We start from the raw sequence: 70,745 nt of genomic DNA on the forward strand, positions 1-70,745 counted from the left end.
TTTTTTTTACCCCATCCAACGATATTTTGTTTTTGATTTATGGATCGATATTGTCAATCGCGATATTTTAGAAAATTTGATCGATATTGCCAATCGCGATATTTTGGAAAATTTGATCGATATCGCCAATCGCGATATTTTTAAAAAAAAGATCGTTATTTCCGCTCTAATTTGTTTGCGATATTTTTCAATTTTTGATCGCTGATTTATTTTAGGGTGATCAGAGTCTGAGATCAAATATGATCAATACTGTAAGGCACCAAAAGGATAAAACAAACTTTATGTACTAAGTAGAAACACTTCATATTCAAAAGATATAATTTAGAGTATTTGGAAAATAGATCCAACTAGCTGTTTAATTTAATTTATGTATTTGAAAGGTCATATTCATTAGATAAAGTACTCAGTGCCATAACCTGCTAATTTTAAACTGAGATCAAATATGGTGAAGTGTAAAACACAAAAAAGATGTTTGAGATCGGATATACATTAAGTAAGAACGTCTACTACATGGAAACTTTGTTTACTTCAGTAATATTAGATGTAACGTTCTTTAAAACTAAAAACGCGTCAAAAGGGTTACTGTTTTTGAGCGTATTACTTCACGGGAGCTTTAAAAATGACAAATAGAATTGTGAATTTAAAACTAAGTTTGGGTTTATTTTTGTACCTTGTAATTATTCTTTTAAAATTACTTTTATAAATTTACATATCTATATCAATATTCATTATGGCTAAATCAAGAAAAAGAATCAACATTGGAAGAAAGGCTAAATTCATTCAAATGGAAAAAATTGCTGCTGCTGAGTACATTGCTAATGAAGCAATTGCCAAAGAGGCCGAAATCGCTGACATGCCTCGACCAGAAGAAGTCAACGCAGAAGCTTTCCCCATTTCCTGGAGCAACGCAACCGAAAAAACCGGGGAACAGAAGTTTAAGCGTAAACTTCTCCCTACAAGAGAGACGCTCAGTAGAAAGAGATCTGCTGCAGCCAAGGCAGCTGTAGGCTGTCATTCGATTAATGATTTTTTCCCCGTGGTTCAACAGGTTCCTACACCACCTCAAGTAGAGAAGAAGGAGAAACCCAGAAGACCCGACGAAGCAAGTTTGGTAAAGATTCGCGAGTCTTTGCCCCTTTTGGAATCGAAAATCCGTATCTCTGGTAATACCACCAGCGACCAACACCACAACGGTGTTAAACAATTTCTGAAGTACGTGGTTGTAAAGCATGCTATGTTGCAGCTATTAGACGGTAAACTTTTGTGGAAGCAACGAAGCTTGCGGTAAACATGCACTGGATCCAAGCTTCGAAATCCTATCGTCATCGTGCTGCCAGAAAGTGGTTTGAAGCCTGGCTAAACACTGGTGACATTCCATGTCATCAGCAAGGAAAACATGCGAAGAGAAAATCAATTCTCAGTGATCCTGATGTGAAGGAAAGATGCATCACCTGGCTCAGGAGTCAAGACCCTGTCCGTAGAAGTAACCCTGCTCTTCGTCAGCATATACGACAAGAAGTGCTCCCTGAGTTACTTGAGTTGGAGAATGATGTCGAGGCCGGTGCCGATGTCATTTCCTCTCAGCCAGAGCATCCATTGTCGAACGTAGCTCAGGCAACCTACCTGAAGGCTTGGGGTTTTGACTATAAAACAGGTAAATACAATATGTAAAAACTTAGCATATATACTAATGCTTTAGCTTGATTATATTTTTGGGCATATGTGTGTAGGAAAGGATCGAACATACTTTGATGGCCATGAGCGGGATGATGTTGTCAGATATCGAATTAAGTGGGCCCAACAAATGATGGAATGGCATAAGCGTATGGAAACCTATCCCTTGGATAATGAGAATGCTGATCCAGTTCAACCTAGCCTAAAGGATAATGAAAAAAAGATGGTTTTAGTTACTCACGACGAATCAATCTTTTATTCAAATGATTGTAAAGTCACTCGTTGGTGTGAGAAGAACGAAACCATGATTCTTCCTAAAGGTCAAGGAAGATCTATTATGATCAGTTCATTCATGTGTCCCTGCCACGGAACAATGAGAGGTACCGTCAATGGTGCCAATTTGATATCAAGAGTCATCTTCTTCCCTGGCAACAGTAACGGCGATGGTTATTGGACAAACAGAGATCTGACGTGTCAATTATATGATGTAATTCATCTTTTCAATGAATTACATCCTAATTGTGTTGGTATCTTTGCCTTTGACCAGAGCTCGAACCATAAAGCCTTTGCGGACGATGCTCTTGTTGCCTCGAGGATGACTTCCGGGACTAGCGAAGTAAAGTCTTCTACCCTGTATAGGTTTCGGGATACCACTTATGTAGATAGAAACGGCATCATCAAGCCTCAAAGTATGTATACCATGGAATCTATGAACGTGGATGCCGCCATGAAGGAGATAAACAGACGGCGTGCCAAAGGACAGGCGTTTGATACCAATGCACTTGTCGAAAAGTACCAACACGCACAAGTAAATTTAATAATATAACATTAATATATAAAGAACTGACATCTTTATTATCATTATCTCTGTAGAAACGTGAGAAGTTCAAGGGAACTCTCCGTCTGTTGAGAGAACGTGGCTTGCTCGGCAGAAATGAGCCTCTGAGAAGGGTTTGTGTGAGAGGTACTCCACACGACCCTCAGGCTAAACCTGGCTGTTGTGCCGAATACTTGTTGTCACAACAACCTGATTTCAAGGCCCAGAAGAATATGCTAGAGACCCAAACATCCAAGGCTGGTCACCTTTTTACCCTATACCCTAAGTACCATTGTGAGTGCAATTGGATTGAAAGACATTGGGGTGCAGCTAAACGATTTGCACGAATAGAATGTGATTACTCGTTTGACACTCTGAAGTCAAGAATCGAAGAGTTTCTTGACCATGATGAGGCTGTTTTCGGTCCTAAAATCAATAGACGATATTATAATCGTGCCTATAGATATATTGACGCTTACAGCAAGGGTAACGATGTCTTGGAAGCTGAAGATATTATCAGTAAGTTTTCCAAAGAATATCGATCCCACAGACGTGCTGTTTAGTTGCTCCTTGATGACTTTCAATCTAAAAAAAAAAAAAAAAAAAAAAAAAAAAAAAACAATTTAGACTCCCCCCAAATAAAATATATTTCCCTGAAAAATTTTCTTAAAAAAAAAAAAAAATTCTCCCCACATTAAGGCCCCTCACAAGCACACAAAAAAATTTTTTAATAGTCCAAATATAGGACTTTTTTTTTCTTCTCCGTTTTTTTTTTTTTTTGGTGAAAGGTTACCTCAGATTCCAAAAAGATGTATTTTCTCAGAAATTCGTGACGATGCTTTTTAAATGGCTTGTTATGGATGATTAAAATTGATGTTTTCTCGAATTGCTAAAATGTCTGGACTGGATTTCATTTTTTATTTTTTTATTTTTTCTTTTGCCCCCTTTCCATAATTTATTTTATTTTTTAAGTTAACAAAAATGAACCCTCTTCAAATTGCAACTGTCATGTCTCAATTACACCTTCATATTATGGAACTTTTAGAAAATTCACGTCGTTTGGAAGAAGATGCCAACAGTCTTCACTCGATTAGTGAACTCTTGATTGCCGAACGCCTTCAATATGGTTATATTGCTAGTGACTTCCAGAGTCAATTCGGTGTTGCCATCACCAGTTTACCCATTTTTTTCGGGGGTGAATATGTCGAGAGAACCCGAACGGTTGTTGGTGCCGATGGTCGTAGAGAGTCTCGTCGATACCACTTTTGGAAATTGGAACACCCTTTTCTGAACGACGATGACGAGAATCAAGTCAACAGTTACCGGGCAACATACCGCATGAGTAAGCGTGCATTCGAGCATTTGGTGAACGAGCTGTCCTTGCACGAGGCGTTCAACCTTGTCGCACCTAACACCATCCCGATCTACATTCAGATCGCAACGGCTTTATTTCGTTTGGCCAATAGTCATATCGGATATCGTCAAGCGTATATGCATTTGGGTGCTTCTTACGGTAGTTATAACAACTTCACCAAACGAACAGTCAAAGCAATCAAAGGAAGACTGGGTCACTTAGTTGCTTGGCCAACTGACCCAGAGGAAGCAGATGAAGTAGCTCTCGGGTTTGGTAGTAACGATGGTCGCAGGTTGAGCCACGTTATTGGTGCTGTGGATGGCAAGAATTTCAAAATTCACAAGCCTTCTGGTGAAGCTGGTGGGATGTTCAGAGATCGTAAGAATGATTACTCTGTCAAACTGACTGCAGTTTGTGACTCTGAGTTGCGATTTACGTACATCAGAGTAGGTGATTCAGGTATTGTAACCAAAGCCAAAAACCTAAAAAATACAAATATGCTAATATGTATTAATCTATCAGGAAGAACACATGATGCAGCCGCATTCACCTCGAGTGATCTCTTTAGAACCATTCTTGCGAACCCTGAGACCTACTTCCCTTGTCGTACGTTTTTGGTTGGTGACTCTGCATATCCTTTGGGTCCCAATTTAATTACACCCTTCCCGGAAAGTCAATGTTTGGTTGACAGCAATAAACGTACATTCAACCATATACATTCGGCCACAAGAATGGCTATTGAAAGAGCGTTTGGTGTACTGGTGGCTCGTTGGAGATTTACTGGTCGATATATCTACCTCTTAGATCAGCTGTCAATCAATGAGGTTATTACTTCAGCCTGCATCTTGCACAATATGTGTATTGATCTTCGTGATCCTGGCTTTACAGATGTTGTTCTGGAAAATATCCGTGGTGCTGTTGGTACAGAAGAGGGAAATTCGGATATAAATGGAAATGATAGACGAACCGAATCCCTTACTAGCTTGATCCGTACCAGAACAAACTACAGAAACAGAACAAGGGAAGTATAAAAAAAACTTTATTTATATAAAAAAAAAATTAAATGTTATTATCATTAGAGGAAGGAGGGGAAGGGTTGTTGTTGTTGTCGCTAGTATTGGTGGTGGAAGGGGAAGAGGTAGGAGGGGGGTTATTATTTGCAAGAGATAAAGCAAACAATTCGGCCATTCTAGTCATAGCCGAAGTAGCTTCTCTCAACATCTCCGAATTTTCACGTCTTAGACGGTTATTCAACTCGATTTGCTCTCGATGAAACCGACGATCATCAGCTCTCTCTTGACGATTTCTTTCGTCAATTTCTTCCATACGGTTTGCCATAAACCAGACAGACACATCAACGTTTCGAGGTCGTCTAGTCACAGGCTCCTCCACATCATCATCATCTTCTACTGTGAATCGTCTACGTCTACCAGAGGTGTGTTGCTCACGATTATCAACAGTTTCACCCGAAAGTGAACTATATAGCACGTGTGGGTTGACCGTTGCTATACGGGTCGTTGCATCTTCCATGGCATCACAAAACTCCCAGTGCGGAAGAGGAGCACTACCAGTAGTTCTAGCTGCATCTCGTTTTTCTCTGTAGGATGCAATCATATCATTCCACTTGTTCTTCATCGAGCTAAGACTCCTGGTAACAGTGACAGCTTCATGATCGTTAAAGTTTCTCAAAACTGCAGCGTCAAGTCGGTCCTTTTCCTCAGTAGACGAGGTGTTGGTTATTTGCATGGCATAGTCTCTAAACAACTCAATAAAAACGTACGTGCTAGGTGCGTCCGAGTTTCTGCCAGTAGATAATTGACGAGTTGCGCCATCAGAAGAAGCAGACTCAGAAGGAGTTGCTGGAGCTGCTCCAGAAGAAACAGGTTCTTCAGAAGAAGCAGGTAAGTTTGCATCAGTGGGAGCAGTGGGGTTAGTAGGAGGAGTGGGGTTAGTAGGAGGATTGGGAGAGTAGGAGGAGTAGGAGCTGTAGAAGCAGTGGTAGGGGTAGCAGGGGTAGTAGGTACCGGGGCAGCATTTGATGTGACAGGTACATCAGGTCTGGTAGGTGCTGGTCTGTTGGCTCTGTGTCGACCCCTTTGGGTGTTGCCGTTAAAACCGTTGACAAAGTTCTCGCTGGTGTAATTTTGGAAACTCATTTTTTTTTTAAATTGGATGATAAAAAGGATAGAGAGAGAGAAAAAACGTGAAGGGGTTGCAAATAAAAATTTATTTTAGAAAAAAAAAACATTATCGTGAATTCAGTAGTCCGTTTTGGGTTTTTTTTCAAATAATAGAAGGGTTTTTGGTACTGTCAGATTTTAATCCTTTATTTGGATAATTCCTTTTTTTTGCACTGAAAATTTTTCGACCTTTTTTATAATTATCTCTTTTTGTAACATTAATTTTTTAATCATTCAAAATCGAATCTTATGTAACATTTCACCAAAAAAAAAACGGACAACGAAAAAAAAGTCCCATATTTGGACCATTAAAAATTTTTTTTGTGTGCTTGTGAGGGGCCTTGACCAATTTGCTTCACGTCCTGCCTTTTTGGGAAGCTCAGGGATTGTTACTGTTTCAGAATTATCGCTCATGTCAAAAAAATTAAGGGACTAGAATAAAAGAAGAAATTTTCTAAATTTATTGATTCTATTGGAAATTTGGAATATTTGTGATAAAATTTTTAAAATATTCTATTATCCAATTGACCGTTGGGGTTAAATTATTCTAAATCTTTGTGCTACTTTGGAATAAAATGGGTTTTTCACACACCGTTGGGGATGTTCTGAGGTAACCTTTCACAAAAAAAAAAAAAAAAAAAAAAAAAACGGAGAAAAAAAAAAAAAGTCCTATATTTGGACCATTAAAAATTTTTTTTTGTGTGCTCGTGAGGGGCCAAAATCATCTTTGATCCTCTTGTCGATGAACTATTGTTATGTAACGACCGAATATATCAAAGATTATTTAGGAGATCAAAAGATGATTTTATTACATTTTTAGTGAACACTATTTTAAATATTAAACTACTTGTGTGACCGAATCCACGACACTCTAAATAATACTTTTATATATTTGGCTGTTATGTTGTGATCGTTCTTAGTTATAGGTTAATTATGAATAGGAGATAAAAGATGCTTTATTATGAATTGGGATTTATGATTAATTTATATTATTTAAAGTAGTACAAAAGATAGTGCGACAATATCCCCTCCCTAAAATTTTGTTAGTCTCTAACAAAGTAAATAAGAAAAATTAGAATAAAAAAAATATTGAAATATAAGATAAAATAATATAAGTATAGAGACAAAGTATGTTGTGTATTGTAACGTAGTTGAGAAGTTGTTGTTTGGATAAAAATGTTGGTTAAGTTAAGCTCTGGCAATGCGAGGAATATACCAGCTAGAAGATATATTGTTGTTGATATTGGCTTGATTAATTGAAATTGGTTTAAGTCGATCGGTATGAACCCAGGAATTGTATAGTTTTCCTTCAATTTCTTTGATTTGATATACATTAAAGTCGGTGTTGATGTTGATGATTTGATATGGGCCCATCCAATTGTATTCAAGGCCACGTTTGGATTCGTTTCGGAGTAGTACATAATCATTGATTTGAAATACCTGAGTCTCTTTTCCTTTTATTAACTTATCCCATTTTCTTTATCTTTAATACCCTGATTTCTCATATTTTCCTCCGCTAAAAATCTAACTTCTCTTAAGTGACGGACTCTAGTCAATGCGTCTTCAGTTATCAAGTTAGCATCGTATTCGGTGAATTCGTTCATGTATGGTTTATTAAAATCACCAGGAATTCGTGGATGAGTACCATAGACTAAGAAAAAAGGACTATAGCCGGTAGTTGTGTGTTTTCGAATACGGCATGCAAATGTTGTCGTATCAATATAGTCGTCCCAGCTGTGGACATTGCCGTTGACATATTTTTTGAGCATACTTTTGATAATTTGGTTGACTCGTTCGCATTTGGAATTACTGCGGGGGTGATAAGCGCTAGTGAAGGTATGCTTGGATCGGATCTTGTTTATATACTGTTTCAAAACTTTGGATAAAAAGTTTTGTCCACGATCGGTAAAAATTTTGACGGGGTATCCAAATTTCAAAACTATTTCTTCATAAATGAATTTGACAATTTCGTCGCCGGTAGCATTGTTCAAAGCTCGTAAAATAGGCCAATTTGTAGCATAATCAACAGCGACCAAAATCCATCTACTACCATTTTTTGTGCTTGGTAATTCACCAATAAAATCTAAATGCCATCTGGAAAAAGCAGGAGGTACATATATCCAATGGTTTCATAGGAGAATGGTGAATATTCTTTTCGGCACGCTGTGACATTTGACATTGCTGACAACTTTTTAACCAGTTTGTTATATCATCATGCTTATTAGGCCACCATACCCGACTTTTCATTTGTTGATACACCGCGTGCTGGTTTAAATGTCCAAAGGTGCTGTGAAAATTGTCAACAGTATCTGCACGTTGACTAAAAGGAATAAATTTGACTTCAGTGGGTTCTTTGGAATTTGGAGCTTTGATCAATCTGTAAATATGATGATTGCGAGCAACAAATTTGTCTTTTTTTTGAAGTAATTCGGCTTTTAGTAAATCCGGCCAGTCTTGTTCGTCACGAAAGTAAATCAGTGGCCAATCCTGAATAGGATCTGCATTGAGACTAGTAATAGGCTTACTAAAAATTTTGCTTGCGTTGTTAGTGTTGACAGTTATGTTATAAAAATATTTAGGTTCCAATGATTCAAGAGCAGGAGTACAGTCAGGGCCATCCCTTCGAGATAGTAGATCCGGAATGAGATTGTCTTTTCCTGCTTTATGTTGTATATCAGGATTATATAATTCGATTTCCGACATCCAACGGATTAGATGAGGTACTGGCTTCTTTTGGTCACGAAAATATTTTAACGGTAAGTGATCTGTAAAGACTTGATATTTTTTACCATCGATGAAACATCTTCATTTCCTTAGTGAAACCAAAATGGCTAGCAGCTCACGTTCTTGCGCGGGTAATGATCTCTCTTCATTTGACAAGCGTTTAGATTCAAATGATAACGGTTTCCAGTGGTTCTGATCATCAGGTTGAAGTAATACAGCACCTACAGAATAAACAGAACTATCACATTCAATTCTAAATGGTTTCTCCATATTAACAGTATTAAGAACAGGGGCAGAACATAATTTATCCTCCAACAAATCAAAAGCCTTTTGACATTCAGGCGTCCAAATATTGGATCGTGTTTTATATCCAGTGCCGGCAGTTAAATCAGTTATGACGGAGGCAATACCTGCAAAATCTGGTATAAATCGGCGAAAATGTTGGGCTAAACCTAAGAATTGCCGAACTTGTTGGACATTTGTTGGAACTGGCCATTGGCAAATAGCATCAGTTTTGTGTTTGGAAGGTAGAATACCATGTTTAGATATTTGAAAACCTAAAAATGTAAGTTCTTGGATATTAAAATGGGATTTTTCGATGTTTATAATAAATTTGGCATCATTTAAAGTTTTGAGAATTAAATTAACATGTTCTTTATGTTCCTGTTCGGTTTTGCTGTAAATTAAAATATCGTCTAGATATACGAGACAGAATTTGTTGATATACTCTTTAAGCGTAGCGTTAATGATACCTTGAAAATATGCACCTGAATTTTTAAGACCAAAAGGTGTCACAAGAAAACGATGCTGTCCATATCGGTGAGAGATTACGCATTTGGCCGAATCAGATTCAGAAAGTCTCGTTTGGTTGAAGGCGCCAGTTAAATCAATTTGACTGTAGTATCGCGAACCATGCAGTTGATTTAAACGTTCATCGATTCGAGGGATAAGAGTTCGTTGAGATATACTAATCTTGTTTAAGGACCTAAAATCACAACACATCCGAAGTTTACCTGATGTTTTATGGCGAATAAATAAAATTGGGAAACCATATGGTGAAGTGGTAGGGACAATTAGACCCTTCTTTTCTAAATTGGCAAATATTCTTTGTAGTTCTGCTAATTCGATTGGACTTATTTGATATGGGTGGTGATAAATAGGTGCAGCATCGGGTGGGTTAGTTTGAATAATATCACGGGTGAATCGATGTGGTGGAAGTTCGGTAATGTCGCCTTTGAAAGCAAATGGATATAATTTTGCAAATTCAGCTTTCCATAGTTTATCCGTTCCTAAATCAATAGATGCATTGTCACTTGGAGTCATTAACATGCTATTACCCGTCTCATCATGCATAAAATATAACATGTGACATTCTTCGATTTCATTCTTCTTAAGTAATCTAGAAACTTGATTCGCAGACAGTAGATAATCTATCGATGTGGCTGTATCGGTGACTGCAAGTATGTCGTGCTTGATTGGGACAAATAATTGTTGAGAAATAGCAATATTATCATCAGTTGTTTGGTTAGCAGTTAAAATAGTGGTGTGAAGGTTATGCTTAAATTTAATAGGGTACAATGTAACATCGTTATCCGATTGAGAACTTTTTAGTATCCACGTATCGTCAGACCAATGAGGCTTAGGGTTTCTGTTCTTTAACCAATTGCGACCCAAAATAATATCGAATTTAGATTCAAAAATGAACGCAGATATTTGTTCAGAATGGCCATACGTATCACCTAGATGCATTTGGAATAGAATCTTTTTGTTAATGTTAGATTGATTACCATCCGCCGTTTCAACTGCTTGATTGGTAACTGGAGTTATTTCAAGTGCATGAGAAAGAAGTTTTGGATGAGCATAACATGTGCTTGCACCACTATCAATAAGTACTGTGAAATGTGATCCTCCAACCATAGCTTGGTAAAACGGTAACGTTGGTGATGCGTTCTGAAGATTATTGAGAAATGAGATATCGCATTCGGGAAAATCCATAGCAGAACATACGGATAAAGAAGACAAATAGCGAGATGGATCTTGACTACCAGAAGGTGTCAGATCAATTAAATCTTTATTATTGTGCAATGGGTCATATTGATCCAAAATAGCATTAAAGGATTGATTAGAGTTAGTATTGTTATGATTATTGCGAAAACTATATGAAGTACGAGCATTAATATTATTTCCATTGTTACGATAATTATATCCAGTGGTACCGTAGTTATTATTGTAACTAGTACGACCATTATTATGTCTATTATTGGAACGTTGATAACAATCACGGGCAAAATGACCTGTCTTATCACAGACAAAACAACGTGGTCGGTTGTTGGCATTATTACGAGAATTATTGCGCTGATGATACGAATTATTAGATCCTGGTTGTTGGCGATGTAATGCATTTAATAGTTCCGTATTTTGTCGTTGCAATTGTTGAATCATATTTATACTGGTGTCCATGGGATCATCAATGTATGTTGCAGAAGTGGCGACAGCCTTGGTAGTTTGACCATACATTGTAGCGGATTCGAAAGCAGTCGCGCATTGGTTGTTGTGAGTCCAGCTTCGGACATTCAAAGTATAACCTCAATAGAAAACAACTTCTTTCCTCAACATTATTAGTTTAAGACAAACACCAATTACTACCTTCGTACCTTTGCAAGATATATTATACAAATAGTTTATCCAGAATATTTAGTATAAATACTCTTCTAGATTTAATCAATAAACAATTATCTTTTACTTGAATAAATAATCTGTGGCTTAAGCTACTCGAACTCTCATTTATCTCTGTCTGATCAACTTCTAAAGACCGACTTCTCTAACTTATTTTATGGTAAGCTGCTTCCAGATCAACTGGATCTTGCATCAAAACATGCGCACGAGCACGGTCTTTTAATCCACGAATGAGTTTGTCAATAGCCTCATCGTCAGTAATGGAGACTTCGAGTAGAATGTCTTGAAAGTTGTGAATATAATCTTGTATGTGATTGATCTGTTTTAAATCAAATAATCTATCACGGGCAGAACGGGCAGCAAACTGTGGCTCAAATTCAGCATCAATAGCAGATTTGAACACGGGCCAATTATTTAAATTGTGATTGATACGTTGGGTGGCACGAGCGTACCATAATTGTGCTCTTCCAGTCAGTAGTGTCACACCGTATTCAGTCCATCTAGACTCATCGAAATTATTGAATTGCAGGTACCACTCAACAGAAACATACCAATTATCAATGACGGATACAGACCGAGTGCCATCATATGTGGGTGGTGAAGGAATACGAATATTATTTGCGGGTTTGTTATTGTTGTTATTATAAATGAATTTTAAAATATTAGCCAGTTCATATCTACTGACTGTATTCTGTGCACTGGACAATAAATCAGGATGACTATCCATATTAGATGTAGATGGTTCTGTATGATTATTCATATATTGTTTTTTAAATTCTTTGGTTAGTTGTAGTGCGTGTTGTTTAACTGTTAAATATTCCACCGAGGTTAAGATTCTGTAGTTGCTATTGGTTTCTTCTTTGACTGTATATCCTTGATTGATTAAAAATTCCTTAAAAGCCTCTTGTTGCTCTTTCTTGATTTGTGATAATCCTTGTTTAACTATATACTTCTGTAATTTGTTTTTTTTGTTTTCCAATGATGCCATTTACGTAATATTTCGTCTTATAATTTTTTTTTTTTTTAAAAATAAAAATAGCGTAACTTTTTCAAAGCTGGTGCTACCAATTGTCGTGATCGTTCTTAGTTATAGATTAATTATGAATAGGAGATAAAAGATGCTTTATTATGAATTGGGATTTATTGTTACAATGCGGATTTTCAATATGTAATAATTGACTTCAACACTAAAAACTTTACTCAGACAATTTATATTTTTCATGCTAACTTTTAGCATTGTACTTCTCTAACTTGAATCCTTACCTTTTTATATTTAAAACCTTTTGACAAATTTATTATTATTATCATTTATCCGAAATCAAGGGTATCGTTACCGATCCTTTGATTTCTCAAAAACTATATAAACCTTAAAACAAAACATATTTCAATAAACATTCAGATTTTACTATATACTTTTATCATAAACTTGCCTATCAAATATTATATCTTCTATATATAATTGGCCTATTATCTCACTGTCTCCCTAGAAAAACCGAAGCCTTAGTCTCTTTTTCTCTGTATCTGTCTATCAAGACCTTTTATTTTATTTTACAGTGTCAAGCAAAACTGTTACAATGTTTTAAAATTTCATGGAATTTACGCAATTACGACCCTTTCCGCAAGACAAAATGCAGCATAAGTTATATCGATCGATAGCCTTGCTTATCAGCTACAAGCCAGTAGTTTTTGTTTTTAATTCGGAGCTTAAACTACATAGGTTGGGCTATAATTGACATGCAGCGGTCCATTGTAACAGTTTTGCACGGTTCATTTTTTTATGAAAAAATCGACACCACAAGTCGGTAAAATTTTTTAAATTAGTTAAGACAGTTTCCAAATGTTCTTGTTTTACTGTTCTTCATATTACTTCAAGTTTCCTATATTTTTCCATAATTTTTTTTGAAACTCAGATAGAATAATTATGAAATGCGCTCCATTCAAGAGTCTCAAAAAAACAAGATCATTTCCATGCTTAATAATGGTTCCACAATACGGCAGGTGGCTGATCAGGTCAGTGTAAGTACGGCGACAGTGTCACGTGTGGAAAAAAGTCACTGTTCGGATCGGGAGAAGAGAAAAGGGGGACGACCTGAAGTTCTCACTGGCGCAGACAAGCGCTATTGTGTCCGTTTGGTGACTAAAGGTCGGGTGGATAGTGCTTCCAAGGTTAAGAAACAGTTCGAAATGGACCATAGCAGGACAGTTAGTGTAGACACAATCAAACGTGCTCTAAAAGGTAGTGGTCTCGGCGCAATTCCTAAACCAAGCAAGCCATTACTCAATGCTCGCAATGTCAAGAAGAGATTAGAATGGTGTCAATCCCATCGACATTGGACCTTAGAAGATTGGAAACGCGTGGTATGGTCCGACGAGACGAAAATCAACCGGTTCCACTCGGACGGTCGTGTCTGGGCGTGGATTCGTGACGGTACCCATCTTAAACCTCAACATGTCAAGATGAGCGTCAAGCATGGCGGTGGTAGCATTATGTTATGGAGCGCTATTACATACGCAGGAACTGGGTGGCTGTGTAAGATTGATGGGAACATGGACAAGCATCTTTATAAAAACATTTTGGAAGATGAACAAAATGAAACCATCAACTATTTGTGCCGGGAGTTGAAGTTTAAGCGTAGCCAAATTGTTTTCCAGCATGACAATGACCCTAAGCATACCTCCAAATTAGTGAAAGCATACCTGCAGTCGCAAGATTATCAAGTTATGGATTAGCCACCTCAATCACCTGATCTCAATCCAATCGAAAATATGTGGCGATTATTAAAAATTAGATTGAACGAGTACGAAACACCGGTACATGGTGTGCAAGAGCTATATGAACGGGTAACCGAAGTTTGGTATGACGTCATAACAAAAGAAGAGTGTCAAAAGGTTATTGAAAGCATGCCAAAACGTATTGAACAGTGTATCAAGGCTAAAGGCTACTGGACCAAATATTAAACACAACTTTCCAAATAAAAATCCATTTTTTTTTAACCGTGCAAAACTGTTACAATGTACCGCTTGATTTTGATTATAGTATAACCTATCCATTTATAACTCCGATTTATAAAATAAAACTATGTTATTGCAGCTGAAGTGCGAGCCTTTTTAAGGATATATTTTGAGCTATATTTGTTAACTGGGAGTTTCCTTCATAACGTAATTTCCAAAAAATTGTAAATCATTGTAACAGTTTTGCTTGACACTGTACTTAACTGGATCGTTACCATATATATTTATTATATATTTATATAAAATAACGTGGTGCTCACTTAGAACTAAATAATTAACTACAAACATATATTATTCTCCTTCTACCTTACTGTCAAACTAAATCTAAACCAATCACTACCATTCACATTGTATCATTATGATTAATTTATATTATTTAAAGTAGTACAAAAGATAGTACGACAGTGTCGGAGTACAAAACATAAACATACACGGTGAGAAAAAATATGTGAAAATTATTGGAAATTATTGTGCAACCTAATTGTTGGAAAATGCATTTTTCAAACATTTTTTATTGGACAATATTTTCCAACAAGATTAATATATTTTGGTTGAGCAATAAAGTTGTGTGAATACTGTGTGAAAAATATTGTACAATAATATCGTATAATAATATTGTACAATAATAGCGTATAATAATATTGTACAATAATAGCGTGTAATAATATTGTATAATAATATCGTATAATAATGTTGTATAATATTGAATAATAAGACTGTATAAATTTTTTTTTAATAATATTGTATATTGGTAGTTATAAAAAGATTTTATTAAAGAAATTAAAAAAAAAAAAAAGGCATCGAAAGAGGCACTACGAATTGTTTCGATGAAGATGAGGCTGTCAAAGCTATTGTGACATTAGTCTGGCACGTCGAAGATCCCTTTTAAGTATAGAAAAGTTGACTTAGTTAACACGTTTTTCAATTATCACATAAATTACACATTTATTACCTTTGTCGTCTCTGGTAGGCGGACATTTGTGTCCATTCTGTCTGTAAAATGATCAGACAAGGCCAAAAATTGTGACATCGTCTAAGAACATCCAACTCGTTGTATTCTTGCAATGCAATCTCCAACGTGTTCTCAGCCATTTCCAGCTTATAGTCATGACCAAGCCCTCCCCATCCAACGAATTCCAGTTCCCCGTGTGCATTTCGCATACTTTGTACACTTACCAGAGCTGCACGGTTAACACACAGGTACAACTCATTGTGCTGATCATTCTCGGCCAAGTGGGCTTGCAAGTATTGGAAAAACCCGGTCTTTCCGTTGAGATTGGAAGGTCTAGGTATACGATTGCCAATTGTTTCACCTTGATAGACACGCAATGATTGTGTCGTTTCGACGGCAGTCGCCCTTTCCACATGTTGACGGACAAGATTCGTCAGGTCAGCAATCGCTGCATCCATACGATCGAGTCGGTCCATCACATTATTATGATTTTCTGTCATACGGGTTTGTACTTGATTTAAAGCATTAAATAACTCTTCGTTTGATGGTGTTTTTCCTTGTTGTCTGGGAGGCATCGTAACGTTGAGAGAGAAAGGTGAAGAAACAGGAAAAAAAAGCTCAAACGAAAAGTAAGCTTCGAATAATGTTAATAAACAATAGTCACCAAAAATCTGGCCCGAAACATGAGCTCAATACCACCTCTATTTTCTTACTCATCAATCAGTTCTATAAAAAAACATTAATAACATAGAATGGTACAGAAAGTCAAATGCAGTTTTTGCCCACGATACCTTACTCCAAGGTCTTTGCAGAAGCATTTAAAAGACCATAAAAAACAAAAAATTGTTCAATTGAATCTGAGAAGAGAACAAGGTGACTGAGTTTAGCTTCATTGCAACGATTTAAAAGTACTAATCTGATGTGCTCTAAAGAACGAAATGTTGTTTCTCCAATGGAAGGTTCCGCTCGTGCAGTTAGCGTCGTTGAATCAGAAGGAGATGCTATGGAATTTGTGTATGAAGGTACTTAAAAATTATTAAATTGTTTTAAACTTTTCTTACTCTAATTAAGCAGCAGATAACGACGGTCCTGCTGAAGACTTCACTGCATAGTCTGAAGATGTTGGAGCTGACGCTCTTGAAGAGTTGGAAGAGCCTCAAGAAGAATGGATCAGAGACAAAGATGGTGGTTACAATAATAACCTGTTCCTAAATCTTAAAAATTTCAAAACCTCCGCTAGGGTTCCTGATGACGTCACCGTCGATCAGGACAAACTCGCTAACCTAAGCTATACTGAAAAGAAAAGCATAGAGTTTGAATCGTTGCTTGCCAAGTCGGGCGCATCTAAAAATGGCAAAGAGCGCATCATAAAATGGGTTAATTGCTATTTGGAGGAAATTGGCGTTGGTAAGGGTTTAGAATAAAGCGCATTATGACATTTAGCTCACAACTAATTTTGACAGGTCACAAAACGCTCTTAACCCAATTTCGATCGAGCAAGAAAGAACTTGCTGTATTTTGCCCTGTTGAAACAGATAAGTATGACATGTGCTTAAAGGGATGTCAGATGTTTTATCCCGGAGATAATAGCCGAGCATGTAGTAATCCTAAATGCCAGGAGGATCGCTATGATGATGCAGGAAGACCGAAAGCGCAAATCGAGCAGCTTTCTCTTGCTAAGCAGCTGGCGCATCTTCTTAAGACACCTCAATTCAGATCGGACATCTCTTATAAATCGACAAGACATACTGCCTTTTATTCTAACAAATCAGGTAGTAACTATGCTTTTTTGGAAGATATTTTCGACGGAACAGCTAAAGATAAATGGGACGGTCATAATGAACAGTGTCCCACAAGTGATTACAAATTGGATCTGGCGATGTATACTGATGGATTTAATCCTTTTAAAAGGGGCGGTGTAAGCATGACTGTAGTAGCATTTGTCATTTTAAATCTATCGCCAGAGCTACGGTTAGTGTCTTTAATGTTTTGCAATGTAAATATACAAAAATAACACATATGTTTTTTCTACCAGATTCAAAAAAAAGAATATCTTGATTACCACAATCATACCAGGTCCCAAAAAACCGTACAATATGCATAGTTTTCTTTTTCCAACATATCAAGAGCTTATAAAATTAGAAAAAAATGGAATGCTAGTGAAGTTTAGTAGTGGCGAACAGAAGCTTCTTACTGCATCTCTCGTGGTAGCTATTGGTGATATCCCAGCATGTGCTGATCTTTGTGGTCATATTGGCCATCAAGCTTATTTTGGATGCCGCATATGTCGAACCGAAGCTATGCGGGTTAAAGCAAGTATGTGCTATCCCTTTCCACAAGGTGGCATTTCTACAGAATTAATTAGAAAACCCGAAGATTTTATTCAAGGAGACGAAGTAAGTTTTTTAAGAGTCTTCTTTTTTTAAAAAAAAATCATTAATTCGTTGGTATTAGAAAAATGGCATTGTTCGAAAATCACCACTTTCCCTTTTAAATAGTTTCCACGGCCCATTTTTTTGGGGATTAGACGAGATGCATTTCTGGGGAGCAAACGTCGGCGGCAAAATATGGGCAATTATTACTGATGATGGTCAAAAATATCAAGATGCAAGCAACCCTCTGTTCCTTCGTGTTAAGTATCGAGAGCTTATATCTGCAAAAATGCAACAGGCCCAACAAAACAAGCACAGCTGTAGTATTAGCGGAGCTTTCTTGGGTAGGAAATGTCAAAACATAATACAAGACAAATTTATTTAACTTAAGCCATTTTTTTTAAAAAATAGATGTCCACAAAAAGTCCGGTTTTTTTCGCAGTGTAGACTGGATCGATTTTATTGTGTTTATATTGCCAACTCTTGTGGTAGAAGCTCTTCAACTTCAAAAAAGAGATGTTATTCGAAAAGAAACAGCTTCCAAATCAACATCAAGAATGTCATTGGATCAATTACATGTCTACGAGACTGCTACTGATAATGCATGCAGAGCAATTGTTTCTCTTTCTAATGCCTGTAAAATAACGCAGAAATACAGCATATCAGAAATCGATTTAGTAGATTTAAACCGGTAAGTTCATAAAAAATCAGTGTAAACTATTACTAATACAAACGTAAATTAAACATTTATCATAGTTGCATTAAAGAATGGCAAGAGTTTTTGGTGGCAAACTTCCGCCCCAATGTATTCACAGTCAACATGCACTATATTAATCACCTAAGTGATGCTATCGCTAATTTAGGACCTATGCGTTTAATAAGTGCAAGGCCACTTGAAAGACTGATTGGAAGTATCAAATCTTCAATCAAATCACGCCAAAAGCCAAGCGAAAACGCAAGTAATTGCGTCAAATCTCATTTCGCTGCTGTTTACAAAGCAAACTGGTTTCCTACAAACAGCAATTCAATTGTTTATGGAAAAGAATTAACGAAACAGAATTGCATAAATCTTGTTGAAAGATTTCATGAATGTTCTGAACTAGAGGGGGCAGCCATAGAAAGAGCACTCAATCTAAATGAGGAAGCTCAAATAGTGGAAAGCTACTTCCCAATCAGAAGCGGTAAAACGTTGAAGCTCGCGGGAAAACCATCGAGCAAGGGGACTTTCGTAGTCTACTGTACACAGGCCGATGACAGTAGGACCCTGTACAGGTGTATCGAAAGAACACCACAGCTGAAGTATGGACAAGTGCTGTTCATGTACTGTAATGAAGGGTTGCACTTTGCCTTGGTCAAGACAGTCTTCCCAGTAAAGTACAATGCAGAACAAGACTGTCATTACTATTTGAAGAACGACGATCTAAACCATGCATTTGAAGTCGTCATGCTTTCACACGTCGTTTCTTATGGCATAGAAATTGAATCATTAAACGATCAGAACATAGGACGTGTCAATTTGGTTTGGGGTTCTGTTTAACTCATTTTTTTTTAAGAACATAATCACAATTCTGTTGACAAAACAGTGGGTATCTTTAGAATTAATATGTATACATGGTCCTGTACATTTATGCATTACTTATAAATAAATTATTACCCATTATTTTTCACATTTTATCTTACAACAGTTTTAAACAAATACTCAACTTATTTCAACAATTGAAAAATGTATGACTAGTGTTGTCTTTTTATTGGATCACGAGTTTCAAATGGGAATAATTACCCAACAATTGTACGACATTTTTTTAATATTTTTTATTGCACAACATAATCCAAACAAAAATACAACGTAATTCCAATGTTGGAATCATATGTGATTTTGTTGTATTTTTATTGTACAATGCTTATCCCATCAAAATATTGTCCTATTATGTTACAACTATTAACAACCATATTATTGGAATTTTCAAGATTCCAATATTTTTCAAACCAAAATACAACGTAATTCCAATGTTTGAATTATGTGTGATTTTGTTGTATTTTTATTGTACAATACTTATCCCATCAAAATATTGTCCTATTATGCTACAACTATTTCCAACCATCTTATTGGAATTTTCAAAATTCCAATATTTTTCAAACCAAAATACAACGTAATTCCAATGTTTGAATTATGTGTGATTTTGTTGTATTTTTATTGTACAATACTTATCCCATAAAAATATTGTCCTACTATGCTACAACTATTTCCAACCAACTTATTGGAATTTTGAAAATTCCAATATTTTTCAAACCAAAATACAATAATTTCTAATATATTCATATATTTTTTCCCACAGTGATATATATATTTCATAATCATACAAAAGAATAAAGATCATCTTTTATCTTCTACTCTACTTTTCTATTTCATTACACACATATCAAGATCAGACCCCGACAACAGTTACATACCAAAAGTCCCACGACACAAGCAAAAGGTAAAAAAAGACTCTCCGACTGGGAATTGAACCCAGGTCTCCCGCGTGACAGGCGGGGATACTCACCACTATACTATCGAAGAGGGGCTATGATTTGATACGGTCGTATTTTGGTCTTGTGTTTCGCTTGAAGTCTTAAAACACGTGACTTTCACGTGTTTGTTTACAGTATATATTGTAAAGAAGTAGGAGAAAGGTGGTTGAAGATTTTGGAAGGTGTTATGAAGGTTAATGTCGAAATGAGCGAGGAAGAAGTTCAGTGGTGTCTAAGGAATAAATTGTTTTTCTTGTTGTTGTTGCGCTGGGAAGATCTGGTGTTAAAAGTCCGAATGAATTTTCTAGAAGTCACGTCAAGTTTGAGAAATCCATCTTCTATTTTGATAAATCCAGAGAATCGGTTTTTGCTAGTTGTCGCAGTTAGAAGAGGAGTTATTGTCGTATTGAATATTTCTTGGATGTTATTATTTGAATTTTTGACATCTGATTTATTTTCATTCCCTCATTTTATTTTATACTTTCATTTATTTTATCCGTATTTTTAACTTATGATTTATTTGTTTGACAATGGTCGATCTGATCTTGTATTTATATTTTGTGTATATTTTTTGACAGCTATAAAAGCTTATTTTATTGACAGTGAATAAACGTTATCTTTTTCCTAGTTTATATTTTTATATTCTATTATTTTTGATACATAACTTCTTTGGCAGCTTTCCATTGCTTACTAGTGCATTTTAATCCCTTCTCTCTGTTTGTATAATCTGATATCAAGTCTTTACAGTCTCCTTGAACCATCACTTTATATATTGTTTATTCTCGTACTCTACACAAGGTAAACATAAAAGACAGTCAGATCCTTATCAAGTGGTCCGATCTACCAGAGAAGGTTATTGACTCGTATTCAAGTTTTATAGTACTCTTTATTATTTTTGTAATGGCTCCTCCAAATTCTGATCAAGTAGAAATTATCAAGAAACCAAATTGGCGCATTGTCGAGCCAAAGGATTTTTCGGGTGTCTCAGTTGTCGGTGAAGACATGGGAAACGAAGCGTATGTTTGGCTGAAGAAAATGGAACGCTATAAGAAATCCGTTAAACTATCAGATGAAGAAGCTCTTTTCGTGGTTGGTGATCATCTAACAAAGAAGGCTGAAACATGGTTTAATGTTGTTGGTATTAAGGCTACTTCCTGGTCCCAATTTGTCCTATTGTTCAAAAAACAATATTTAGTTGACCAAGAAGACAAATGGTGGTTTTCTTTGCAAAACATGAAACAAGGCGAGCAAGATAGTATCGATGACATTGCTTTGAAGATGGAAGAGTTGTTTGAGTTGCTGGATACCAAAAGTCAAGTTTTTCAAGTTCGCACATTTTTATCTGCTATTCGTCCAAACATCGGATTTGAAGTCGAAAAGATGGTACTCCTGCTTCTTTCGAAACGGCTAAGATTAAGGCTAAGCAAATTGAGAAAAGTTTCTTGAAGTATGATCCTGTTCGTCTTGGTGCTGTTGGTTCGGGTCCTGTTGGTGATTTGAAAACCGATTTTTCACAAAATCATACGTTCAAAAATGATTTTTCGGATACCGCTAGTGTTGCCAGCACGGATATGTCTTCTCTTGTGGCCAAGTTAGAACAACTCAGCATCAACCTTGTTAAGTTGAATGAAAATGTTACGTCCAAGCCTGCTTCTCCTAAGCCCTATGTTCCTTATGTTGGAAATGGTTCTGCTCCTCAAAGAAATAATTTTGTTTGCTTCTATTGCCGTGATGATGGACATAAGAAATATGAATGCCCCAAGTACTTACGTGATCAAAATCAAGTTTCGTCTACTCCTGCTACTGGTAGCAATGCGGTTCCCATTGGAAGTACCGAAGAGGCGGGAAAAGGCAACGAGCAACAGTAAACGAGGTGACTGTTGCTCCTACAAATTTAAATCCTCAATCAATAAATCAAGAAGGTGGCCAAGAAGTACAACTGGTGGAGACGGTAGTAGCGAAGAGTGGTATCGTTACGAATGAAATTCTTGCGAATGGTGTGAAGAGAAGAGCTACTTCTGAGTTGGAGAAACCTGGGGTGAATCCTTCTGTTCCTGTGGTCTTGACTGGGAATAAGAAGTTAGTTAAGAAAAGGACTCGTCCGAAGGCTAGGCGTCTCCCAGTAAAATTCAAGCGGTCAAAAATTTGGGCTAAGTTGATGGGCACTGAATCTGGAATTTCTGTTGCTGAGTGGCTTTCGTTGGATAAGGAAGCTGCGGCTGAAATGATTGATGGTATTCGTTACCTCAAAGAAAGTAAAGTAAAGAGGAAGGTGTCTTCTGGTGTTCGTATTTCTAGTGGCGTTGGTGTTTCTGGTGGTGTTGGTGTTTCTGGTGGTGTTGGTGTTCCTGGTGGTGTTGGTGTTTCTGGTGGTGTTGGTGTTTCTGGTGGTGTTGGTGCTTCTGGTGGTGTTAATGCTATTCCTGGTGCTGGTGTAGTTGTTGGAGATGCTAATTATCCTTTTGGTCCAAATATCAGTTTTAATAATGCGATGGATGTTGGTGTCCATGATGTAACGAACGTTGGCGAAGCTGTGGATAATACGGTGTTTGTAAATGAAGTCGACTCTGAAAGTAATTTGTCAGGTTCTGATTTGGAGGAAGAGTCTGATTATGATTCGTCTTCTTTTTCTGGTGGAGTGTCTGATTTGGAGTTCAGTGAGTTAGAGTCCGTATATGGTTATCCTTATGATCTGCAACGTATGAAGTCTACTTCGCCTTTGAGAGGTTTTATCGAAATAAATGGTAAATCGCTAGAGGCTGTTTTTGACACGGGTGCTTCGGTTTCCATTTTAGGATCTAATATTTGTAATTCTTTGGGTTTGGTACCTAATGGTGATAATTTGCATTTGGTCGGTTTCAACAATAATAATACTCCTTCCATGTCAAATGTGGTTATGAACGTACCTATCTGTATTGGGGGCAAGATTCGTCCTGAGCATATGGCGGTTCAAATGAACACCGATAGTGATATTTGTCTTCTGGGAATTCCTTGGTTCCAAGCCTATGGTATTTCTTTGGATATCCAAAACTCGCAGATTAAGGTTCCTACTTCCAAGGGTATTGTGCGTGTTCAAGGTCGTACCTCGAGAATTATTCGTGGTGTTGAGAGGTCCAAGGAAGAACAAGAGATCTTTTCTGTGGCGTCAAGTCAAAAATATTGTAACACGTTGGAGGATGATTTGATCCCTGATGCTGAAGAAGGTGACTTAGGTTATGACAAGAATGCAAGTTTTGAGTACAATGCAAACAATATTTCTACTAATGTCATTGAGCCGTTGAAAGGTGTTGTTGAAAAATATAAACATTGCTTTTCTGAAGTTTCTGGACTTACATGCATCAAGGGTTATTCGGCGAAGATACGACTTGTTGAAAAAGCGGTTCCGGTTCGCCATCGTCCTTTTCGTTTGGGTTGGTCTGACCAAGAATTGGTGGATGCTCATGTGCAGGAAATGCTAGATCTTGGTATTGTTGAGCCGTCAAACGGTGAGTGGTCAAGTTGTTTGTTTCTGGTGAACAAAAAGGAAACTGGTGTGAAGAGACCTGTTGTAGATTTTCGAGCTGCAAATAAAATGATCATTAAGGAAAACTTTCCTACGGCTACTGTAAATGAACTTATAGAAACTGTAGGTGATGCAAAGGTATTTTCTACGTTCGATTGTACCAGTGGTTATCATCAATTGGAGCTTGACAAGGATGGCGCTGAGGTGACTGGTTTTGTTACTAGTAAAGGTGCTTTTCAGTACAAGAGGCTCGCTCAAGGTTTGACGAATGGTTGTTGCCAATTTCAACGTGTGATGTCAAGTATATTTCGTGAATATATTGGTGTTTTCTGTTCGGTGTTTTTGGATGACATTTTGGTCTACTCAAAAAATTTGGAAGATCATAAGAAACATCTGGAGTTGTTGTTCGAGGCGTGTTCTAAGGCGAATCTGAAATTAAAAAGGAAGAAATGTCATTTTGGCGAAGATAAGGTCGAATATCTGGGTCATGTTCTTGGTGCTAGTGGAAATTGTCCTGGTGAAAGGAACGTAATCAAAATCAAAAATTTTCCTGAACCTCAAAATGCTACGGATATAAGAAGTTTTCTTGGTTTGAGTGGATATTATCGTAAATATGTCCATCGATATGGTGAAATTTCTGAACCGTTGAATAGATTGACCAAGAAAAATTGTGTGTTCGAATGGGGTCCAGAACAACAATCCTCCTTTGATCAGTTAAAGAACGCTCTGGCTACGGCTCCTATTCTATCCTCACCTCTCCGTACGGCAGTACAATGTGTCTCTTGTGATGCGTCAAATAAGGGAATTTCTTTCATTGCGAGTCAAGTAGATGACTGGGAAACTCTGGGAAATGAGCAAGTTTTATCGTATGGTTCTCGTGGTCTTCACGGAAGTGAAACAAGGTTCTCGATTCACCATTTGGAAGCGTTGAGTGTTGTTTGTGGTGTTAAATATTTCAAGCATTGGCTGAAGGGCAAGAAGTTTATCCTGATTACAGATCATAGCTCCCTGATCTACGTGTTTGCTAATCCGAAGGGTACTCCCAAGTTATCAAGATGGGCGGCGTGTTTGATGGATTATGATTTTGAGATCCGGTATCGTCCTGGGAAGCAAAATCCGGCAGATCCTTTGTCAAGAAAAATTGTGGATCTCGAGATTGGTAATCTTGATGATATTATTAAGATAGTATAATGTGTCAAAACATTGTGTGGTCTGATTATTTTTGACAGGAAAAATAATGGCACGATCAAAATTGGAAATGAATCTTATAATTTAAGATTGTATAAATAGCTCTCATTTTTTATTTAAAATAAAATTTATCTTTATTCTTCTCTTTAAAATATTATATTCACTTTGCCTTCTTACTTTGGATCCTTTCCCTTAAATTATCCATCCCTCAAGTTGTCTAGATATTCTCATTTTCTAGTCTGGATTAAAGCTCCCTTTAAATTGGTGTTGTTTAATTGTATTTCTGTATTCGTCGTGATGGGGTTAATCTCTTTACCGTGGTATTTGGCTTTATTGTATTTTCTGACTGATGGGTCCTATCCGCAAGATGCTACCAAGGATATTTCTCGAAGAATCCGTTATCGTGCAAATTTGTTGATGATCGGTGATGATGGTGTATTGATTGAAAAGAAAACTGGAAGAGAGTTGTTACATGAAGGTAACGCCTTACAGAAAATAACTGACATACATCAAGAAGGTCATTTGGGAATCTCAAATACGTTGGATAAGGTGGTAAAGAATTTTTTGGTGCATGATGGTCGTAAATTAGTCGAGTCTGTGGTTAAATCGTGTGATACTTGTCAATTTCGTGCTCGTATCAAGAATGTTCGTACAAATCCGGGTGTCATATTCAAAACTACTAAGGATCCGTTTGTTTTGGTTGGTATTGATGCTATTGGTCCTCTTCAATCTACTACGCGTGGAAACAAGTATATTTTGACTGGTATTGACTACTTGACGAGGTGGCCTGTTGCAGTTGCTGTACCCGATATAAATGAAGTAACAACGGGGGAATTTCTATTTAGTATTGTTAAGGATTGGGGTGTTCCACGTTGGATTCTTTCTGACAGAGGTCAAAATTTCATATCTACTTACGTTCATGAATTTTTGAAACAGCTTGGGTGTAGGAATATAATGACGACGAGCTATAGACCTCAATGTAATGGTATGTGTGAACGTTTAAACTACACTCTGGTTTCGGTGTTAGCGAAGATTGCTAGAGATCGAGAAAATACGGCTGAGTGGGATAAGTATGTAGACATGGCGTTAATGGTGATTCGTACTTCCAAGAACTCTGCTACTGGCTATACTCCCAGTTATATGTTGTTTGGGTATGAAATGAGAACTCCTGCTGTTTGGGTGGCTCCACGTATTGATTTTGTCATTGGCGAAGAAGAAGAGGAATTGCGTGAAAGAATTATTTTGGTTGAAGAAAAATTGGCTCAAGTTCGTGAAATTGCGCGGTTAAGGTCAGATGAGCGAAAGAAGAAGGCTAAGGAGCGTTATGATGGGCGTGTCGTTTTTCGTAAAAAGTTTGATATTGGTGATCAAGTTTTGTTGAAGGATGTAGTCCCAACGACTAAGTTTTCTGATAAGTGGTTAGGACCGTATACTGTTATGAAGGTGAACCAAAATGGTACTTACTGGTTGACTGGGAAGAATAGTCTAAGGTTGAAGCATGCAGTGAATGGCGACTTACTAAAGGCGTATAACAAGGAGGTTCAGCATATGGTGCCACAGGTCGGTGTGTCAAAGGCAAATGAACAATTGCAGTCGTGGTTGAACTCTCGTGTTAATACTTTTGGCTTTGTTGACCTTTCATTTTGAAAGGTGGGACTTCAAGCTCGGCGGGGGGTACTTGATACGGTCGTATTTTGGTCTTGTGTTTCGCTTGAAGTCTTAAAACACGTGACTTTCACGTGTTTGTTTTACAGTATATATTGTAAAGAAGTAGGAGAAAGGTGGTTGAAGATTTTGGAAGGTGTTATGAAGGTTAATGTCGAAATGAGCGAGGAAGAAGTTCAGTGGTGTCTAAGGAATAAATTGTTTTTCTTGTTGTTGTTGCGCTGGGAAGATCTGGTGTTAAAAGTCCGAATGAATTTTCTAGAAGTCACGTCAAGTTTGAGAAATCCATCTTCTATTTTTGATAAATCCAGAGAATCGGTTTTTGCTAGTTGTCGCAGTTAGAAGAGGAGTTATTGTCGTATTGAATATTTCTTGGATGTTATTATTTGAATTTTTGACATCTGATTTATTTTCATTCCCTCATTTTATTTTTATACTTTCATTTATTTTATCCGTATTTTTAACTTATGATTTATTTGTTTGACAATGGTCGATCTGATCTTGTATTTATATTTTTGTGTATATTTTTTTGACAGCTATAAAAGCTTATTTTATTGACAGTGAATAAACGTTATCTTTTTCCTAGTTTATATTTTTTATATTCTATTATTTTTGATACATAACTTCTTTGGCAGCTTTCCATTGCTTACTAGTGCATTTTAATCTCTTCTCTCTGTTTGTATAATCTGATATCAAGTCTTTACAGTCTCCTTGAACCATCATTTTATATATTGTTTATTCTCGTACTCTACACAAGGTAAACATAAAAGACAGTCAGATCCTTATCAGATTCATAGCTCCACCGTTAACACATATGCCCCAAATATAAACCCCTGCACAGCGCGAGTTCAATTCTCGACAGGAACACATTCATTTTCAAACAAGTAACATGGGTTCTAGGTTTTTAACGCCAGTTGGTATAAAATTATAACATATGACCATTTCTAAGTATCCCTATCTACGTGCCGCCCGAAACAAATTAAACAATCTAGGCTAGAAATATAATATAGAATAATTTACACCACAGAAGCTTTTCCCCCCACCCGAAACAATTTACCTTAGTACGATTTATTAATGAAACATTTCGAGGGAGTAATTAGTACTCATAAATCCTCAAACAATAAACACTTAAGTTATACTATCGAAGAAGAGATAAGATTATTAGTCTTGTAATAGGTTTAATAGGGTTAGGATTTAACTCTCAGTGGTTAATCAGTTAATAAGTAGATATATACTTAAAATATATAAAATAGAAGATAATGTTTATTTGATACAAAGCTAGGAGCTATTTATACTAGTTTGGGGAATATATAGAATGTGATAATAATGTGATAATATGATGTTGATATGTATGGTGATAATATAGTAAAAGTATGGTGATAGATATAAAGATTGATTGTGATAAATATAAGTAATCAGGTTATTGAATGTAGAAGTAGTGTTGTGATATTTATAATAAAGTGGTGTTACTTCTTTGGCCGTTTTCTATTGGCATTGGTTATCTTGGGTACAAACTTCCTTTTTAGAAGTTTAGCTTTCTTTAATCGTAATTCGATCTCCAGAGGCATTTCAACGTCCAAGCCACATTCCGACCCGGACTCTTGAACCCGACCCGGACTCTACCATGGACGTTGAAATGCCTCTGGAGATCGAATTACGATTAAAGAAAGCTAAACTTCTAAAAAGGAAGTTTGTACCCAAGATAACCAATGCCAATAGAAAACGGCCAAAGAAGTAACACCACTTTATTATAAATATCACAACTAGTGTTCGGAATGAAGATCGAAACTCTCGAGCGAGCTTCGATCGTGTTCCAGTCGAAGCTCGCTCGGATGCGTTTTTCTGCAGCTCGAGCTCGCTCGAAGTTTCTTAAGCTCGGCTCGGTTGCAAATACGATAGCTCGAACTCGCTCGCCCTTTTTATTACACAAAGTGCACGTCAAAGTGATGTTAATTACAGAAATTTATGATAATAAGGGTGTTCTCAAGCAAAAAAAATTTGTGAACCCCTCTTTTTGTAAAATCTTGGAACCCCCTCCATAAGGCAATTATAACCTTATATTTTCATACTCCTCAGCCAAAAAACGTCGAAAATTCTTGCTAACCATTTTAAAAGATAAACCACCATCAGGGGGTGGTTTAATTACGAAAATGGATTTACGAACCCCTCTGATGTAATGCTTTCATCATTCAAAAAATACTAAAATGCCCCCACTAGTTGACAGTATGATCATAATAATTTTTACTTTGTTGTTTTCTTTTCTTTATTTTTTGATATTCAAAACTAGCAAATAATATTAACTTTATCTTTATAAACAATGTTCGGTACCATCAACTTCAACGCCCCTTCCAGTTCAACTGCTTCCACCTCCAGTGCTCCTATTGAGGACGACAGAACAAGAGGTCCAAATTGCAGTGTAGCAGAAGAATGCTTGTTAATCCAAATTTATAATAAACATTTGAGTTCTCTTGAAAAAACCAAAAGTGATCACGAAAAGGGGGAGAAATACACGGAGATGTCGATTGAACATAATCAACTGGCTCGCCTTCAGAATTTGAGAAGTCGACCATCAGAGGAGCAAAAAAAAAATGGAAGCGTATGGTGAAAGATTTCAAGGAAGAGTTTGCTAGACGCCAATCAACGGGTGAATCAGGTTTCGAACCTGATGTTGTCTATGAAAAGCTGGAAGAGATCTTGACGAAATTTCCCACCATCTTGCCACCACACACGTACTCATCCCATTCCAGACAGTTCGTTGACAATACTAATGGTGGAAATCAAGGATCATCTACAGCTCCAGCTGAATCTTCGTCTGTACCTATTGCAGAACATGAACGTCCTGCTCCTCCTCAGGAATCGCAACCACCTTCTTCTCGCAGAAGAGTGGAAACACCCCCTCCCGATCACGTCTTCAGTACTCCTCCTCCTCCTGTCAATCCTTCTACGACCTCACCACCCAATCCTTCTCCCGCACCTCAACCTACCAATCCTTCTTCTGCGCCACCTCGTCGTCCAAGATCAAACGTAGGCTCTACACTATCTACCACGACCTCTGACACTGAAGCTATGCTTAATCGCATTGTTGATGGAGAGCACGAGCTTCGTAATGGAACATTTCGAGAGTTCAGAGAGTATATGGATTCACGATTAGGAAGAAGAGATCCTACGGGAGAAGCAATCATTGCTTCTTTAAACCGAGCTACAGCTGCTTTGGAACGAAACGGTGATAGATTAAACGAGTTGCATAATCGTATGCATCAACAAAGACCCAATCAATAAAGATATTCTTTTTTTTAATACATATGTTAAATTACATTTGGTACCTCTTTATTGTCTAGGTTGAAACCATCGGTTCAACTCATCTCTTCTTGTACGAACAGACTCTCGAGCTGTTTCGCCATTCCCCTCTTCATCTTCATCCATCTCGATTCCCTCGTCAATTTCAAAATCTGGATCCCCAATGTTGATACAGAAGTTGTGTAAGATACAAGCCGCAGTAATGACTTGGCATATATCTTTAATCTTCTTCGTGTAGACGTGTTTTTTTATGAACCTCCATCTAGCTGAAAGTATTCCAAAAGCCCTTTCGATGGTCATTCTTGCTGAAGAGTGGACCTTGTTGAATTTGCGTTTGGCAACGGCCTCGTCAGAATTGCCTGATACTTCACTCAAAGGATATGGAACGATTACATTACGACAGAGAGCATATGCAGAATCTAAAGAAGGTGTGTAAGTAAATTATATGTTAATTTTATAGTCAGTATATAAATAACCTGCAAGAATGCAACCGTCCAAAGGGAAAAATGTTGCTGGCTGTCGTAAAAACTGGGTGTACACTTCAGTCCACTTGAAAGCACCTGCATCGTGGGTGCGACCTATAAATACATATCAGTAAGGCAATCAACATGTTATGAATATTTCGCTATTACCAGAGTCACCGACACGGATATACGTGAAACGGCATTTGTTGTCACAGATTGCTGTCAGTTTCATCGCAAAGTTACCCTTTCGATCACGCCAATGTTCTGGGTGATCTCTAGGACACTCAATTACAACATTTTTACCATCGAGTGCTCCTATTGCTTTGGGCAAACGACGGATAGCCCCTTCTTCTTGACCATGAGGCCATTCAAAACCCGTTTGAATTTCCTCAACCCTTTGCTGATCCATGGGCCAGTTGATCAGATCTCCGTATACCCCTTCGATTGCAACCAAAAATCTTCGGAAAAAGTTGATATAACTACCATGCGATACACCAAAAGCCATGTTACTAGTTCTGTAACCAATATGACAGTTGGCTAAGCGCCATATAGCACATGAAATCTGGATGTATGCGGGGATGCTGTTGTGGGCTAGCAGATCAAATGCTGGATGCTGACTGAGGTCGTTGACAAGTCTTTCGAAGCTGCTAAGATTCATGCGATACATTGCTCGAAAACTAGTGCGTGGATTGTCATCGTCAGCGAGAAAAGGGTGCGTGATTGTCCAGTAGTGATAGTTGGAAAACGTTCCATTGTTGTTTGGACGAACTCGAGTTGAACGTGTGCCAGTTAATAGGAAGGGTAAGGCATGAAAAAAGGAAGGTACATCAAAAACTGAAGAAAAATAATAAAGAAAAGTTTCGTGAAGCAAATTGATCTCCAACTGACGTTGTTCCATATACCACTGAATTGCGGCTACATTCATGTTAATGAGCGTCATTGATTCTTCGTAAACAGTTGTAAACTCATTGAGTGATTCTTCGAAAGTAGACATTTTGGCAAAGATAATAATAAATTAATGGGAAAACAATAATAAAAAGAAAAAAAGTTACAGGAGGATAGTAATCTGACAAAAATTTGCCCTGATGTCATACACTATACCTAATTTGGGGGGGGTTCCAAGATTTTACAAAAAGAGGGGTTCACAAATTTTTTTTGCTTGAGAACACCCTAAAATTGTTATTTATTGAAATAGAAGTTGGAAAAAGAAAAAGAAAACTTTTTTTTTTACCAGCCTTAACACCAAATTCGGATAATTAAATCAAACTATTACTGCATCTATAATTATTATACATTTGAATTTTTGAACATGAAAGTTTAAATTAGTTCTGCTACGTCATGTTACTATGGTTGCTGTAAAAATTTGGCTTAGTTGGGCATAGTGTGCAACACTGTATCATTTTCTATGGTAAATGTGTTTGTTGGTTGTACAATTAAATAAAAGTCCAAAGCATTTTAGTTGGAATTATTAGAGCATAAATAAAAAAAAAAAATGGTAAAGGGAAGAAAAGATTATAATCAAGGGGAAATGCCATCTGTAGTTTTTCAAGGACCTTAACTTTAAAGTGACTACTATCGACATTTTAGCCGAGCGAGCTTCTAGCGAGCATCGATCGAAGCTCGCTCGAACCCAAAAAAAGTAGCGCAAGCTCGAGTACAAAAACTCGGTTCGAGCTTCGTTCGAACTGGCGCAAGATCGGTGCAAGCTCGAAAAGTTCGAACACTAATCACAACACTACTTCTACATTCAATAACCTGATTAGTTATATTTATCACAATCAATCTTTATATCTATCACCATAGTTTTATTATATTATCACCATACATATCAACATTATATTATCACATTATTATCACATTCTATATATTCCCCAAACTAGTATAAATAGCTCCTAGCTTTGTATCAAATAAACATTATCTTCTATTTTATATATTTAAGTATATATCTACTTATTAACTGATTAACCACTGAGAGTTGAATCTTAACCCAATTAAACCTATTACAAAACTGATAAGATTGTAAATGTCAGATGTCCAGTTAATCCTTACGTAATAATACAGCACGTAATAATTACGTGAACATTTTTTATTGGCCAGAAGAAATACTCTCTAAAGTACAAGTATAAAATAAACTATGAGATAAAAGATACTGTTTTATTTAAAATAGGGTGCGGATATTTATACTGGATGACTTCCAAAATACAAAATAGAATTGAATAGAATAGAATTAACTTCGGAAATTTGATTTTCCGAGTTAATTTTACTTCTGTTCCAAAACACTGGAAATAGAATTAACTTTTTTGATCCGTACCATATATGCAAAACTCTACCTAAACACCTACATTATCAGATGACAATGATGTTTGAATACATCCAGACACCGGTAACCAAGATAGTTTAACAATTATCAATGTTGCTCCTTCTGTTGGCACTTAAACCCATCATTGTTATATGCACAGTAGCAACTCACTGTTACGTCTCCTGAAAGGGCGAAAAAGACGGTTCTCAGAAGCGTAAAAGAGCCAAATAAATAAACTGTTTTGATAAATATTATCCATAGATCTCATATTTATTATCTGAATATTATTAGCGTTTATCAGAAATGAATTATTTAATAGAAAGATGATATTTTTGTTAATTTTTTTTAATTCGGGGGGGGGGGGGGTAGGGGGCTCGCATTAACTTCAAAAATTTAAGCGGTGAAATTTAAGGTTAATTCCACGTTACACAACCTAAAAAATTAAGTCTATTCTATTTAATTCTATTTTGCATTTTGGAAGTCATCCACTATCTAGTTTGGTTGTTATTTCATATATACGTAATTGTTTCATAAACTAAAGTAGTTTATAACTTTGTCTTGCTGGTCTTATGACATATAGCTTTGTTTTCTTAGGGCCCTCGCAAGCACATCAAACTATTTTTTAAAGATCCCGATTAAGGACATTATTTTTTTTTGTGAAAGGTTACTTCAGACTTCCTAAAGAGAACTTTTTCCAAAATCCATGACGTTGCTTTTTAATGACCCTTTTTGAACGATTAAAAATAAAGTTCAATCAAAATTCTGAACTATCTGTTATTATTTTTCTCGGACTTTTTTTTTCGCCCTTTATCCGGCCCCCAACACATAGCAGTGGTTCGGATAAAAAAAAACTGTTTTTGGAGCGCCATTGGCGCTCCAGAAAAAAAGAGAAAATTTAAGACCCTGGAGAGATAATAGTTTCTTTTAAACAACAATAAGACCGTAGTAGATGGTAATTGTGATCGAATAAAGTAAGACTTTTGGTAGATAATTTATATTGGGAAAAGAAAAAAAAGTGAGAAGGGTAAAAAAAAAGAGAGTTATCTATGAAATAAGATCTGTTTGGAGAAGTATATTATCTTTCAATAGATTTTCTTGAGTGGATGAGATCAATGTTTTTAAGTCTACAATTTCTTGTGGTGAGCTTCCATTATCTTCTTGCAATTTTTGTAAGGCTGACTTCCTATCCAAGTGCTGCTTTCTTGGAGAGTGTTTTATACCGCCTTTCCCTTTGCATTCAGTACGGCTGCAACATCCACACCGACTTACACGCTTTGTTACTATTGTGTCAAGTTTTCGACGCTTACTCAATATAGGAACAGGTGAAATTGGCCGGTTTGGCTGATTTTGAGGAGGTATATTTCTGTGGTATATGTTGTGTACATGATTGCCGGAATAATTGATTAGGTTGGATATAGAAGCAATGGTATTGACAGTTGTTGGTACCTGTTCTTGCATGTTACCAATTATTTTTGGAGTAATAAATGTTTCGGATGCGGCAACCTTTACTACCTACCTATTTCTAGGATGTAGATCTTGTCTTACTTTCATGATTGTTTGGGAATTGATGGTCTCTGTTGTCTTGAATTTCAAAAAGTCTTTACGGATATTGTGGTACGACTTTATATGGGAGCATGTCTTGAAGTAAACTTTAAGCATTTCATTATCATGACAATCTTTATTCCACATTCTTGTTATAGCTTTTATATCCGGGTTGTTGGTTTGTGTAAATGCCGGGTTATTTTCTATTATTTGTATACAGTAGGTTTTTTCTTCGTCGGTGTGTAACGGAAGGATAGGCCTAGATGTTCCTTGGCATTTTGATATAAATTGATAAGAGGATAAGGGAGACTTGGAGGCATGAGCGGTAGGTATACATAATTGGGATATGTAATCAAATGTAATTGGTATATTGACATGGATATAATCAGCGGGTCTGGTCATACTGTACTCTTCCAAAAGTCTATCAGATAGAGGAATCACCCCAAATTCTCCGTTTGATGGGTTTCCGGAAAAGTTGATGTAGTCGCAATTAGGATCATGATAAGTTGCCCGAGTACCCATACTGAGAGCAAGGAGAAGGTAATTTATTTTCTGTGTCAGCCAAGGATTGTAGTGGCCCTTATGAGCACTTTTGTATCTGTTAATACTGCCGACATCAGTGTTGTGACGCAGTCTATAGTCACAAAGAGCATAATAAATAAATTCAACAGAACAGTTCATGAATCCAAATTCTTTTATGATGTTTGTATGGACGCCTCCTTCAACAACGTTTGTTCCACGGACATATCTGTAAATCTGCAAACCATTTTTGTCAATCCGGACGTTGTGATACATACTAATATCTGCTACGTCAGATATATGACCAAGTCGTATAGCTCGTAATACGCCGATAGCCTTGGTTCTTGCCACTCTGTCAAACAAAGGAAGACCTGTTCTTGAACATTTCAAGTTGTGAAATTCACAAAACAGTTTTTTGATCACAGGATACACTATTTCAGGGGCAGGAACCAAACGACGAACACGTGCCAAAATGCAGTCCGAGTTATACTTCCATGTATCGTCCCAATTCTTCCCCAATGAAGATAATTTGGTTTCTACATTTGCCCTATCACCAGAATCAAAAATGAAGATAGCCTAACTAAATCTTTTGTAAAATTCTTTTGATGCTCCGTGTTTTCTGCTAATTGGAATAATATCCATGATATAAAAAATATCCTTCAGGACTCGACTTGCATGTGTTATTTCTTCATCCCTAAAATCAACCCGTTCTTCATTTTTTGCAGCCTAACATCCTCTATAAAATCGGAACCACCAAAGACAGAATCACTAACTGTTTGGGTCATTTCAAACGATTCATTGTCTGAAGAGTCATAATCATCATCTGAAATAATGTCATCATTGGCTGTCCCTGCAATAAATTCGAAATTGGAAACATTGTTTCCATTTATTCGTTGGTATTCATTGATGTCATTGTTACCCCAAGATGATGTGAGGTCCTTTCAGGAGATACCACCGCCAGAGGGAACACTTTCTCAGCAGGGAGAACGGCAGTTATCAAGGTCTGAGCTGAAAGGATCAGGTGAAAAGGTGGATCACCGAAGCTTTAGAGCATTTTTCTGTCACCATGCTTACATGGACTGGTGAATGCGCCATTAATAACGTTTGTTATTTTAATTAAAACAGCCTTCTTCAAATCCCCAGAATGGTCTTCATTGCAATTTTCAGCATGTGAGCTTGTCAATTGTTAATGATCATCAACGACAGAGCTTTCAACTAAAGCCATACCAAACGCAACAGGATTTCCTCTACATGCAGAGCTGGAGTATACTGCGACATTTACGTCCGACAACGAGTTTGCATCAATCGATTTGTTAACGGTTGGGAGCAAATGTAACCGATTACGAAGCTCCAAAGAAATCCAACCATCCAAAGCAGCGTAATTGATCTGTTCAGGACTCAATTAAATAGAGTCCCAATTACTGAGTCGAATATCAAGGGATTTGTTCATTCTGAATCCAAGGACTGATTGAACCAAATAATTCAGGCTCACATTTTTATGACATACGGCACCTTTTTCTACGCACAAATCCAAAACGTCTTGATCACCTCGACAATTGATGTCGAAAACACCATTCAAATGGCCGAAGTCACCTTTAACCGGTCTTCCAAATTTTATGACATTTTCGCTTTCGAGAAGTTGATTTACTTGAGTAGGTAATGGGCATCCGGGTCTCAAAGAGCAGAATCTAAACAGATACACACAGTCTCCATAAGCTATCTGCATGAGGCCAGTTTTTCTCGGTACCGTTTTCGATTGCTATCAAACACTCTCCATTCAATGTCAAATCCAACATATACAGGAGAGTTATCGGTTATTACTCCACTGGCTGGTAATTGCATATCCCCAATAATCTCTTGACAAACCGAATTCATTTGAGCGAGTGTCGTGAGTACATGTACCGAAATATTTGTTGGTAGCAGTAGAAGTGGCAATAATTCATTAGATTCGATAACAAAACTATCATCCTCGCCACCATCAACAATTGGAACAACTCCATCTTTTAAGGATAGAATTACACGTCCCAAAAAATGTTGATCGCCATCAACGTTGTCCGTAAAGAAAATAAGAGGTAACGGGTTACTATTAATCTCGTACGACATGATCAATTTTTTAAACGAGTCTTCTAAATGTTCCAATGATTTAGTTGGGGCCAGTATCATCCTTCGAATTTCTCCATATTCATTACACACAGTATATAAGGCTGGAAATGCAGCTTGACCTGCGGGATTTTCATGATTTTTTTAGATAACTTAAAACTGTGATCACTAGAAAGAATTCTTCCACCAAGTTTTGTCATTTGGGCATCACTGACTGGTTGCATTTGCTTCATGATATCATTATAGACGTAGCTTATATAGCCTGGAGAAGGTATACCACCAGAGTCTCTACTTCTATCACTGAAAGAGGAAAAAGCTTCAGGGTTTTTTATACTGTTTTTACCCCACATATTGGAGAGAGTAGGCTGACCCCATTTATTCTGTTTATTTTCAACGGAAGCGCTCAGATACATGTACTTCACTGTGTCGTATTAAAGCATATGAAGCTCTCGTAAAATCTTGGAAATTCTACCTGGTCCAACAGAATTTTGAACCTAAGGACGCAATAAATTAAGCAGAGTCTTGGATAGACCAGATCGGTGAGTCAAAACAGCAGGAAATGCTATCGGAAATCTTTCAGGTAACTGTTTGATGATTCCATCAGAGTAGCCGTTGAAATTATAGACCGAGTATTTATTGATTGGTTTTCCTTCGATCAATTCAGTTTTTATTAAGTGTGATGCTTTCTGGGAACAAGTATAGCGAGATGTCATCATGTAAAAAGAGCTTTTCAGAAAATTAGTGTCTGAAAATAAATGTACCTGATTTTTTTTTCTTTTCTTTCCTTTAACAATTACTTACTCATTAATATCTATAACGCGACGAGCTTTAGGTTGTTGTGAAAAGCCATTGACAATTAAATGGTTGTCTTTATTTTTCTTTTTGCAAACAGGATATTTTAAAGAGTCATTTGTCAGATGATGAGGAAACCATAGAAACACACGAGGAATGTAGAGATCAGTAGGCCCTTTCTTAAAATCGTTGAAACGAGGCATTATGTTGATAGTCCAGCAAGTCTTCAGTTCATATTCTGCGGGTCTACCACTTTAACGCAGACGATTCTGAATTTTATTCAACTCCTTGTCAATAGCACTCGATCTTAAGATTCTTACGAATTCGATTTCTTCATTTGGATCAAACTGGTCTTCGAGACTTGAAGATTCGTTCACATTATCGTCGGAGTGGTTAGAAGTTTCTTCTTCGGCCTCATCGGAAACGGGATTATACTATTAAAGGACAGTGTTAAACAATAACATATTAAACGATTTATATGCGCAATTATACGCACACATGCATATACACATACCTGCTCAACATTTTCCCGGGCTGTTTCTTGGCTATTGCTTACAACACTTGTATCATGAGATACTTCAACTGTTACGGGAGGCATAACACTGGACTTATCGTCATTCTAATTATTATCATTAAAGTTAATGCTTAATTCGAATATTGGATGTAAAGGTGTACATACACGGGGAGGTTTATTAATAGATCCAGCATTAATGTTGTTTGAAGGGGTTGATGGAGAGCTCGTATTTGTATTTGTGGCAAACATATCGATTAAGTTCGTTTGTTTTTTAGTGTTATTCTTTTTTTTTTACTCTTTGTTTGACCATTATATATAGTTTTAAGATAGATATTACTGGGCTTTTTCCTTTAAAAAAAATATTAAACAAGGGAAGAGTGTTTAGAATATGAAATCTGGCACTTATATGAATAAGTATTTCCTGCTATTAAGCTCATTTTTCCATTCATCAGTTTCAAGTTAAGACATAGCAAACGTATTAAAGTCAGGTTTTTTATATAAACTAATAGTTGATATCATTATATTGGTTTGTATGATACTAGTAAAGCATTTAAGATCAGTGTAGACATGGGTTGAGCCTATGATACCAGGTGAACATTCAATCTGATTAAGGCACACATCAAGCTTATTCCAAACCCGCTGAGTCTTTTAACGCCTGCAGAGTCCTACTGAAGCAAATCTATTGGCTATATTTGAGTAGCGCACTATTCAGATAGGCCTGTTTTATTCGCTGAAAATTTGAACTCCGTAAAGTCGCCATGGTTTGACGGCCCTTTTTACTACATACTTTTTATTTTTAGAAAAACCAAAATGAACCCATCCCAAATTGTTACGTTTTATTTAGACTCGACGAAGAAGCTGAGAATATGGACGACGATATCCAAATGATTATCGAATCAGACAATACTGCACTTTACCGACAACAAATTCTCCAGTACAGTTTTATTTCAAACGATTACCGCAACCAATACGGTGTTGCAATTACCAGTTTGCCAATGTTTTTTTTCGGGTGAATATGTTGAAAGAACGAGAACAGTTATCGACGCCGACGATAGAAGAGAAACTCGTAGATATCACTTCTGGAGTTTGGAACACCCCTTCCTCAATGACGATGACGAAAATCAAGTAAATAGTTACCGTGCAACTTACCGAATGGGCAAAGACGCTTTTGAGAATTTGGTGAATGAATTGTCCAACCACGAAGAGTTTAATTTTGTTGCTCCCAATGCTACTCCTGTCTACATTCAGGTCGCAACGGCCTTATTTCGCTTGGCTAATTGCCATGTCGGATACCGTCAAGCGTACATGCTTTTAGGTGTTTCCTATGGTAGTTATAATAACTTCACTAGAAAGACACTTAAGGCAATCAAGGGAAGGCTTGGTCGCTTGTTGGCTTAGCCTACTGATCCTGAAGCAGCTAGAGCTGTAGCTTACGGTTTTGGGAGTGATAATGGACAATGACTAAACGGTGTTATCGGTGCTGTAGATAGAAAAACTTTACGATCATCAAGCCCTTCCCAGACGAATTTGGTCCTCTGTTTCGTGATCGTCAGAATGGCTACTCTGTCAAGTTAACGGCTGTTTGTGACTCTAACTTGAGATTCACATATATCTCAGTAGGCGACTCAGGTACCGTAACTATGGATTAATGGATTTAAAATCAAAACTAAACACATTACTTATTCTTAGGAAGAACTCATGATGCTGTTGCTTTTAGATCCAGTAATATATGTTACGATATTCTTGAAAATCCTGAAACGTTCTTTCCAGAGAGTACGTTTATCATCGGTGACTCGCCGTACCCTTTGGGGCCTAATGTCATCACGCCATTTCCTGCAAGTCAATGCATAACGGATTCAAGAAAACGTACGTTTTATTTCGTTCATTCTGCGACAGGAATGACGATTGAAAAAGCATTCGATGTCTTGGTTGCTCGTTGAATATTTGCTAGCAAGTACATTTATGTCTACGATCAAATGGATGTAAACGAAATTATTACAGCGTGCTGTATACTGCGCAACTTTTGCATTGATCTTCGAGACCCTGGATTTACAGACGATAGTCCGATGGAAGGTCGTGGTGCTGCCAATGTAGAAAATGAATAGTCTCAAAATGTAAATGGAAGTATTAGAAAAGTAAATGTATTTAATGAATCGATGACACATAGAACTGAAGGTGTTAGAAACTTTACTGGATAAGTAGAAAAAAAATTTATAAAAAAAAAACTTAATTGTTATCAACTGAAGGATCAGCGGCAGGAGGGGGAGGGGGAGGGGGAGAAGAAGCAGACGTGGGAGAAGGGGTAAAAGTGGGCGAAGGAGCAGGCATTGGAGAAGGCGCGGGACGAGGGAGAGAAGAAGCAAACAAATCGACCATTCGGTTTATGGCCAAGCTTGCATCTCTTTGCCATCCAGAATTTTGACGTCTCAAAACCATTGTCTCACGCAAGATATCTCGGTCAAAGACATCTCTATCAATAGTATGGGCATACATACGGTCCATATGTGCTACATTGACAGCCCTATGCTCGTTGGCGATTTCACGGTATCGTGCTATTTCGTTTCGGTTTTGGTCTTCCAAAGCCTCCAAATGACCAGCCATGAACCATGTCGAGGCATTGACATAACGAGGACGTTGGGTAGGTCTTCTACCTTCTTCTTCTTGATCATCATCATCATTAACACCGGCACGACCTCGTCTTCCAGCAAGAAACGTAACTCGGCTATCCACAGTTTCTCCTGAATGGTACTGTACAAAACAGGTGGATTCATGGTTGGCATTCTTGATGTTACCTGCTCCATCAAATCGTGAAATTCCCAATAAGGAAGAGGAGCACTTCCAGTAGCGTTGGCAGCATCTCGTCTGGTTTGATATGTACTGTCAAGGCTTCACCACCTGGTTTTCATGGCTGAAATGTCTCTTCTATCGTTGATGGCGCCATAGGCATTGAAAGCATCCTCTGTTCCTTTCGTCAGATTTAACTTTGCTTGGGGTGTACGAGTAACACCAACTTTTACAATGTACTCAGGGAACAACTCGATTAAAACATGTGTGCTCCCAGAATCCCTATTGAGGTTGGTGTTAACCTGAGGAGAAGGCTCATCAACAGGATTATTCTCAGCAGAGGGAGCAGAAGATGAAGGCTCGGAAGAACCGGCTGAACTAGGTCCAGAAGAAGCGGATAGCATTGATCCAGTTGCAAGAACGAATCCAGTGGCTACAGAAGACTGGGCAGTGGGAACGGTTCCATTATTAGGAACAGGTCCAGAAGAAAAAGTGGTTTCAACAGAGGGTTCGTTTGTAGATCCAGATGGTACAGCAGAAGGACCAACCGAAGAGCCAACCGAAGGAACAACAGAAGGACCAACCGAAGAGCCAACCGAAGGACCAACAGAAGGACCAACCGAAGGACCAACAGAAGGACCAACCGAAGGACCAACAGAAGGACCAACAGAAGGTTTGGTAGAAGTCTCAGTCGAAGGAGAAGGAGCAGCAGCAGGAACAGGAGCAGGTACGTTTAATCTAGGTCTTCCTCTTACAGCAGGAGTGGCAGGGCTGTAGTCATTGACGAAGTTAATGCTGCTGTAGTTATGGAAAGGCATTTTGTTTTTTTAGATAAAATAGAATAATGAAATTGGTGAAGAAAAATGAAGAGGATCACAAAAAAAAACCTTTTATCAAAAAAAACAACAATAAAAACAAAAACATTTGTGAGTTCAGTAGCCCAATTTGGCCGATTTTTAATCTAATAGAAGGATTCTGGGGTCGTTGGATTTTAATCCTTTATTGGGATATTTCGAAAATTTTGGCACTGAAGAAAATTCGATGTCATTGCTAATCGTCTATATATATCCATTTAAATTTTTATTCATCTATTTGGCAAAATTGTGACCTTTCACAAAAAAAAGAAAAAAAAAAAGTTTTAAATCGGGATCTTTAAAAAAAATAATTTTATTGCTTGTGAGGGCCCTTAGCCACTACATAAAAGACGAAACTTACGTCCATCACGTTTATAAACGATAACGATTCCTCAACAGCAACAATAGAATAAAATCTAACGAAAATATAGACATCTGCGTCCGACAATGTACCCAGAAACCAAACGGAAGAAGAACTAGCAACGTTTCTTGAAAACATGTATTTATGTACAATTAATTATTCATCGTCATTGGAATCATTTGGACCTGACTTGAAGACACTGTAGACCTTAAACCGTTTGCGCAATTTAGAACAACCATCAACTTCAAAATATAATAGTTGTCTGAAACGTTTTTTCTAACACCAGAGAATGCTTCTCCAAATCAGTATTAGTACTTATCAGTGCTTTGATTGAAGAACAAGTATCATCACGAAATAAACCATCCCGTACAATGTTGTTCTCTTTCCATCGATTGCGGTAAGGAAACGAAAGCGCATTACATACCTGACCTCAGATAAATTAATTCGATGAAACTAAAAACTCTTACTTCCTGCCATTTGATGTTATAACAAATAATTAGAGATCCTCGTTCGTATTTCAGTGTCTGCTGTACAACATATGGATAAAGTTTTTTACCCTTTTTTCTGTAGAAACAAAGGATTTTCTCAAATCTGCAAAGTTTTATTTTGGTGTCATCTGACAAAACCACGAGTTTCCAGTTTGTTAAAGTACGGTGCTCTCAATTTGAGATTTGGAAACAGACAACACAGTCGGATATTTCCTTTCTTCCAATTAACGCTTTTTCGGGTTAAATGAATGAAAAACACGTTATTTGAGTATCACAGAAATGGTGGTGCCACTTCTGGAAATTACAATTTATTGGAAACAACAGTGGGGGTCAAAACCGACTCACAAAAATTATAAATCGTCTTAACTGTGATACACGCAATGCAACAACTTGAAACTTTAACCATATGTTAAGTTCCAATCTCTATTTACTGTGACGGAGTTTGAAAACATGTTACAAAGTTCGTTTTAAAATTAAAGTAAATTTATTGAAAAAAAGGGATTTTGGTAAATAAGTATCCTCGATTAATGCTTTGTATATCCACTTTTTGCTGGAATAACTTCTGCGATTCTTCGCGGTAATCTATCGTAGTACGGCTTCATGTCATCTGCCGTAAACTTGTTCCCCCAAGGTTGATCCTAATCATCGAGGATCGTTGGCTTGCGCTCGTATTGGTTTAATCTTAGTTTCAGATGGTGCCACAAGTGTTCAATCGGATTTAAATCCGGGGTGTTAGCTGACCAATCATCAATATAGTCAATCTTATTATTTCGAAGTCATTCAAGCGTATGTTTTGATCGATGCTTGGGGTCACCATCTTGTTGAAATAAGACATCGTTATTAGTAAAGCCGTAATAGTCCAAAGGTTCCTTATAAAAAGTACCCAGAATGTGTATGTAACAATCTGAATTCATAGGATATTCCAGAATTCGACATCCGTAACCAGGTCCGAAATACGTCATACAGCCCCACATCATCAAAGACCCACCACCATGCTCAAGAACGGTTTTAACGTTATGTGGTCGTTCCAAATCACCAGGCAACTTGTAGGTATATTCCGCCCCATCCGGCCCCCATCAATTTATTTTTGTCTACTCAGAAAATTTTACTTTTTTCCAGTTATTTACAGTCGAACCGCTATGCTTTCTCGCCCATTTTAACCTATTTTGGTAGTGCTGTTTTTTAAGGAACACCTTCTTTTTTTAAGTGTACACTTGAAGCCTAATTTTTTAATGATCCTTTTGGTACTCGTGTAACTGATAGAATATCCCAATCCGTTTAAATATTTTTGAGTATCCCTAGCAACTTTTAAATAACCACAACGAAGTTTGAATCTGATAATCTGCTTAGTGGTTTCAGGCAGAATAGCTGGTCTTCCTCGTTTAGGTCTCTTATAACCATTAATTTCGTTTTTCTTGCGATTGACGGTAGATTTTGAAATACCTGTTGTCTTCACAATGTTTTCAGTTCATTTTACTTTAAGTATAAGTGATCTGACGTTTTTTCGCTTGTCTTGGCTAAGTTTGTAGGGCATAATTGATGATTATAAAAAAATATCTTGCTTTAAACAAAGAAAAAGAGAAACAGTTAAAAAGGATGAATATTTAATGTAAAATCAGATGAAACGGCTCATAGATAGTAGGCATATGTTTTGTAATTATGTATCTGTGGTCGATCACTGTAAAAAGAGATAAATATTTAATTATTGCTTCGAAACAAAATTTAAAAAATGCGTAAATATTATTTAACAAACAATTACGTCATTTTGACTAACAATATTTGTTACAGTTTTACGCATTGTAATTACGTATCTGTCTGTTTTTCTTTCAGGTTATTTTAACCAATTGGAAAGATCTGCAACAGTTATTAGTTTTGTGAATCGGTTTTGGTCCCGACTGTACTTGTAGCACCTTCAAAGTCAACTCAACTCATGTTTTTGTTACTATCATAAATACATAGTCGACATTCCAGCTTGTTATCTTTGGCGGACGGACAACGCGGCGCACTCATAAAACCAAGTGGGTCTAGTTAATTCTGTTAATAATTTTATTACATACACCAGTACTAGAACTAGTCTCTAAAGCACTCATACCATTAGAGCAGCATTTGACTATATTAGCAAGTCGTAGAATCAAAAATATGAGGCGTATTTCGAACAAAAAACTGTTTCTGTAAACGTTATGGAAAAAATTCTAATAACTTATACATTTTTTATGAAAAGCTTTTAGCCCGATTAACGACCTAATAATAACAAAAAACAGAATAATAAAATTGTTTCCAAAGTGTCCCTATGCTATCAATATGTGATTTCTTTTCAAAATATCAAAACGTCAAATAGTTAGGAAACTTTGGAGGGCTATGTGTATATGTTTTTGAAATCCAACGAAAGTTTAAGGATATTCTGATATAATTTGCGAGTTACCTTACATGTGAAACTAACTCCGATAATCTTATACAAGTTTAGAATGCATAAAACATTCTAGAACTGTTTCTAATATATTGTAATCTATTTCGGCTATTAGTTAAATGTAAGCAGAAAACCCTAAAGTGACAGATCTGAACAGATAACGGACCTGAAATTTCGGAGGTATCGCATAACGACGGATAACGGACCGGAGTACTCTGAAGTCAACGGATTTTGAAGGATAACGGACCGGAGTACCCTGAAGTCAACGGATTTCGAGGGATAACGGACCAGAGTACGCAAACGTATTGGATCTTGACGGATAACGGACCGGAATTCCTAGATTTTTATGATTTAGAGGGATAACGAACTGGTTTACCAAAATATAGCCCCACTAAAACTCTTATTCGACGGATTACACTTGTTTTGAAAAATGTTTTGTTTAGCTGTTTATTCATTTTTAAACAGCCAATTTGTATTCGGAAAAAATTTGACTTGAATTTCATACGATGTTTTGTCAAGGGCAGAAACGTTAGAGTCTAAATCTTGCAATTATTGACTTTCATCCACAATAGCCGCGTGAAAATTTGTTTTGTTAGGATAATTATAGAGTTTAATTTTGACCAGACAATTACCGGACAAAGATACTTTATTGCGTCGTCTGTCCAAGTTTTTTGTACAGATTTAAAATATGATTTCGTTAGCAATTTTACCACAAGTATTTCAGTATTTGGTTTTAAGTTATTTCAATGACTATTTCTCTTCGTTTAAAAGTTTTCTTTGCATTGTTAAAGATCCTTTTCACTGATATAACCCAAGTTAATCTTAGAATGACCAACAGTCTTGACCTGGTGGGGACGAGTGTTGGGGAGGCACAAAAGGGTGCGTTGGCATTGATTTGAGCTTAGGTCAGCAGCAATGTTGGTACGAACCTCGTTGGTGTCGAAAGGACAGTGGATTGGCGAGATGCGCGGGATCTAGAGGATCAAAAACCTTGGTGGCATTGACGTTGGATACGTTTATAATGTTGGTGAATATAGGAGTATACAACTCGTTTATAAGAGCACTAATAATACCATTGGCAGGAAAAATGATATCGATGATACAACCTGTATCGACACCAGCTAACTTGAAACGCATGTAGGTTTTAGCGCTAGTGATCTTTCAATTTTTGCCAGTATATACATATTAAAAACCGTTGTGTTTGGTGGGAGCTTGCTGGAATTGATAGCAACCTTTTGGGCCATGGTTAAACCAGGCTTACCGGGGGAGTCTTTCGGCCTGGAAGCGGCCCTGATAGTGTAAAGAGCCGACGAAGGGGGTGGTGGCTCACTGCAGATGCTTCCATTACTTGCCAGATCACTAAGTTGATCGACATCAGTGCTGGAATTAGGTTCTTTTTTGTTTTTAGGCTGGAGTTGTAGATTAACGAACATTGCGGCTTGATCTGAAAGTTTGTTTTCAAGTCCCAAAGTTGGAACTTTTAATATAATCCAATCTTGTATGATAGCTTCCAGTGCAGTAAATTTAGCTTCGTATCCATCGAACCGACGGATTTTGTCAGGAGTGGGGCTGGGCAAGAGCAGAACAGAATGATTATTAAGGTGAGGACAAGGCAAAGAGAAAATTATATATATATGAGTGTTAAGATATATATAAAAAGGAATGAAGGTAGAAAAAGATTTATTTATAGAAGCATAAAAAATAGATAAGATCTTGAATAGAGAAATAAGAATAAACAAACATGCTGTTATTTATATTCATTGACAGATCGGGTAAACAAGGGTTCGGGGATCAGATTTACACAGACAGATTATTGGTCATACTGAGTTTGGGACATCTTTGGGGTAGCGGGCATAGATACCGATAATTTTGGGGATAGATGCAGAGGATATTATTAATGTTTTACAAGGGAGTTCAAAGAAAGAGGTATAAAGGAAATGGAAGTTAAATGGGTTTTACAAGGACAAGGGATAACGGAGATACCTTATTCGGAACAGAGACGTTAGACAGGAAACAATATTGATGTTTGACAGTTACATGTGTGACAGGGTTGCAGCTAATCTAAATTGACTTGGTGTTACACAGGATAGGATCTTTTCTATAAATACGTCCCTTTTTTTTCTAATAAATATTACTTCAGTTTTATCTTAACTAAAAATCTAGTTTCTTAATAATTTGTAATTGACTCCTTTGTGTTTCCCTCAACTTTTATACTTCTTGTTTATCTTAAGTCTATACTTTACATATAACAATTAACTCAAAGTTCATATTTCACACTCGACTCGAATCTCTTTATTACTACAACCGTATAGAAGATATTGTTTATAATAACATAAATACTTTTCTTTTTAATCTTGGCAATCAGTTTATACTTATATTACTTACGCCCTCTTAAAATCATCGTTGATTACCTTCTTATCCTAAAAACTTTATATTATAAGATTTCTTAACTTGACTACTTCCAGTCTGGTGCTCACTTTCATAACTACTTTATTATTAACCTCAGCGTTAATAACCTATATCCACCTTATCCTTTAAGAACTATTACCAGTGTCTTAACAACAGGAGACAGAAAACAGGGAACAGGTGAAACAGGGACAATGGGCTAGTTGGGTTTCAATAGTGGTCTGAGACATTTTGCATGATAACATGCAACTGAAACCTAGGCAGTTCATAACAGTTTTTTTCTCGAAGTTACTTTTGCATATCCAAAGCAAATTCTGGTTGAGAGAAGAACAGGTGTGTGTCAGAAGGTAAATTAGGTTTGACATGAGGCAGCGAGGAGGTGTCGAAACAAGAGGGGATGTCGTTACCCTAGCAATTTCAGATTCTTGTGATGGTTCCGAATTGTTGGTAATCTTTTTTGGCAACTTGGTAGTAGTTACTAAAGTAACTGAAAAAACCTTAGGAGACGGGACGAGTTCGCAAACCGTAGCCGTGGCCAACTGGTCTTGACGCAGAAGGTCGGTCTTTTGGTAGCGACAGTATTCTTAAAACTAGTGCCATTCGAGAAAGGTTTCAAAACATCCCATGCTTTTGAGGATGAAGTAGGAGCATTTCCTCTAGCTCTAGCAAGGGATTTAGTTTTTGTCATTATTATTGAGAATGTCGTAGATTATATTAAAGAAATCATCACACTACATAATAATGAATGATCCTGTAAATATATTCATCGCTCACGCGTTGACCCATTTATTATAATCAGAACCGTTTGTGTCTGTGGACAAGGTGATTCACCATTATTACTAGCTTGTTTAAGTGAAAAGCGGTAACGTAAAATAAAGATAAAGAGTAAGAAATTCTTAAAAAATGAGCACCAGACTATAAGTTGTCAACGAAGATAAAATAAAATATATAAAGGCAAAATACGACGACGAATCAGTTATCTGTGTCTCGGAAGGAGTATAGTAAAACATAACTGGTAAGATTATTCAGTGACAATTTATACGAAGGGCTTTCATAGAATTATACTAGTTTTACATGTTTATAATGAAACCAGGCTTATATGGACCGTTCCAAAGCAAGACGTTTTTCACGTTTTGGGAACAAAATTATTTCGCTCAAAATAATAATTTAAACTTTAAAAATAATTTACCAGCCAAAATTTATGGGGATTGGGCAATTTACAAATGAGTAATTTATACCCCCCTAAGGGGGGGTATAAATTACAAAAACGTAAAATCAAGTTTGACATGACACAAAAATTTGATATTGAAGTACTAAGATGACCCGACTGCTTCAATATATAAAAATCCACAATCGCTTATTTTTCCATGTATTTTTCTTATAAAACATCATTTATTTATTTACCTTCCCTGATAATCTTCAGCGTTTTCTCATTTAGAGACTCCCCCAGTTCTCACGAAAGACGTGGTCCTTCATGGTCATCTTTAGAAAAAATGTTGCTTATCGAATGCTATACCATTTACTTACCTACTCTTGAAAGTTCCCGAAGCGACTTCGAGAATGGAGAAGCTTACCGTAATTTGAAAAAAGAGAATGATGGAAAAGCACAACATGCCAATGTTCCGCCCCGCGAGTTAGAGCCTATCAAGAGTAAATGGAAGAATCTTGTTGAGAATTACAAGAAATAATTTACCAGTCGATCTACTACTGGAGAATCTGGCTTCGCCCCTGATGAGATATATGACAAGTTGGATGAAATACTTCAGGATTATCTTACAATTAGACCACCTCATATTTACTCCTCTCAAACGAGACGCTTTACGGATAATACAGCTCCACCACCTGTACCTGTTTCCAGTGCAGAAACAAAACCTTTGCCCTCCTTTTCCTCTTCCCATCCATCGTCATCAACGTTTGAGCATGTTCCATCTTCTATGTCCGAGGACCTAGACCTCCCACTAGTAGAAGAAGAGCTGTTCCACCTCAATCGTCTCCCCCTCGTCAAACATCACCTTTTTATCAACCACCATCACCCTCCTTTCATCGAAAGCCACCACTTTCATTTCAACAACCATCATCCTCTCCTCCCTCCAGCAAGAACCAACACCTCGTCCGCGCCAAGTGCCAAGACCTCGTTCACGCCAAGAGCCCACACCTAGACCTCGTCAAGAGTCAACACCTAGACCTCGTCAAGAGTCAACACCTAGAAAAAAATTAAAACCACAACTTGAACAGGGTATAAAAAAAAAAAAAGGCGCCTAAATGGCTCATAACGTTCCACCAAACATAAGAAGTTATTTTACAAAGTTGAAATTACAAATTCCCATATGAAAAGAATCTCCGACGATACACGAAATTCAGCAATCTCCTTGCTTCAATCAGGCTTATCAGAGCGTGATATCAGCGTAGGATTGGGTATCAGCAAATCTACAATTTCCAGAATAAGTAAGGAACGTTACACAGGCTTAACAAAATCAAAAGGTGGACGTCCGAAGTTACTATCGGAGAAAGATGAGTCCTATTGTGTACAACAAGTGACACGTAAACGCGTCTCAAACGCAGTGAAACTTGCCAAGGGTGTTGAAATAGATCTGGGTATCAAGTGTAACCCTGAGACAATTCGTAAAACACTTCGCGAACACGGTCTAGGTGCAATTGAGAAACCAAAAAAACTTTATTATCGGTTAAAAACATCAAGGCTAGACTGGAAAGGTGTAATAAGCACAAGGATTAAACACTAGACGATTGAAACGTGTTAGTTGGTCAGATTAAACAAAAATAAACCGATTTAACTCCGACGGGCGTCAATGGGGATGGAAAAGATCCGGCGAAGATCTTCAGAATCCTCTTGTAAAGCTTACCGTAAAGCATGGCGGAGGATATATCATGCTATGAAGTGCTATAACCTATGCCGGAGTTGGATGGATTTGCAAAACTGACGGAAAAATGGATCAACATTTGTACCACAATATTTTGCGGGACGAGTTAGAAAAAATAATTGAGAATAATCTGGATGATCTTGGTTTAAAGCGGGAACAAATTGTATTCCAACAAGACAACGATCCGAAACACACTTCGAAGCTAGTAAAGCAGTACTTAAACCAGCAATCTTATGGAGTTATGGCTTGGCCAGCTCGATCACCAGATCTAAATCCGATTGAAAACATGTGGTCTCTCTTGAAAAGGAAGTTAAATGATTATGAAACAGCGCCGAAGGGAATGAATGAGCTATACGAACGTGTTGTTGATATTTGGTATTACCAAATTAAAAAAGAAGAATGCCACGTCGAATTCAAGCTTGTATTAAACCAAAGAGAAAGTGAACCAAGTATTAAACCACTACTAATCATTAATAAAACTTCTCACAAAACTGTCCCAATAATTGTTTTTTTCATAAATTGTTATTAAATTATGTAATCATCATGTGGTGTTACAAAATATGCGAGTCGAAAACCAGATGTTTTGTCTTTTAAAAAATCTATAATACATGTAGTATAGTAAACTGAAACCCCTAAAAATAAACTCAAAATCACAAATGATTCAAACATTGGGACAGTGTTGTGAGTCACTGTATCTCTCATGACACTCCAGTTTTGCTCCCACTCTTCTTCGTCGAAACTATTCAGACATCTATTTCATCTGATCATGAACTCGTTCCAGTCGTCATCTGTTAAAAAATAACTTTTGCATTTGGCTAAAACGTTCTTGTTGATATGCCAACGACAGATACGAATCGTGCTGGAATCAAAAATTGTCTCTAAAGCACCTTTTAATGCCAAATCACGGCCAATAGCAATAATGCTAGGATCGAATGGCTCTACATAGCACCAAAATAGCTTCATACGTAATGCTGAAACCGCCCACTCATAATTCATTTGGGTTTCGTCTTTCAAAAAAACACCGCACAAAATAAATGTCTTGTTGAAGCAATCAACGCCAGTAACGTGCAACAATGGAATACAAAATTTGTTGGTTTCATACGTGCAATCCATCAAAAGAACTTGAGGGAAACGCTCAACCATTTCCAAGGAATGAGAGTGCGCAAAAAAAAGGTTTTTGATGGTGCCGTTCTCATTTGAGTTGCACGCATAGATAAATCCCGAGTCTGTTTTGAAAAATTGATCCAAGAGACCTTGCAAAGGAGAGCGACCATCTAAATAGACTTCACGAATCTTCTGTTTGGCATTGTAAACCGTACTAGGTCTGAAATAATCACCAGGGAATTTTTGGCGAAGATAAATCAAGATATCTTGAGGAGAGCTATTAGCAATCGTTATATCCTTGATTACCTTCATGTGACGTCTCCAATCTTGCATGCAATCGAATAACCAGCGAGAGAATGAGCAGACTCATGATTATGTTCACGATTGTTTAAGTGCAGGGTGAATTTTGCCGCATAAACACCCTGCTCTTTTCTCCAACTAGAACCAACCACCCACTTGAAAGGGCAATCGGTGTGTCTTGTCTTCGAAAGCCTTCTACCGGTGTACTTACAGCTGTTTTTTCCACCGCGATCGCACTTGAACTCCAAAGACTTAAGGCGACGATTGGGGTAGAAACGAGAACGACCCAAAGAAACAAGGTAGCCGTTCTCTTTGCAGTGATCGATCACATACTTTTCGGGAGTTTTGCTAGAGCTAAACTCAACTTGGGAAGGGGCAGAAGTAGACGAAACTTCCAAGGTTTCGTCCTCGAGATTATCGTCGAGGTCATTGTCGAAATCATCGTTAAGATCATCTACATCGTTGACGCTTTCAAACTTTCTTCTGGTTCGAAAGGGCAGGGGCTTCTGAAAATCATCGTCAGAAAGATAAGAGGTGTTTTCATTTGATAAAGGCATTGAAACAATAAAAAGTTCAGATAAACGTAACGGGATTGGGATGAAAGTAAAAAGGTACAATTTATCAATACTTTGACAGAGCAGTCCCGCCAAAATGTCAAAATTTAAGCGAAATCAAATCTGCAGTTTCATAGGTCAAAATAGGCTAAAAAAATCGAGGGGATGAAAATAGCAATTCCCTTGACGTACCTTTTTCGGTCTCTTAATAATAATTAAATATAAAATAGTATAATTCATATTTGTAATAAAATCATCTTTTGATCTCCTAACTAAATATTTTGTATCTTGGATTAATTACTATAAGTCTTACGACACCCTAAAATACACACCAACTGAGTCTCCTCAACTTATATAGTAAGGTGCCCTCATCTGAATGTAAACTTTATTTTTAAAATCTTTCGTCCAATAAAATAGCCAGCCCACCAAATCTTCTTAGCTCAATTTTTAGATAGTCTCTTCTGGGAAACAATTATGCTTTAAAAATCATTTTATCCAATGAAATAACGAAGAAAAAAAAAAAAAAAAAAAAAAACTTCTAAGTAAAAAACAACATGGCGAAATTAACATGTACATGATGATTTGTTTTAAGACAAATTTTATAAATTTTTAACTTTACGAGACAATGCCCACCAGAAGATGCCAAACTTGCCGGTGTTGATTAAGTTGAAACGAGGGTTCATCTTTCTTGAAAAATCAAGCATCTCCACGAACTGACACTCTGTTTGTATGTCGACTTCGTCCGCAACAGCTTTTCAACAACAAGATTTCCTCCATTGTCTTTGTTACAAACATAATAAACGCAGGAGTTTAAACCGTCGGACTGGCTTAGAAGTTCGAACCTTGTCACAGGTCCACGTTCACACCAAAGAGCGTATTCAACGATGGTGGGAGCACCAGTCAGCGCATCGATTTTGACGACTTCGCCGATAAAGAGGTTGTTTCCGTTTTGAAAAATTCCGGTTGAGCCAACTTTCATGGTCTTGTCATCATCATCATTATCAACAAAGTCTCTAATATTGGACTTGAAGGACACAGCAACCTCGAGGACTTTGTTTGAAGCTTTAACTGGATAATCCTGACCTGCCACCAACCAAGAACCACCAGTCAATACATGTCGAGCCATCAACCTCTTTGCAAAAGCAACCGCGGCATCTCTTGAAGGATTATGTCTGTTGGTACGAAACAGACACTCTCGAATGAATTTATTAAATTGTCACCCTTCTCAGTTTCATAAAAGATTGGGGATCCAAATCGATAAATATCAGCAACAAGATGATGCATGATGTGCATTTTACTGGAGTTATAAACGGATCCACCCCTTCTGCTAGGATACTTTCGCTTCATGTAAGCATCATGCTCCATCATCGAGAGACGAAGATCATTGTAAGTGAACTCCACATACTTCAGGTACGAATCAGACTTATGCTTGATTTTGCTGATATAAGAAAGCGAAGCTAACTTGCCCAAATTTTCAAAGCAAGTCTTGATCAAGAGAACACCGTCATCACGTCGAATTTCACCAGAACAGATCAATTGATTCAACAGAATTGGTACTTGCTGAGCGAGGATTTTGTAATCCCTACCTAAGAAAGATCCATGAAGACGCAATGATGAACGCAGCTTTCGGGTAAACCCTTTGCTAACGTAACCATGCAATCTTGTTTCGAGGATACTTTTCTCGGTTTGATTCAGATGGTCTTGCAACAATGTTTTTACCAAGACTTTGCCGACACCAAGCATTATCGTATGAAGGAGCTCGATTGGACAATCCAACATCGTATCGAACGATTGAAGGTCTACCAGAGCCTGACCACCAACAAGTTTGTAGCCAGTATCGACATTTACCAACAAAGTCCTGTCACCGCCAGAAGCCAAATACCGCGCGTACATATCTGCAACCACTTTTTCAGAGCGAGGGTCACAACGATAATCACTGCCATCAAGTCGAGCTGTGGTTTTTAATTCCCAAACATACTTTCGGCATGGCATCTTTGAAATAGCACCGCGACTAGAGGCACGCTCCGAATGACGCGCATTATCAGCAGTGATAAATTGCAACGGAGCAACGACAACGACAGCCTCGCCACCAGGCAAAAACATCTCTACACCTTTCTCCAACAACAAAAGATCTTCAACAATAGCAGGAAGCATTTCCATTGCAGACAGCAAATGATCTGTACAGATGAAGGCTGTATTCTCAAGTGCATGTCGTTCAGCAAGAGGCAAAGCGGCGGGTACCATGATCCAGCTATCAAACTTATTGTGTTTCTTGGTTCGATTTCCACTCATATCATCAGTAAAGAAATTCAGGGGAATAACCTTAACGGGCTTGAATGTACGAGCAGAAGACGGGGAGAGGCGCTTCAAAGGATTTGGCATTTTCAATCTACTAATAATGGTACTAGAAGCCCTAAGGAGATTCGAGTCATCCAGCACATTACGTTCGAAATCCAATGACAAAGTTTTCGGGCGATCACACAAAATGCTTGAAATGTGATTCACTTAGACAGAAACTTTTCTGGGCATGTTGTGGAGGTATAACCTACCATCAACGGGAAGAACTTGGTAACCTTCAGCCATAACGATTGAACGCTTTAAGGTATAAAACCTCTCCACAATCACAAAAGTTTGACCTGTTTTGATCAGATCAACAACCCAGATATCCTTTGGTATGTTGTTGATTCTGACAGAGACCATTGGATGCTGAAACATCTTGTGGGTTCTCCATTTGTTCGACTGGTAACTATCGATAAGCTCGCCCTCTGTATGATCAGGAAGTTTTGATAAATGATCAGTGACAGAAGGGTTTGCAACCAACAACTTCAAGACTTCGGAGGGAGGATTCATATAGAACGGGAGATCTTCTTCGACTTCTTGACCATTCACCTTTTTCTGAACCTTGACGTAGTGCTTCGTCTGTCTGAGCAAGAGAATCTGGTTTCTTGTTCTTCTTGAATCATCAAAGTTGAATATGAGATCAGCTGCAGGTACTTTGGCTTCGTGATAGGCAACCTTGGCTTCAGTGATGTCCTTGACAAGCTTCACAATATCTTTCATCAAACTTTGAGATATGTCACCCCCAGACCGGTAATAGAATTGATACATCCATTGATGTATCTTATCCCTGAAAGGTAAAAACTCGTCGTTGACAACTATGGGTGTTTGATCCTCGATTTCGTCGATTACAGCTTCCGGTTCATCAACAATGGATTTAGTGAATTCAATGTCTTCATCAAAAGGTTCATCTTCGTCCTCGTCGTCTTCCTCGTCACTGTAATCTTGGCATTCAGATTCGTCCTCTTGATGAAACACCATACGATCCAGACTGATGCGAGTAGATCTAGTCGATTCAGGTAATGCAGTAACTTCTGGTCCATTCACTTGCCTGAAGGCAGTGTTGCTTGGGGTAATGGGTGCCTTGAAAGTGAAGGCTTCGGTAATTTTATGTGATTTTTTATGACGGGTAAGGGCGCTTGGATGCCGGAAGCGCTTACCACATTCATTGAAATCGCAACGATAGGGGTTTTCGGTTTCGTTGGTTTGTTCAAGTTGAGTATTCATAATTCAGGAACTAAAAGAGATAGAGATATCCTTTTTTTTTTTGACTTAGAGGTTTTTTATATGCAAAGGTTTAGACCAGAATTTTGAACTACAGCTATTTCCAGCAGGTTCTTTTTCTTTTAGCTTCTTTTTTTTTCTTCATGTCTTTCTTTCCGTTTCTTTAACTTTTTAACTCGGTAAGTTATTTTCTCTAATTTCCTCTATAAACTCTAAAGCTATCAATCTTATAGTTTTTCACTTTTACGCTCAATAGTACACTCATAACTGACCCATCTATGTGGAAGGTATATTGCTAGCACTTTTTTTTTGTTCAAACGAAGACTAAAAAATTTTTTTATAACAGATTTAACGCGTAATGAAGTGAGGTAAGTCTATTGCTTTTCGTGTACAAATAACATGCATAAACTTTCATACTTCTTTAGTCAAATACTGATTACTCTGAACGTCACAAGAAATAAGGTAAAGTGATTTTTATTCAACTATTTCAGTATCATTCACTAACTATTTTTTTATAGGTTTGTTGTACGCATCTGGCTATACATGCTCTATAGAACAATGCATACCTGCCTGACAGTCTTCTGGGAGTAGTGGATTAAATTTATGTATTTTTTACACCATCCTGAAGAGATTTCCAATGGCTGGCAAGGCTGTTTGGCATTCAAGCCATCCATTATTTTTTTTAAATAAAATCTACATTTTAAGCCTATAATTCTATCCAATCAATAATTATTTTTAAGCAATTTGAACCATTTTTATTTTGGCAAAAGCGGTTCCACCGAAATACAAAAAATTCTATAACCCGACGATTTCCATATTAAGATTAACCAAAAAAGTTGAGCTTTGAACGTCCGAACAACTCTATGGGTGTGTACATAAGTTCATGTTTCGTACTCCGACAGGCTTCCGAAAAAAAAAAAAAAAAAAAAAAAAAAAAAAAAAAAAGATCCGGCCGTACTCAAGGCTAATCAGCCTTTTCGGGGGCATTTTTCTAATACGACGTGACACTCTTTTTTTTTTAAATCACATGAGCTTAAATTTTATTGAATAAATCTGCTCAAAACGTAATATATAACGGGTCATGGTAGCTTGTAAACGATATATATCTACCGCCTTCTTGAACAGTAAAATTAGTAAATATGTTGTCGATGAATGTGCCATTATTTGTTGTAGATTTCATATCATCCGGCATGGCTGTGTGCATATTGTATTTATCAAGAAGTTGTAATAATTTTGTTCTTGACGAAGATTTGATATTAAAATCAACATTAAAATCACCAGCTAAAATTATTCTTTCATTGTCTGTGATACATGATTCTATAATTGGGAGAGCATCGTCTAATTTGAATTTAGGGGATATGTAAACTGATAGAACAAGCAATGTCGGAGAACTAAATCCCGCTATAGATATACTCCCTTCACTGGATGTATTTAATAGCTGTATTTTGCTGAATGGTGTGGACTGATTTAATCTATCATTTATAAGACACATTGCGCCATAAGCTCGAGAGGAGGTTGAATCGGTTATATCTACTCTTGAAATTGCAGTAAATCCAGGAATATCGAAAATTTGATTCTGAGTGGTCCAAGTTTCAGATAATAAAATATAATCTGATGACATATATATTGCATCGTTAACTATTTGATCGACATGAGCATTTAGGCTTTGAACATTATGGGAAATGACTTGTATATTGGTACGTGGTGAGCGTAAAGAGCTGAACTTTGGTTTCAGTTGTACAGTTCTAAGTCGTGATAATTCTATAGATATATCATCTGTTGGTGCTGGTGGTGTGGTAGGTACAAACTTCTTTGCGATTATAAAAAGTCCAGATGCAGTAGTTGCCCTTGAACATGCCACGTACATTTTAGATCTTTCAAGTGTTTGTGATCTTGTTCTGCTTAAATCCAACAACACATTAGGGTAAGTGCCCCCTTGACTTTTGTGAACCGTTAAGGCTTCCGCTACAACTACTGGAAACTGTGTTCTTTGGATTCTTACGACAGGAGATTTACGATCCAATTTGACGGAAAAATTACCAGTGGTATAGTCAATAGGTACCCAGTCGGGTGGTATATCGGGACTTGCCTTGACAGCTTTTCTCTGTTTTTTACCAGATCTTTCATCTTCCATCAATAGCCATAAGCGAAGTGGTTTTTGCAAAGATGACGATGTTGATTTATTGGATGATCCAAAGTCTACTTGCTTTAAAATACCAGATGTTCCATTGACTAAACCATCTGATGTATCAACATTGATGGTTATCATGTATCGTGCTCCAATTCGTAAGTTTAGACAGTATGATAAACCACCTGTTTTGTTGTGTGGTACAGCCTTTAGTTTTTCAAGTAAGGTCTCCTTGGGAATGGTGTTCGATTTATCTATTGTAACATTATCGTAACATACTGATTCATGTACCTCTGTCGTCATGCCACTTAAAATAGCCTCATTACATTGAGATACTTCATTGTTGGTCGAGTAGAGACGAATAATTTCTTTTCCATCAACCTTTGCTTCATCCGGTATTGAAGAAAATGTACGTTTAGTGAAAAGTTCGATATCTTCCGCAGTCATAGTTCCACTGGCCATGTTGTTTAGAGCTATGGCAAATTTGGCGTCATCTTTTTGCCGCATTATTTGAGTTAAGTAGTGGACTTTAAACGAATGCCATAAATCTTGAAACCTTAAATTTTTCATAGGATCACTGGGAAACCCTTTGTAAAAAGCAAAATCATGTACGGGTGGCAGTTGATTAAAATCTCCAAAAAAAAGCATATGTCTTCCTCCGAATGGTCTATCACGACCAAATATGTCTCTTAGACGTTTATCAATCCAAAGAAGATGTCTGGTACTAACAAGGCTAATTTCATCAATGATGACTACTTTTAATTCTGCCAATGCAACAGTCATAGTATTTGAGACATCTGATGAAAGTTCATGTATATCGTTGTTATTGTTCGGAAAGTGAAACGCGGTATGCAGTGTTTGGCCATAAATATTAAATGCAGCTTTACCGGTAAACGCAGTAAGTAATACTGAATTACTTGTTAAATCCCTATCTCGATCTACATCGTAATGTCTGATGAGAGATTGGAAGAGGGTATTAATAAGAAGGCTTTTGCCGGTACCGGCACCACCTGTTACAAACAATCGAAGAGGAAACTCATCACAATTTTCATGCCGTACATGGTTCATTACATGTGTTAAGCAATCTCTTTGCTCCACGTTCAGCTTTGATAGCAGTGACTCGTAATCCAGATTGGCAATTCTATCGGGTCGTGTGTATCGTGCTGCTGGAGTTGAGGAAGGTGTTGTACTGCTAGACGAGGCTCGCTGAGTAAAACCATTTTGTTGCGCCAGAGTGTTTCCATAACCATTGATTTCGTCGTTAATATCTACAGAGATATCAACTGGTGACGCATGCATTCTAAAATCGATTGCAGAACCATTGTTGATGTAATCTGAATTTTCATCTTCTGCGTTATTTTCGTCTTCTTCGATATTCTGATTCATAGCAGCTTCGGCAAACATTGCTAATGCATCCTCGTTTAGCACGCTGAATTCGTTATGTTTAGATAACAGGATATCAAAGTTTTAGAGTATACATCAAGAATATTGATTTCATCAAGGTTTTTCGCCTGGTCCGTTAAGGTTGATACAGCATGATCATATGGTATGAAAACTCGTAACTTTTTTTCATTGAATCTGGTTTATAAAATCTAATGATTTTACATCTTTTTCTTTTTCTAATACAAACCCATATTTTTTTTAATTCAAACAAAGAGTTTTCTCATCACCTTGGTCATCTTCATCCAGAGTATTATCTCTATCATCAATTTGAAATTCATTGTCGACAATGGCTTTCTTTTTAGATTTAGGTTTTTTCTTGGAATACGCATAATAAGCGGCAAATTGAGCCAAATTACATTCTGAAAGATCGTCAGGTCTGTTTTGATAATGTTCAAGCAATCCAGCCAAATATATGTCCTCTGAGTTTGGATTCAACTTTTCAAGATCTGCTTTAGACTTTAACATACGGCACCGATTCTCTTCTTTACCAGTTGGTATAAATACAGTTGCACGACTAGTCTCACTCATTCGAAGCTGCAATAAATTGTACGCCGCTTCTTGAGAAGATACTTCACAAAGGTTATAATACTTTGAAGTTAAAGACCTCAATACACCTCTTAAAGGACCTGGCTTGTTTACGCTTTCTGATAGTACGTTTTCCAACACCTTTGTCATTTCTTTGTTTGATTTGTTGATATAATTAACAATGTACATACAACAGGCATATGGGTCTAGGATGTATTGAATATCCATGTTTGCTTTATGCATACTGAGAATAAGCGGGTTATAATTGTTGATAAATAGCTCATTTACGTCTCGCTTCAAAAATACTTTGCTGCAAATAAGGGTTGATCTAACTGCCATAATATATTCAGAATAATTGATATCAAACAACAACAGAAAATCATCGAACGACAAGGGATTTCTTATGCTTTTCAAAACGTCGGAATTATCAGCAAGATATGCCTTAATGTTTTTTGCTATAGCAAGAATCTCTTCTCGTCTATCCTTCTCAGAATCTGTCGCGTTCTCATTCAACTCAGGTAATTTTGAAAGAATCGTTGTTTTTTTCATGGGAAAGAAAGGGATATTGAATCTACAAATTTTTTTTCCGTTTCGTTTCAATGATCTTTTGAAACACGTCAAGGTGTGATTATGTGTTTGACGAGAGACTACTAATTCGGATAACCCTGGATATAGTTCTGCATCAGGATTCAACTGACATACTATCATTTTGTCGATAAAAGGCTGAACTATTTCCTCATTTGATCCATCGAAAACAGGGGCATCGGATAACCATACAAGCATATGTACATGTGGACTTCCACGATGTTGGAATTCTACTCTGTAATAGTAATCCTTAATGGTATGCTCTCCGAAAGGGCCATACGGTGGCTTCCATGTGGATTTCAAATGTCGAAAACGTCTATCAAAATATCTAGCACAAGTCGGAGCATCAGCCTGAATTAACCTTGCTATATCATCGCTTGACAAATTAGCAGCTTCTTCCTCAGTAATTTCGTCTTTGTCTACAAGCTTCTTTAGAATAACAATTAATTCAAACCATTTTGTTTCAGCAGCTGAAAGAGTTACAAAGAGTGTCGGAATGCCTAACTGACGAATCATGGCCATTACGTTACATTTCTCGGTTTTCCAATACGTAGGCGAGCTTCTAACACCACTGAAAACGTTGAATGCGTCATCTTTTTTGATGCTATTGCTTATCATATCGTCTTGTAACACCTGGTTTGCTTTTAATCCCTTATTGTTAGGCTTACTTTTGCGCATCATAGTAGACACTCCACCGACCAAATTTAAAAGTAATCTTTTTTTATCCATGAAAAAAAGATAATCCGGACGTACAGTTCGACGATCAGCGCTTCGAATCAACGATTTCGTTAAAGATGCATACGATAACGGCTTTTCATTATACATTGGTTTAAGAATTTGTCCACCAAATATTTTGGGAAATGCCAAAAAATCCGTGTCTTCATCCATTAATAGCGAAAGCGCAGTTGACTTCTCACCAGGAGCCATTTTTAATCCTGTGGCATTATCTGAATCCGGTAGTTCTTCACCCGAGTACAGCGTTTCACTACCACCGATTGGAATATCATCCTCTACAATTCCGCTACCATTTTGCCCCTCCACATCGTCTTCCTCATCCATTTCTTCTTCTGGATCGTTCTCTGGGGTTAATTGATCATACGTATTTAACCAGGTATCGTCAATTGTAATTTCGTGCTTTTCGTATGCTGGCTGAGTTTGCAAGTAATGAATAGCTTCCCAGACATATCTCGCGTTTACATTTCCCTCCATGTAATTGTGAACATCCGTCATTCTTCTGGCAAGCCGAACAGGTATGATGTTGGTATCATTGAGTGAACGAGGTAGGGATGTAACGGAGGTGTCAACTGATACAGGAATGTTGTTGATTGCTCTCTTACTTTTAAACTGGCCTCTAACACCTGCAACTGTCCAAACTGACATGAATACGTGTCTTGCGGCAACTAATCGTTCTTCAATTCGATTTAATCGTGTGATTTCAGAAGGCAAATCAGCAAGCTTAAATCCATTAGCGAGACAAAGTCGAGGAAGTTTTAACTGTCTGATATCTTGAAAACAAGTATTGCAAAATGTGCCACTTAATTCTTCCAGAGCATCGTCGTTCATAGAATCTGTAACAGCTCCAAAAACGGTCTTAATAAATTCGACGGTACCTCCTTTATTTATTAAAAGTTCTGCTTTCAAATGTTTCGATTGCGAAGGAAACCATGTACCATTGCAACATAGACATTTAGATGTTGGCCCTTCCTTAATTAATTTATAGTATTTTGATTGAATGGCTTCGAAAGCCTGTCGAATAAAATCTTTAAAACATTGTTACTTAAATATATCGCACAATATATTACCTGATTTCTATCGTTATCATCTTGATCAGCAGCCTGGCTGGTATTGTCCTCCATATCGTTGTCACCCTTTTTTTTTTAAAATATTAGTGGCATTATTTTTTTTTTTTTTAGTCATTTGTGCTGTACCTCATATCGTCTGCGTTTCTGCTGATTTTCTTGCTCCCTGAACGAGGGATCTTCTCTTTGTTTTGCTTTACGCTTTCTTTCACGCTCTCTTTTTTCCTCATCGGTCAATGGCGCGGACGAAGTAGATCTTCGTTTTTCTTTTCGCTTTTCGCTTCGAAGTTGTTTTCGTTCTTCTTTTTCAGCATCTGTTAATCTTGGTCTACCCATGCTGTTTTTTTAGAAAGAAAAAGAAAGTAATGGCTCCTGATGTTTTGTAACTCCGGAGTAAAATGAACCAAAAAAGTGGGACACGAAAAAAAGAAAAACAGTAAAATCGGTTTACAGTGTAAAACCCCCCTCTGGGGCCCTTTTTTTTTTTTATAATTAAAACTCCGGAATAAATTGAACCAAAAAAGTGGGACACGAAATTTTTTTTCGCAGAAAAGCTAAAGGTCATTTTTTTGAAAAATGCCCTAAAAAAAAAAAAAAAAAAAAAACGAATGGAGTAGCTGGGCGTCGATCCCAGTGCCTCTCACATGCTAAGCGAGCGCTCTACCATTTGAGCTACAACCCCATACATGCTGTCTTGTCGTAAGTGGTTATAGCGTTTGCGTTTATGAAATACTCTTAGGTGGTATGCCGGTTCGAATCCGGCCAAGCGCATTGTTTAATCATAACTATAACTTGTGTAGTAGGTTTTCATCAGTTTTAGCTGTGCTTGTCCTGTCGGACGAGGAATCCTCAATGCGCCGTACGTTCAACTCACTTTCCCTGTTTGGGCTCCTGCTAGCTGCCAGCTGGTCTGGCTAGTTCTTCTCCCCTCCTTTGAGGTGGTTTACTGTTGTCTTTTCGGCGGTCAAGCGAAGAACAATGCAAGACGTGATGTGTTCAGCAAGTTTTAGGTGTCCCCCCCGGGAATTAAATAAGCAAGAGACTCCTGCCAAAAAAACAGCCAAATAGACTTAGCCATTACCGCCCTTTTCATATTACCCTTACATTTTCTAACTTTCCCTCCTTAATTATAAACTTCCTCCTCATCTCGTCCTCGTAATTAGGCATTATATCTATGGATCGCCCATCATAATTACAATTAATTTCTAATTAATAAAAAACCACTCTTTCATCTGAGCTACAACCCCATACATGCTGTCTTGTCGTAAGTGGTTATAGCGTTTGCGTTTATGAAATACTCTTAGGTGGTATGCCGGTTCGAATCCGGCCAAGCGCATTGTTTAATCATAACTATAACTTGTGTAGTAGGTTTTCATCAGTTTTAGCTGTGCTTGTCTTGTCGGACGAGGAATCCTCAATGCGCCGTACGTTCAACTCACTTTCCCTGTTTGGGCTCCTGCTAGCTGCCAGCTGGTCTGGCTAGTTCTTCTCCCATCCCTTTGAGGTGGTTTACTGTTGTCTTTTCGGCGGTCAAGCGAAGAACAATGCAAGACGTGATGTGTTCAGCAAGTTTTAGGTGTCCCCCCCGGGAATTAAATAAGCAAGAGACTCCTGCCAAAAACAGCCAAAATAGACTTAGCCATTACCGCCCTTTTCATATTACCCTTACATTTTTCTAACTTTCCCTCCTTAATTATAAACTTCCTCCTCATCTCGTCCTCGTAATTAGGCATTATATCTATGGATCGCCCATCATAATTACAATTAATTTCTAATTAATAAAAACCCCTCTTTCATCTGAGCTACAACCCCATACATGCTGTCTTGTCGTAAGTGGTTATAGCGTTTGCGTTTATGAAATACTCTTAGGTGGTATGCCGGTTCGAATCCGGCCAAGCGCATTGTTTAATCATAACTATAACTTGTGTAGTAGGTTTTCATCAGTTTTAGCTGTGCTTGTCCTGTCGGACGAGGAATCCTCAATGCGCCGTACGTTCAACTCACTTTCCCTGTTTGGGCTCCTGCTAGCTGCCAGCTGGTCTGGCTAGTTCTTCTCCCCTCCTTTGAGGTGGTTTACTGTTGTCTTTTCGGCGGTCAAGCGAAGAACAATGCAAGACGTGATGTGTTCAGCAAGTTTTAGGTGTCCCCCCCGGGAATTAAATAAGCAAGAGACTCCTGCCAAAAACAGCCAAATAGACTTAGCCATTACAGCCCTTTCCATATTACCCTTAAATTTTCTAACTTTCCCCCTTAATTATAAACTTCCTCCTCATCTCGTCCTCGTAATTAGGCATTATATCTATGGATAGCCCATCATAATTACAATTAATTTCTAATTAATAAAAACCACTCTTTCATCTGAGCTACAACCCCCATACATGCTGTCTTGTCGTAAGTGGTTATAGCGTTTGCGTTTATGAAATACTCTTAGGTGGTATGCCGGTTCGAATCCGGCCAAGCGCATTGTTTAATCATAACTATAACTTGTGTAGTAGGTTTTCATCAGTTTTAGCTGTGCTTGTCCTGTCGGACGAGGAATCCTCAATGCGCCGTACGTTCAACTCACTTTCCCTGTTTGGGCTCCTGCTAGCTGCCAGCTGGTCTGGTTAGTTCTTCTCCCATCCTTTGAGGTGGTTTACTGTTGTCTTTTCGGCGGTCAAGCGAAGAACAATGCAAGACGTGATGTGTTCAGCAAGTTTTAGGTGTCCCCCCCGGGAATTAAATAAGCAAGAGACTCCTGCCAAAAAACAGCCAAATAGACTTAGCCATTACCGCCCTTTTCATATTACCCTTACATTTTCTAACTTTCCCTCCTTAATTATAAACTTCCTCCTCATCTCGTCCTCGTAATTAGGCATTATATCTATGGATCGCCCATCATAATTACAATTAATTTCTAATTAATAAAAACCCCTCTTTCATCTGAGCTACAACCCCATACATGCTGTCTTGTCGTAAGTGGTTATAGCGTTTGCGTTTATGAAATACTCTTAGGTGGTATGCCGGTTCGAATCCGGCCAAGCGCATTGTTTAATCATAACTATAACTTGTGTAGTAGGTTTTCATCAGTTTTAGCTGTGCTTGTCTTGTCGGACGAGGAATCCTCAATGCGCCGTACGTTCAACTCACTTTCCCTGTTTGGGCTCCTGCTAGCTGCCAGCTGGTCTGGCTAGTTCTTCTCCCCTCCTTTGAGGTGGTTTACTGTTGTCTTTTCGGCGGTCAAGCGAAGAACAATGCAAGACGTGATATGATCAGCAAGTTTTAGGTGTCCCCCCCGGGAATTAAATAAGCAAGAGACTCCTGCCAAAAACAGCCAAATAGACTTAGCCATTACAGCCCTTTCCATATTACCCTTAAATTTTCTAACTTTCCCCCTTAATTATAAACTTCCTCCTCATCTCGTCCTCGTAATTAGGCATTATATCTATGGATAGCCCATCATAATTACAATTAATTTCTAATTAATAAAAACCACTCTTTCATCTGAGCTACAACCCCCCTTTTCTTTCTTTCGCTTAAAGAATTTTTATATAATTTTTCTTTTGTGTAACCAATCTTTTATTTTTCGAAATATCAAGCAATACTAGAACCGCCTCCAACTACGCATTAAAATAACAAGCAAACTCGTCTGTTCATTTTAGTACAACTCCCAAAGCCCTCAGACAAAAACTCACCAAGTTCTGAAGACTTTTGTTTTCCGCCATTTCGACGATTTCACAAGACATTCCTACATCTGTGAACATCCTCTATTGCTTTCCTGTTCAAACTTCTTCTGAACCTACTCTTATTACAGTCAAACATTATACTGTAATTTAAGACACACATTAACTGTTGAACGCCTCCTTTTTTGACACTATAAGGTCGTATTTATAATATTACCTACTATAATGTCAAATATTAACTCTTCTTCCCAGAAACGAGGCCCACCTACCTCCATTTCTGTTCCTCGCAAGGATATTACGAAGCCTTTGACTCGTAATGGAACGTTTAAGCATGTCGTCGCTGACCCCGAAGCAGATTTTCTTCATAAGAAGAAAATAGCTACTGCCACGGCTCGCCGCTTAGCTGGCTCTCCTGACTCACCTGATTCATCATCAATCACCTTTGTCTCTTCAGGTACCATCCCCAATGGTCAAAAACCTGCTTCTTCTCAAGCATCTTCTGCTGTTCCTTCTGCTACCATCACTGAACTCGATGATAGCTTAATCATGTCCTCTCTGGATTCGTCCCTCCCTCCCGTATCACCTAATATAGCTGGTGAAACATTAGCATTCAGCATCCCTGAATTTGCCCTGGATCTGCAGCAACAGCTCAGAAAACAAGCTCGTCGTTTGGATGAGTATGAAACTCGTCTCTCTGCAATTGATCAGATTTTACAAGAAAATCTTCAATTGAAGACCAACAATCATGTTCTTGAAAAAACCATTCGTGAACAAGGTGATACGATTGCAGCTTTAAAGGCTCAATTAACCGCCTCTCCCTATCGCCCCACTGACAACCGTATGCAGGTCGATTCTCAAGAAAGGGACTTATCCTCAAATGCTAGCATTTGGAGTAAAGCACCTCCCTCTTCTTCATCACCCAAGCCCACCACCACTGCCTCTACTAGACCCAACGTCAATAAAAATAAGCCTACCATGGCTGAAATTGTTGCACAAAAGGCTAGCAAGCCTGTCAAGCCCAAGCCTAAGGCCAAAAAACTCTCTGCCGAAGCTCTCGCCAAAGCTGCACGTCCCTTCATGGAACGTGATCCTAACGAACCTCAAGGCTTCCAGTATATTTATATTGGTCGCTCACGTAAGATCACGCGCCCAGAAACTCGCAAGAGATTTAAACTGGTTGGTATCGATACAAGCCGTGTTCTTGATATTACTTTCCCTGCCACTGGTGTTCTCGGTGTTCTTGTCCACGTCTCATATGCTCCCACTTTCATCAAAATTATGACTGATGTTAAAGCTGGAATCATTAAAGACTTTGACCCTTTAGATGAAAAGCACTTGGCAAATCCTATTTACAAGTCTTATTCCACCGACGCTCGTACTGACATTGCAATTCAGCTCCACAACAACCGTTGTAAGCAAGCTCTGTTGTACCTTCACAACACAAGACCAACACAGGTGAAACCTGTTGGTTACTCAATGATCGACATGGGTTATTTGTCAGAAGAAGAACTCTTGGAAATCACGAAGGTACCATCAAAGGATCCTAGGTCACAAATCAACGAAGAAGCTGCCAAGCTCTTCAATGCACCTATGCCCAAACAACCCTCTCCGTCAAAGTCCACTGAAGATATGGATGAAGATGAAGAATTTGTTTCCGCTCCTTCTGACATTATCGCATCTGAAGAGGTGCTTTAATTATGTCGAACCAACCTTTTATGATAAGTCTCTTGAACGCTAATGGTCTCAAAGCCACGACCGTACAAGATCCACTTTCCCACACGCTCTTTTCTGATATGCTCCTAATTACTGAAACTTGGCTTACGCCTTCTATGCTCCTCCCGACAAACTGGCCTCAATATCACTGTTATGGTCAAAAAGTCACAAATGCAAATAACCGTGGTAAAGGTGGTATCACCGCTTTATTTAATCCTTTATGCAAACACACTGTCCTTCAACTTCCTTCTCCCAATGACCACACGCTCTCCCTCAAAGTAGGTGATCTTCGTGTTCATTGTCTCTATCTTCCACCATCTATGCCTATCCATCAAGTATTTGCTACACTTGATTCGATTCCTCTCCTTCCGAATACCATCATCTGTGGTGATTTTAATGCTCGCCTTGGCTCCTTTGTCGGTGATCATCAATCCAACCCTCGTGGTAATCGTCTTCTCTCCTGGTGTTCTGACCACCAACTGCGTATATTAAATGAATCTCTTGCTAATGGTATCCCCACCTTTTCTGGGTTTCGACTCGGTCAAGAAATATCAAGTATTGTTGATTTATTTATCACAAATATCGCTCCTTCCTCTCTCGTCTCTCCAGCTCTGCAAGTTGAATCTGACCTCTCTCTGAGCTCTGACCATCGTCTTATGCACCTCACATTCGACCTTGTGCCATCTCACGATGATGTCCCCCTTCTTCCCGATCGACCGTTGGCACCACGTAGATTATGGAATTTAAACAGACTTAAAAAACCTGCGTACCTCCAGAAATACCGTGAGTCCATTAAAGAAAAGATTGCACCTCTCACCACCAAGCTCGAAAACTGGATTTCCTCTCCACCTCTGCTATGTCCATCTCTTGATTTATTCAACGAGTCATTCAATGCATGTGTGTATGATTCTTTAGATCTTTCCGTTGGTAACACTCCTCCTCGTCCCGACTACTGGCACAAGTACTGGACAACTGAATTACAAGAAGCTGCTGAAAATCGTGACCGATGTTATAAACGCTGGCGTAGAAGCATTGGGATCGACAAGGTACATTGGTGGAATCAACATGATGAAGCTAACAAACTTTTTCGTAAAAAAATTCAAAGAATCAAAAGAGAATCGTGGAACGAATTTAAAAAAAGTTTGGAGACAAACTTTCCCAAAGCCACAAAAACGATTTCTCGAATTAAAGCCCGCAACACTCACACCGCTTCCTTCACGCATACTGATGGTCCCATGAAAGCTGTTGATATTATGTCCACCCATTTATCTTCAGTGTATAGTGGTTCCTCTCTCCCTGCTCCTTCTCTCCGCCCACCATCCGTTCATTTACACCATTTTTTACCTCACTCTCTTGACAACACTCCTTTTTTGGATGATGATGTTATATCGTGGCGTATAAAAGAACTACCGAACAACAAAGCTCCAGGCCCAGATCACATCAAAGCCGAAATGCTCAAGCCTGTCATTGACATCCTCGCTCCTTTTCTCAAACTTTACTTTACTCTTTGTTACCAGTGGTCCAACACACCGTCTTTATGGCGTCAGGCTACTGTGTTTCCAATTTTAAAAAAGGTGATCGTACTGACCCCGCTAACTATAGACCCATTTCACTCACTTCTGTTCTTCGAAAATTATTTGAAATGACTATAGTCTCACATGTTACAGAACTATCTCCCGCTCTTGATCATGCCCAAGGTGGTTTTCGTAAACAGCGTAGTCCTCTTGACCAAGCTTTGTGTCTGCATGATCTTATGCATGATTACTTTAACAAGCACTATCATTTTCCTTCTGTTGCCTTTCTGGATATCAAACAAGCTTACGATACGGTGGATCGTCGTGTAGTCTGGAATATCCTTGCCTCAAAATCCTCTTTTCCTGTTCCTCTGCTCAACCTGCTCATCCATATGTTTGATGATGTTTCTATCTCTGTATTGCTGGCCAATCATAGATCAGATCCATTCACTCCCATCACTGGTTTGTTGCAAGGCTCTGTGCTTAGTCCTCATTTATACTCTCTGTATATTGACTCACTTCCTGGTGTATTGCGTAGCGCTGCCTCTGATTCTACTCCTACTGTGTTCGGTCTCGACGATGATGAACCTGTAGCTATTAATTCTCTTCTCTTTGCTGATGATGTTGCCATTTTTGGAACAAAAGATGAAGTTGAAAAAATGCTGCAGATCGCTGGCGATCACTCTCTCAAACTTGGTTACAGATGGTCTCCTTCCAAATGTGCCATTTTAAACGCTCCTTCTCCTCGCTCCTCTCTAACTCCCAATTTTGCCTTTTCTCTTTATGGTGAACCCATTCCCACTGTTGATCAGTTCTGTTACCTGGGTATGGAATTTACTAAAAAAGGTTTAAATGCCGGTAAAAGTATTGAAGCTCGATCCTCCAAAGCCAAAAAAACCATGTCTCTCCTTACCTCTATCGGTGTACACCGTAATGGTTTTTCTCTCCTTCTCTCCGCACGCCTATACAAAACGTTCATTCGACCAAAAATTGAGTATGGGTTGGCTATTTCTTGTTTCACAGCCCGTGAAATGAGTAAATTAGACACCCTACAAAATTCACTTGTGTCAATGTTCGTAGGTAGTAAACATACAACAGTTGCTAAACACATCACTTGTCTCCCTGGTATGCTCCACCGCTATAACACCTTGGTTACTAAATACGTGCTACGCTCTGCCAACCTTCCAGAAGATTCTCTCCTCATCCTCCTCCAAGAATCTCTCTCTCAAACAAGACTTGGCAACAAATTAGAAACCAATGCTCTTTATACCTCTCTCCCTGATCCTATACCAACTTCTCCAATCCATCTCCGTAATCACTATCGTGATTATTGGCAGAATTTTTGTGACGATCAAAGAGCCCATCACGCCACTACTGGTAAAAACGTCCTCCTTCGCGCTTGTCGCCCATCCACCTCTGTTCCTGATCCCATCCTCTACCTCCCTATGAGAATTCCGCTCGTAGTCGTTTGGAAGATGGCGTCTTGGTCGATTTACTGCCATGGAAAGAAATGAGTGTCCTTGT

The 70,745-nt window shown here is 37.8% G+C and overlaps 8 protein-coding genes and 2 non-coding genes across 10 annotated transcripts; 3 read left to right on the top strand and 7 right to left on the bottom strand.

The window, feature by feature from the left end:
- Nucleotides 1–20,249: 20,249 nt before the first annotated feature.
- On the bottom strand, nucleotides 20,250–20,321 carry EV154DRAFT_t150. Its single transcript has one exon. It is a non-coding gene; the product is annotated as a tRNA-Asp (tRNA).
- A 13,410-nt stretch (nucleotides 20,322–33,731) lies between these two features.
- EV154DRAFT_487876 (uncharacterized protein) lies at nucleotides 33,732–34,751 on the bottom strand (the record flags this gene model as incomplete). Its single annotated transcript, XM_051599031.1, has 2 exons — nucleotides 33,732–34,199; nucleotides 34,233–34,751. The coding sequence occupies 2 exons, from the start codon at nucleotides 34,749–34,751 to the stop codon at nucleotides 33,732–33,734; spliced, it is 987 nt and encodes a 328-aa protein (XP_051451042.1).
- Nucleotides 34,752–36,094: 1,343 nt separating this feature from the next.
- On the bottom strand, nucleotides 36,095–36,651 carry EV154DRAFT_581367 (uncharacterized protein). The gene is made up of 2 exons (XM_051606639.1): nucleotides 36,496–36,651; nucleotides 36,095–36,436 (listed from the first exon to the last, which is right to left on the bottom strand). Exons 1-2 carry the CDS (start codon nucleotides 36,621–36,623, stop codon nucleotides 36,151–36,153), a joined length of 414 nt encoding a protein of 137 aa, XP_051451043.1. The 5' UTR covers nucleotides 36,624–36,651; the 3' UTR covers nucleotides 36,095–36,150.
- Nucleotides 36,652–37,894: 1,243 nt separating this feature from the next.
- EV154DRAFT_487878 (uncharacterized protein) lies at nucleotides 37,895–38,403 on the bottom strand (the record flags this gene model as incomplete). Its single annotated transcript, XM_051599032.1, has 3 exons — nucleotides 37,895–38,074; nucleotides 38,155–38,259; nucleotides 38,320–38,403. The coding sequence occupies 3 exons, from the start codon at nucleotides 38,401–38,403 to the stop codon at nucleotides 37,895–37,897; spliced, it is 369 nt and encodes a 122-aa protein (XP_051451044.1).
- A 1,977-nt stretch (nucleotides 38,404–40,380) lies between these two features.
- EV154DRAFT_556679 (uncharacterized protein) lies at nucleotides 40,381–42,123 on the bottom strand (the record flags this gene model as incomplete). The annotated part of the gene is made up of 3 exons (XM_051605368.1): nucleotides 41,050–42,123; nucleotides 40,947–41,016; nucleotides 40,381–40,902 (listed from the first exon to the last, which is right to left on the bottom strand). Exons 1-3 carry the CDS (start codon nucleotides 41,754–41,756, stop codon nucleotides 40,381–40,383), a joined length of 1,299 nt encoding a protein of 432 aa, XP_051451045.1. The 5' UTR covers nucleotides 41,757–42,123.
- Nucleotides 42,124–44,564: 2,441 nt separating this feature from the next.
- Nucleotides 44,565–46,903, bottom strand: EV154DRAFT_487880 (uncharacterized protein; the record flags this gene model as incomplete). The annotated part of the gene is made up of 8 exons (XM_051599033.1): nucleotides 44,565–44,665; nucleotides 44,695–44,751; nucleotides 44,848–44,882; nucleotides 45,215–45,384; nucleotides 45,606–45,706; nucleotides 45,978–46,206; nucleotides 46,242–46,617; nucleotides 46,872–46,903. 8 exons carry the CDS (start codon nucleotides 46,901–46,903, stop codon nucleotides 44,565–44,567), a joined length of 1,101 nt encoding a protein of 366 aa, XP_051451046.1.
- Nucleotides 46,904–47,697: 794 nt separating this feature from the next.
- Nucleotides 47,698–48,203, top strand: EV154DRAFT_487881 (uncharacterized protein; the record flags this gene model as incomplete). The annotated part of the gene is made up of 2 exons (XM_051599034.1): nucleotides 47,698–47,801; nucleotides 47,957–48,203. 2 exons carry the CDS (start codon nucleotides 47,698–47,700, stop codon nucleotides 48,201–48,203), a joined length of 351 nt encoding a protein of 116 aa, XP_051451047.1.
- Nucleotides 48,204–62,941: 14,738 nt separating this feature from the next.
- EV154DRAFT_t149 lies at nucleotides 62,942–63,014 on the bottom strand. The gene has a single exon. It is a non-coding gene; the product is annotated as a tRNA-Ala (tRNA).
- A 1,696-nt stretch (nucleotides 63,015–64,710) lies between these two features.
- EV154DRAFT_556681 (uncharacterized protein) lies at nucleotides 64,711–65,824 on the top strand (the record flags this gene model as incomplete). The annotated part of the gene is made up of 3 exons (XM_051605369.1): nucleotides 64,711–64,723; nucleotides 64,764–64,937; nucleotides 65,327–65,824. 3 exons carry the CDS (start codon nucleotides 64,711–64,713, stop codon nucleotides 65,503–65,505), a joined length of 366 nt encoding a protein of 121 aa, XP_051451048.1. The 3' UTR covers nucleotides 65,506–65,824.
- Nucleotides 65,825–66,219: 395 nt separating this feature from the next.
- EV154DRAFT_487884 (uncharacterized protein) lies at nucleotides 66,220–66,741 on the top strand (the record flags this gene model as incomplete). The annotated part of the gene is made up of 1 exon (XM_051599035.1): nucleotides 66,220–66,741. A coding segment is annotated over one exon (522 nt), but the record flags the coding sequence as incomplete, so codon positions are not given.
- Nucleotides 66,742–70,745: the final 4,004 nt, after the last annotated feature.

Source organism: Mucor mucedo (genome assembly GCF_025094135.1).
Source record: "Mucor mucedo strain NRRL 3635 chromosome Unknown EV154scaffold_209, whole genome shotgun sequence".
In the NCBI taxonomy this organism is placed as follows: domain Eukaryota; kingdom Fungi; phylum Mucoromycota; class Mucoromycetes; order Mucorales; family Mucoraceae; genus Mucor; species Mucor mucedo.

Bases quoted from the DNA above. Each gene is read 5' to 3' on its own strand.
- EV154DRAFT_581367 (XM_051606639.1), bottom strand. From the start codon at position 36,623: ATGAATTCGGTTTGTCAAGAGATTATTGGGGATATGCAATTACCAGCC. The intron at 36,437-36,495 runs GTACCGAGAAAA...GTATCTGTTTAG, and splicing joins TTTGATAGCAATCGAAAACG to ATTCTGCTCTTTGAGACCCG.